The sequence below is a fragment of the Eublepharis macularius genome, chromosome 1, assembly GCF_028583425.1.
Source record: "Eublepharis macularius isolate TG4126 chromosome 1, MPM_Emac_v1.0, whole genome shotgun sequence".
NCBI lineage: Eukaryota > Metazoa > Chordata > Lepidosauria > Squamata > Eublepharidae > Eublepharis > Eublepharis macularius.
In genome coordinates this window covers 28,448,604-28,520,692 of record NC_072790.1, presented here as the reverse complement: position 1 = coordinate 28,520,692, position 72,089 = coordinate 28,448,604, and the positions used below count along the sequence as shown (strand labels likewise).

At 45.3% G+C, this 72,089-nt stretch overlaps 1 protein-coding gene across 1 annotated transcript; it reads right to left on the bottom strand.

The window, feature by feature from the left end:
* Nucleotides 1-14,497: 14,497 nt before the first annotated feature.
* On the bottom strand, nt 14,498-48,747 carry MRPL19 (mitochondrial ribosomal protein L19). The gene is made up of 7 exons (XM_054970871.1): nt 48,710-48,747; nt 27,626-27,774; nt 23,936-24,050; nt 22,513-22,631; nt 19,925-20,059; nt 17,935-18,113; nt 14,498-14,825 (listed from the first exon to the last, which is right to left on the bottom strand). The coding sequence occupies exons 1-7, from the start codon at nt 48,745-48,747 to the stop codon at nt 14,604-14,606; spliced, it is 957 nt and encodes a 318-aa protein (XP_054826846.1). The 3' UTR covers nt 14,498-14,603.
* Between the last annotated feature and the right edge of the window lie 23,342 nt (nt 48,748-72,089).

Genomic DNA, 72,089 nt, shown 5'->3' with positions numbered 1-72,089 from the left:
AACAGAAAGAAAGTCACTTACAATAGGTTTTATTGTCTTCCCACCTGCCCTCTTTAATGCCCTTACCTGGATAGCCTAAACCAGCCCAATCTTGTCAAATCTCGGAAGTGAAGTAGGGTTGGCCTGGGTTAGCATGGGATGGGAGATCTCTAAGGAAGACCAGGGTCAACATGCAGAGGCAAGCAATGGCCACCCACCTCTGTTAGTCTCTTGCCTTGAAAACCCCAGCAGGGGTTGCCATATGTCAGCTATGACTTGACAGCACTCTCCACCACCATCCTCCTTAATAAAAGGCAAAAAAGAACCAACGACTGGTCAGCTAGCATGTTACATAACATAACATTAACAGGTTAATGCGCTACTAGCACTGCATCTGAGCTGATTTCACACCAAGGCCAAGCTTTTGTATAATTTGAAAAGGCTGAGAGAGAGATAAATAACTTAAAAAAAAAAGTCAAGAGAGTTGACTGATTTTTCTCCCATTAATTAACTCGTACAAAATTGCCTAATCCAAATATTCCTGCATCTGTGCTTGCAGAGGAGTGAAACTGCCAACACCCTTGGAAGGTTGCATAATGAGAAAACTAAACAACGTGACCACGGACTACCTCTGCTATCTTGGAAACAAGGGAGAACTTAAATAGCAGAAGTAGGAAGGCTGTTTCATTATACAGCCTAAATTATTCTACAAAGAGAAGAGACTTGGTTTTATGGAGAGTGAGAGAGATGTGCATGCATACATCATGCTTAGAGAATTAAAGAGGATGAGAGAGGTCAGAGGACTGCATGTTCTGAAACCAACGTCTGTGGTTTTTCTATTCCCCTCCAACTCTAAATAAAAACTGGCCCACAGACACTGCCCAGGTACGTACATTAGTGTACTGAGGGGGAACCCTGTATCTACACGCACTACTTGCAGAGACAATGTGGTGTAGTGGTTAGACTGTCAAACTAGGGAGGACTAGGTTCTAATCCCCACTCTGGCATGGAAGCTGGTGGGTGACGTTGAGCCTAGCTTACCTCACAGGGTTGTTGTAAGGATAAAACGGAGAAGGGGAGAATGTTATAAGCCACTTGGGTCTTCATTAGGGGAGAAAGACAGGGTCTATATGAAATGAAATAAAAATAATTAAATGCTTCCCCCCTTTCCATGTGATTCTCAGATCCACAGCAACATCGGAAGACACGTGAAGCTGCTTTATACTGATCAGACTGTTGGTCCATCAAAGATCGGTGTTGTCTGCTCAGACCGGCAGCGGCTCTCCGGCAGAGGTCCTTCACATCACCTCCCACCTGAACCTTTTAACTGGGGATGCTAGTGGGGACTGAACCTGAGACTTTCTGCATGCCAAACAGATATTCTACCACTGAGCCACAGCCAGGAGCAGGAAGCACTCGCTAGAAACATCTATTCATTTAGTTTTTGGGGAACTGGACCACGTCTGGATTGTCAGATACAAACTCAGGCTTCAGGGAAAACTGCTTTCACTAGCAAGGAGAAGGTCACAGAGGGCATTCACAAGAACTTCAGTCGAGGTCACCCACCACAGTATGTGGATTTCTAGATCTGACTAATTTTTTTAGAGGGGAACCGTGACACCCGTGATAGGGGCTGGACAACGGCAGCTCCTGCTGTAGATCTTGCTTGTTCTGCAATGCATTATGTTTTCATTATGTCAAAGAAATAAAACGACAACTATTACAACGCGCCAAGTTTAAATGGCTGAAGTCAGAGCTGCAAGAAGCTGTAAGAAAGTTAATTCTTTCATGTATGTTGAAGGATTTGTCCGTTCGTTCCCCCGTTTTCTCCTCAATGAGGACCAAAAATGTCTTACAACATCACTCTCCCCTCCTCCAGTTTATCTTCACAACAATCCTGTAAGGTTGGGTGGGTTGGGGGACTGGACAAGTTTGAGCAAAAAAGCTGGCAGAATCCCACCTAATATATCCAGAGGAGTTAGTCATGTTAGTCTGTAGTAGCAAAATAGTAAAGAGTCCAGTAGCACCTTTAAGACTACCCAACTTTATTGTAGCATAAGCTTTCGAGAGCCACAGCTCTCTTCGTCAGATGCGTCTGACAAAGAGAGCTGTGGCTCTCGAAAGCTTATGCTACAATAAAGTTGGGTAGTCTTAAAGGTGTTACTGGACTCTTTACTATTTTGGACCTAATATATGGCACCATATTTCAAACCCATTATTAATGTTCTAATTTTATATATTTATTAATGTTTAGTGGGATTTAATAGTGATGATAAAGTTTAGACTTCTACATTCTTTTGTACTGAAGTAGAAATCACCGGCTTGTATTTGTATGTTGCATTCATTGCTCATCTGTAGAAATTCTGGGAAAGAATGAATAAAATGTGTCGTTGAAACGGTTAAAGAAAAGCAAACAATAAGTGGGGACAGAACAAAAACACAACGAATATGACAAATCAAGGGCGAAGACTGCATTTATCGCAACTTAGGTGATAAAGACCTGGACTTTTATAGCTAAGACCCTCTGAAGGGCAGAGAAGGAATGGAAGACTACATGAAGCTAAAGATTTGTGATACATCTTGACAACGGACCACTACCAGAAAGAACTTTCCATAGGGAGAGGTGGATGTTTCACATTCTGTTTGGTTTATTACAAAAAACAAAGTATTTTGACAAATAGTTATCCTGTTTCAGCTTCTAATTTATTCTCATGCACAAGGAGCAGAGTGGCTAGCAGTCTTATCTATTCAAAATGAGAAACGGTCCTAGGGATATATACTTTCCCCATTTCTGTTGTAACATAGAATAATCACCAGATAATTCCGTGGCCCTTAATTCAGGTCTCATCAAATCACAGGGGTCAGAGCACCTAGAGATTTCATTTTGGCACCTGATATTTTTATCAGCCATTTATTGCAATTGCCCCTGGTTGGTTCTCATTAGACCTACAAAGCTTATTAAAGTGATGGATAGAGATTAACTGTTGAGATAACCACCAGGCTTACCCCATATATATTTATACACTTCAACACTTTTGGCATGGCTTTTAAAAATAACACAATCAATTGTGAAGTCTTTAGGAGGATTCGATTTTGTAGCAGCAACAATTAGAAAGAATGGTCTTTAAAATATAAAATCCTAACGCTTGAAAGATTAGTCTGGCTTCTAAAGCAAAAGAAAATTTGTCAAGGCCTGCATTAATTCACAAGTAAGAGCCAATGCCACGTGACCCAAGAGAATTGCAAAGAGGTGGGAGGAACGAAAGCGCATTCTACCCATATAAACAATCCATGTTCATGTTGATAATTCAGGATAACAAGACTGAACACAATCTCAGTATCTCCAATCACATAAACAGCCCCTTAGAAAAACAAGGGATTATTTTTAACTGGGACTATTTAGAATCATAGAGTTGGAAGGGGCCATACAGACCATCTAGTCCAACCCCCTGCCCAGTGCAGGATCAGCCTAAAGCATCTCTGACAAATATTCATCCAGCCTCTTCTTGAAAACTGCCAGTGAGGGGGAGCACACCACCTCCCTAGGCAGCTGATTCCACTTTTGAACTACTCTGACCGTGAAAAAGTTTTTCCTAATATCCAGTCGGTACCTTTGTGCATGTAGTTTTAGCCCATTGCTTCGCGTCCTACCCTCTGCTGCCAACTGGAACAGCTCCTTGCCCTCCTCCAAATGACAGCCTTTCAAATATTTAAAGAGAGCAATCATGTCCCCCCTCAACCTCCTCTTCTCCAAACTAAACATTCCCAAGGCCCTCAGCCTTTCCTCGTAGGGCTCAGTCTCCAGACCCCTGATCATCCTCGTTGCTCTCCTCTGCACCTTCTCGATTTAAAATAATTGTGTTTGCTTTTAACAATTAAACAGTTTACCTACAACACTGACCAATCGTTCTGAATAGCTGCAGAGGGCATCTTGAGGAATGTTTAAAATACTCTGGTCAATCGACATGTCCTCAACGGGATGTTCAACTGACAGCCCTTGGGATCAAGGTGAATGATAACAGCCGACAAAGAAATTCCAGAGAGCAATGTTTTGGCACAGAAAATGCACATTCAGTTCTCTGTTTGCTCTGCACAGTCTATAAATCTTCCTTTAAGGCAGCCCTTTTAAAAGGAAATTGTACTTTTCCAGCAGTTAAAATGCAGTGTTTTGTAGTGGGCTCTGGCAATATTAAAAGGCTAAAACAGCAGGAAATCCACTCTGGTTAGTTGCCTACTTGAATCAAGACTAGGAGTGACCTATGCGGTCCAGGCAACCTAGTAGCAGAGTGGCTAGTTACAACACCACTTTACTCAACAATTTGGCAATAACCTGTAGACTAAGAATACATCAACGGCAGATTAGCCAAAAGGCACGAGGCCATGACACCACTTCCTTCATTAAACTATCTTACTATCTTTGCAACACAGTATATTAAAATATTGCTGACGTTATCAAAGCATGGAAAATTAATTTGTCAAAATGCAGTTGGCTTTTTCAACTTCAATATGTTGTTCTCTCAATCCAGCCAAGATTGTTTCAGGACAAGACTCTATTACTGATGCTTGTACTAAAGACTCAGACACGCTGGAAAAAAGATAAAGGACTTCTCTGCTTCTCAGAAAGGCCTCCAAATCAGACCTCCCATTACCACCAAGTAATAAGTGTTACCACCAAGTAATAAGTGGGAAGGAAGGGGAAGGGAGCTGAAGGATGGGGTTGCTCATTGCACTCTCTATGACAACAATGGGAACACAATGGGGTCTGTGCTTGGAATTGGGCTTGGAAAAAAATTCCAAGAAAAGTTTATATTCATTTTTTAAGAATAGCTTACTTTGCCAAGACTAATTAAAATGGGAAGAGCCCATCAATTTTTAGTTTCTTCTCTCTTTTTTTGGTGCCTTCAGTTTTCAAACAGTTCTAAAGCATGTAATACTTAAAAAAATAGTTTGAACAAATGTTTTAACTTTGTATTATTCTGAAACAGACAATATAGCAGAACATATATTTCACATAAAGAATAATGATTTCTAAGACTATGCAAAGCTAAAAGCAAATATTCTACAGAGACTGTAGAATAATACCAGTCTTGCTTAAGAAACATAATACCTAGACTTCACTTCTAAAATCTGGTACAAGCACAAATGTTACCTACAAAAGTGTGTATGTAACAGGTGTCACTCAACTAATCTGCAGTGTCTGCCCATTAGCGCTACCCATATTATTTAGAAAAGATACTAAAAAGCTTACATAATCTCCTTATGTTAGCAACATATGGCATGCAAACCATAATGCATTCCATGATCTCTGCAAGTTTTCATTTTCTCAGAATCATGTTCTAGGCCTTTTTATTAGGAAAAAAACAAAACCTTACACTGCCGCTGGAAAAGTCATATTCCATCTATAACAGCTTTTTAAACATCTAATTGCGTTTTAAAAGATCATTATCAGGAGTCATTTCGTAGAAAAAGAGCTGGAGGAACTCATCAGCATAACTCATTAGCATAACATATTAGAATATGCCACGCCCCTTGATATCACCAGAAATGTCATTGGCATAACTGATTTGCATATGCCACACCCTCTGCCATCACCGATCCTGGCTGTTTTGGACCCAATCCTGGCCATTCAGGGCCGAAATTGGGCCCAAAATGGCAAAAAGGGGCTGAAAATGGCCGAAAAGGGGCCCAAAATGGTCAGGATCGGGGTGCTGCTGAGCAGGAGAGTGATCCACCACCCGTCAGAGGCCTGATCCGGGCCATTTCGGCCCCAATCCAGGCAGAAACGGGCCCAAAATGGCCGAGGGTCAGGTGGGCGGGGCCACCTGGCATGTGACCTCTTTGGGGAACTGCTGGAACTGCGTTCCTGCGCGTTCCCTCGAAATGAGCCCTGATCATTATTATTTTGAACTGTAGTGAGAAAGGGAGCCCTCTCCAACTGAGACACAGCTATAAATAGTCCTATGATCAAAATGAAAACTTGACAATCTTCTCCAGAAGGTGACTGCTCTAGAGCAAAATGCAAACCAAGGCCAGGGAAAACGTGGACTTTGCTCACAGGAGTCTCCTCTTCCTCCACTGAGAGAATTTCTATGATCAAAAGGATTTAATTTTTATTTAGGATGCATCAATCCTGCTTCTCATCCAAAAACTGGTTCATGAATTAAAACCTAATCTAAATGACAACTTTAGTTAAATACTACGCTCCCACCCAGGTTTTAAATGTCAGAGACCTAATTATTCTCTTGCTTTACATTCCAGCGCACTTTTACACTTCCCACGGTTTTGCTTTCTTTAGGGGGATCTCTGCTAAGAACACAGGCACTTTAACAGTGAATATGGCAACATCCCCTTCATTCTTCTGTACTTAAGAAATTGCACATGCTGCCTATAAGAAATGCACGTGTTGACATTCACCCGCTCTCATTTTATAATCCAAGCTGCAATACTTCCCCTTGGGAAAAGAACTACAGTTCCCATAGAAACATGTGGAGGTTTTTCAGGAGAACCTGTCATTCCTCTACTCCTCCATCCTTCAAGATCATGGATTAATGTACATGGGAGATTTCATAAACAAATCTGACTCACTGATTTCATTTAAAACGAAACACACACACACACAACCCAAACCCAGAGTTCAACTTTCAACAGGGCTCCGAGAGAGACAAAAATATCCTAGCACATTCTTGAGAAGCATCAAATACCCACACATCAATATTTAACAATGAACTTATAAAAAGAATAATACAGCCGTCAATTTATTTTTTTAGACACAGAAATGTTAACTATTTCCTGCCCCAAGGAACACTCGCAAACATATTTTTAAATCTTCTACGTAGCACCCAGCTGCTTAGGAGAACTGATAAATTACTCGCACCAAAAATGTATCAAATAAGCCATTGCTGTTATTGCTTCCTCCAAGATCAAGGCAGGCCACTCCAGGTACCATTTTGGGCCAAAAGGGGAAAGTAAAAGGACTCAATGTGAAAAAGAATGTATTGGGGTTTTCAGGTCTGATGCACAGGGCAGATAAGCAGCTGGTGGGGACCGCGTGGCAACTTCCTAATTGTACAAACAAACAGGAGTCTTGCTGCACCTTAAAGACTAACAGTATTAGTTTACAGTTGCGTGGGCTGCAGCCCACTTCTTCTGCAAAAGCAACACACAGCACCTGCTAAACAGCCTTTTTTATGTAGGAAGTGTCTTTCAAAAGCCCTGCTTACTTTTTCTACAACAGGGTAACACATTCTGGCACGCTTTCCATATTGCACCTGCATCCCTCCGACTCCAGCTGCCTGTTCAGCACACACCTGATTTTTCTTTGCCACCTGTGCTGAGTAATGGTGACATTCAACATGTGTACAACCAAACACATATCGCACATTCATCTAGGCACTGGTCCCCCTTTTCTTTATATAGAGAAGGCCTGTTGGCTCTTTCTTGCAAAGAGATGTACGCTGCATTCCTTAGCAGAAGAAAAGAGCAAGAATCCAACAGCACCTACTAGACTAACAAAATTTGTGGCTGGGCATGAGTGAAGCGAACTGTGACTCATGAAAGCTCATACCCTACCACAAATTTTGTTAGTCTTACAGGCGCAAAAAAAATTACACCGCTACCCATCTCAATCCCAACCAGAGTTACTCTAGTCTAAACCCATGGGCTTAGACTGGGGTAATTCTGCTTTTTCTTTCCTCGCAATCCTAAACAGAGTTATGCCAGTATAATTCCGCTGAACTCAATGAGTTTAAACCGGGGTGAGTCTGTTTAGGGTTCACCTACGCACGTGGTGTGTACACACGTTCTCTGCGACGCGTGTCCCCTCTCTAGGCATGCCCTCGCAGTGGAGCAGAGTTCGTCTCGAGGGCTGAGAAGCCCCCTTCCCACTCTAACAGCGGAATCCGAAGCAGAGTTCCTCCAGACTGGCGTAATTGAAACCAATGGGCTCGGAGTGGAGTAACTCTGCGTCGGATTCCACTGCAGGGGGACGCTCCCCCTCGCCCGCCCCCCAGCCCCAGCGAGGCCGCCAGAGCCCTCTCCGCCCCCGGCGTCCTTCTCCAGGGCGGCCCAGGAGACCTCGCCCAAGCCCGGCCGCATCACCGCACCACACCGCGCGACGCACACCAAAGGGGCGATCCCGTCCCAGGGGAAGGGCGCTGCGCCCGCCCCCCACCCCCCCAGGCGCCCAGGCAGGCGCGCCGCCCTTCCCGACCCACAGGCCCAGGGGCGCCGCCGGGGCTGCCTCCCGACCCCGGCCTCCGTCCCCGGCCGGCGGCTTCCCAGGGGCCCGGAGGGGACCCCCGCGGCGTCCCAAGCGCGCCTACCTGTTGCGCGCCGCCCGCCCGCCGCGGCCTCTCCGCCTCGGAGCGCGCAGGCTGGCCTTCCTCGCCGCCTGGCTTCCTTCCTCCCGCGGCTCGCTCCTCCTCCTCCTGCTGCAGTCGGTCAGAGGCAGAACATGGCGGGGGCGGCCCCTTTGGCACGGAAGGAGCAGCAACTGCCGCGCCGCGCACCGCATCGCGCCCCGGAGCGCGGCCAAGCCCCGGCGCCCGTGGACGCACCGCCGCCTCCCGCTCGGCTGGCGGTCGGGCCTCCCGGCCTGGCTGCTCGCAGGGCGCGGGGAGGAGAGCCCGGAGGAGAAGCCTGGCGCCGTCTCTTGGGCCGCGCGTGGCTTGGCGGTGCCGGCGGAGCGTGGGAATTCGCACGGGTTGCCAACCTCCAGGTGGGGCCTGGCGACCTCCCGCAATTCCAGCCGGTCTCCAGACGACAGCCCCCTGGAAAAAATGCAGGCAGGACTCTACGGCGCTATACTCTGTCGAGGCTTCTACCTTCCCCAGGCTCCATCCCCAAATCTGCAGGAATATCGCAACCCGGAGTTGGCAACCCTACCTGCTTCCCCCTCGGCCAGTCCTATGTTCTGAACCCGCTCACAGCCTGAAATTCGCAATCCAAATAATGGCGACGTTGGACAGGTGGAGGTAGGGTTGCCAGCTCCAAGTTGGGAGATTCCTGGAGATCTGGGGGGTGAAACCCGGAGAAAGTGGGGTTCGGGGAGGGAAAGAACCTTGGCATGGCATAATTCCATAGAGTCCACCTCCCAAAGTAGCCATTTTCTCCAGGTGAACTGATCTCTATGGCCTGGAGACCAGTTGTAATTCCGGGAGATCTCCAGCCACTACCTGGAGGCTGGTAACCCTTGGTGGAGGGTAGTTGGTGGCTCTCAAGGCAATCTGTAGGGAGTGATACCCGATGGCCAACAGAAATGCTTTGACACGCTGCAATGCCAGGGATGGACTGGCCAGTCAATCACCAGGAAGCAGGGTTGCCATCTCAGTTCCTGGAGATTTGGGGGTGGAGCATGGGGGTATAACGCCATACAGCCCACCCTCCAAAGCTCTCATTTCCTCTAGGAGAACTGAACTCTAAAAGAACAGTTGTCATTCCAGGAGAACTCCAAGCCCTACCTGAAGGTTGGGGTGACTCTACCAGGAAAGCTCCCGAAAGGCCTCTATGGTACTTATAAAACCATGGGGCCTATTGGCTAGGCAAACATGACTGGCCCTGTACTAGCGGCCCTGTAGTAGCTACCGGTGCCACAGGGGGTCACGCAGCTCAGTTTCCCCCAGGGCCCAACCTGCCATCCCATAATGTGCTCCCCACCTTTAATGGTAATTATGCATAATACTGTGGTGTATTTATTGTATACAGTACAATAGAATAGGCTGTTTCCCCCTCCTCCAATGAAGGGCGATGCTTTCAGAAGTGCTTGGGGGCACCCAGTGGATAATAGACTGAGTCCCCTGACCTTTCCTTCATTGTTACTAGGAATATGGGCAGTCAGGAAGAGTTGAACATGATCAAAATGAGGCGGCTCCTACCTCATTGGGGGCTGTCCTCTCCAACACTCCCCTCATGCCTGAATTTCCTAACATTCCCTCCTCACAGCTAGATTTTCACACTTCGCAGGCTCGGATAGTTTTTGCTGTTGTGAGTCTGATGCGATAGAAATAACATCTCATGTTATTTTGAGATCAGTGGACTGTACTGTACAACGGATTGCCAAACTGATAAAATATATGTTGCCAAAGTCTATCGCTTTGCCACATTTGGGGAAAGGGTGATTTCTTTAAGGAGTGATCAAGATGAGTTTTAATGTAATACTTCCTGGAAAAAAATGGATATGAATATTGAAATATTTATTGTTATGTATTTTATTCTATTTTATTGTATTTATGTTTTAATGATTAAGACCTCTCTGGTCAAAAGAACTTATTAGTAAAAGGAAAGAACATTTGTGCATGTCGGTTTAGCCTCCTGGGATGGAGTCCCTGCTCAGTTATAGTTCTGTTTGTTAGTTAGAATTGTAGACTGCCTGGGCTCCCTTGTCCTGAAACTAGTTCCTCCCAGCCCTGTATTTTCTTGCTGATAAACGGATGTTGCGTTCAACACACCCATCTCTGCTGTGTGAACTGAGAACAGGAACCTGAGTAAGTACCCTATGCCCGACTTGCAAACAAAAGAGTACATGCAACATTCAGCACAATTACTGTTAAGGATCTTTTTTAAAAAAGCTATGGCAAAAAAAATCTATTACATCATTGATCTTCAAACAAGATCCACATTTTGTAGTTGAAGCACAGTGTTTTCTGAACTTTTGTTTTACTTACTTTGTTATTTTCACAAACCATTTTTGTACAGTTCTGAGTTAAATTACAGAAAGTAGGCAGTTCATAGCCGATAACTCCAGTATTAATAAGAATCATCCTTTAATGCTTTCCAATGGGCAGTGAATTCCTGAGAGTCATTCAGAAGGAATCAGTATATTTCAATAACTTTGGAACGTTTTGAGTAAAATTACAGTAAATAAGACTATTGCAAAGAATTCGTTATCCAGTTTGTACGCTTTTGCTTATTGTATTAGTCTACAAACAGGATTCACATCTTGTAATTTAAACAGTGTTTTCGACATATGTGAATTTTACTAATTTTTGGTATCTCCCCAACCATTCTGTTAGAAGGTTCTAAGAAGAATTTCTAGTGTTTCCAAAAGATAAGTTAACAGGTATAGTATTATCTCATCCTTTCTTAAGTGACATGACTTCCCAAAATAATTATGGGGTAGCCCCTTAAACCAGTCTATGATTAGAGGCCATCAGTAACACACCTTTTTTTCGTAACTCGGGATGGGTAGGCATGTTAGCTTATCCCAACAAAACAAAGAATCCGGTGGCACCTTAAAGACTAACAAAACATTCTGCAATAAGCTTTCACGACTCAGAACTAATTTCATCATACGCAGGGCTTTTTTTCTGGGAAAAGAGGTGGTGGAACTCAGTGGGTTGCCCTCGGCGAAAATGGTCACATGGCTGGTGGCCCCGCCCCCTGATCTCCCTCTGTCTGGAGATCAGGGGGCGGGGCCATGTGACCGTTTTCAAGAGGATCCAGAACTCTGTTCCGCTGCGTTCCAGCTGAAAAAAAGCCCTGGTCATATGTATGCCTGAATGGATGCTTATCCCAGAATGAATTTTGTTAGTCTTGAAGGTGCCACTAGATCTCCTGTTTCATTTTGCTTATTTTAATTCGTTGCGTTCTAGAGAAGAGCATACAGAATGTAATAGTCCATAGCATCTGGTTGACAGCCCAATTCTGTCTCCTGCAGTTTCAGGGTTGATTCATAAAATGAAACAGGGAAGGGGATTTCTTGTGAACATCTCTGCCGACTGTATAACATTTACCCTGAGCATCTTTCCTTTCCCCCTTGCAGGTATTTAAGCCTAGGCATAACAGGAGGCTCTATGAACAAGCGAGGGGAATTCTTGGGAGCATCTCTGCTAGCAGAGCTTGTGTTTGCCTTTCTGTTAGCAGGTATTTAAGCCTGGATAAAGCCTGTGGCATGAGCCAAGATTCTTGACTTACAGCCTTTAGTGAGCTGGCCCAGTGGATCCAGAACCATCCCATGATGTAGTTTATTATACTCTGTACATTTAAATATTTTTGTGAGTCTCTTTGTGTCCCCACTGAGGAGGAAAAGCAGGGTAAAAATACAGAAATGAATAACCAAAGCATTTTAGCATCCCAAAACAGAATTTTAGAAATGTGTGTGACCCGTAACTATTACTTGAGTGTCCAGGCGACTATCTTTTCAATGCAAGAAGTGTCTAGTAGTCTTTTCAGATGGAAGCAAAGAGAGGTTGCTTCTTCACAGAGGCCCCCCTCTCACATTTGGCTTCCAAAGTGCAGCAGGGTTTTTTTGGGGAGGCGGGAGATTCCAAATGATATCACACTCAACTCGCCCTCTCTCTGTTCTCAGTACACTCTGTCCCAAGCTTGCTGAGCTCCGGTCTTTTCTGGAAAAATGCAATCTGAGTACATTGTCACATCTCATCTGGATGGGAAAGAGTGCATTTTCAAAGGCCCTGCCCCCAGAGGCAAAAAGGAAACTTGCAAATCTTTTACTCTTCAATTCCATACACCCCTCCACCCTGGCTGGGGACAGTTATATGACAGTACACTAGAAACACCCTAACTGCCAGTGAGTGATTCCGCACATGTTGGATACTGCACTTCCAATCCTCTTTATAGATCATTTGGAATGGATTTTTTCGTGTGCGGAACAAAAAATCCACCTCAAACGGTTGATAAAGTGCATTTAAAGTGCATTATCCAACGGGTGCGGAATCAGCCCGTGTTAGCCTGTAGCAGCAGAATTACTTCCTGGCTCTACTAGACCCACGGATCTGCTTAGCTGCTCTCAGAACTGTAGAATTTGCAGCTTTTAATGGCGAACTGATTTATTTACTTGCCTCATTTATACCCTGCCTTTCTACTCAACGGGAACCCAAAATGATGATGTTCTCTTTCATTTTATCCTCACAACAACCCTGTGAGGTAGGTTGGGCGGTGTGTGTGACTGGCCCGAAGTCACCCAGCAAACTTCAGATCCTAGTCTCAACACCCTAACCATGACACCACGCTGGCTCTCTGTCTGCAACATTGCCACTGACTAATTTTCAAAGTCTTTTCTCTTTGAAACATCAGTGTTGCCTGAACCTTTATGAGGATTCTTAAAGAGTTTGCAATTAAGCCATGCTATTGCTGTGCCTGATGCAAATTAGAGAGTCTCCTTACAGGCCAGCCACATACAGGCAAGCAGAATGAGATGCTGGACTTTATTAAGAAAGCAGGCGGATACCCGCCCCCCCAACATTTCTTGGATAAAAAGAAATGTCTGGGTATTAGTAGCGGGGTGGGACTATGGCAGGACAAAGCAGCCTGGGGGATAGATAGGCCTGAGGCATGACACAACAGGCAATAGCGGATCTACAGGAAGGCTGTGAAATGTGTCATAGTAGGAAATGGGAACAAGTTTCATCATCGTCTTAATTATATGAGTTTAGGGGAAGGAGAATATAGAGAGTTCTGCTTTGAAATTTTGTAGCAAGTCCTGTCCCAAGTTTTCCTGTGTGCTGCATAAAGACTGCTTACCTTTTACCTCTTTGTTCACAACTTAGGGAGCAATCTAAGCAAGTCCACTCAAATAGGTCCTGTTTGATGGGCCTTACCCGTAGGAAAGTATTCTTACAGAACTCGGCCTTAATCTCTTTCCTTAATTAGGAAGCGAATCACATAACCTTAGTTCTCTTGCTATTTGAGAGTCTCCCTACACAAGACTTCTGACACGTGTTCTTCACGTGTTGGGAGATGCTGTGTTGGCTGGGAAGCATAGTTTTAAATGATAGAGCCGGCAGAGATCGCTTCAAAGGGGGCGGGTTCTCTCATAGCCCTCCACTACCTCTGATGTGCTGGACTGTCACCCCTTCTGGAGCCTTTGCCCTGCCGAGGCTTGGTTAATTCAGAGTTTTATGCAGCAAGGGTGGCAGCATAAAGGCTCCGGAAGGGGAGACAGTCCAGCACACCAGAGGCAGCGGAGGGCTGTGAGAGAATCCATCCTCTCCAGGGCGATCTCCGCCAGCTCTGTCATTTAAAACTATGCTTCCCGGCTAACATTGCATCTCCTGGCATCTGACAAACGCTCACCAAGCCGTCTTGTGTAGAGAGACTCTGATACAGTGCGCTTTGACTTACAAATACTCTGAAAATTTTGTTGGTCTCCAAGGTGCTACTGGACTCAAATTTTGTTCCACTAGTACAAACATGCCTACCCACCTGAAACTCATCCTCTTTGTTTTGAATGCCAGTGCTTCATAATAATCAACTTTTAATTGTACCAATTCCGCCCTACCCCCCATATTTCGTTCAGTGGCTCAGAGAAAATAACAGAAGCAAGTGTCCATCTTCCACAGCTAAACTAGAGCTCACAGTCTAATACTACATCTGTTCCCCAGCTCTGAAATATCCACCCTTTACAGTAAACATTTTGCATGCCTTCCAAGATGATGGTCAGCCCAGTCTGATCAATACACAAAACGAACACAGAAGAATATTAAATAAGCAAAAAGCTCCTTGGTTCCTTGAATATGTAGATACAAGATGAGAAAGGCAATGGATACTCAAGACGTCTGTGTAAATTTCATGTGCATATTTATTTAAGAGGCCTACATCAAATAAACAGTATACTAAAATGGATGGAATCGATCTTTCTGGATAAAGTCCCCCGTGATTTCTGTAACTTATTTTTTTAGTTCGGCGTTCACTTCTTCCCAGATTTCCTTCTCAATTTTTGATGTATCATATTCTATCATCATATCAAATTCTCTCCAAGGCATACTCCATTCTTCCACTTTCTTTTTGTCTTCGTCGGTAAGAAAGAAGTCAAAGTTGATGCCCTGGATGTTAAATTTTGGATGTTCCCAGTGTTTGGACCAAGGTCTAGGTTTCATTTTGACCTTCATCTAGTACAATTAGAAGTAAAGAAAGTTATGTTAGAACATCTATTCTGCTGGCTTTTAAAATTTTTTGTTATACCTATCTACCTCTTCCTTGGCTCCCAGTGATCTCCCTGTTCGAACAGAAGCAACTCCGCATGCCTGGACATTGAGGGGCACTATATTTTCCCTTTTACCAGACTGTGTATTTGTGTGATGTCTCTTTTTGTCTCACTTGGAAGCTTCTGACTTCTCTTTCTGTGCCTCTGTTGTCTCTCTCCTGCTGGTCTCACAAGAAGCAAGATGATTCCTGCAGAGAGCTTTCCTGGGCAAGTGTGCCGCGAGGCACACCTGTACTTTCACTCACATGCAGCCAGATTAGCTGGCCACTTTTAACAGGGAATTGTGTTTAGATTAGGTTTATATGCTTTTCTTCTGCTACTACAAGAATGCAAGTGAATGTGAATTGGCTTCAATAAAAGTAAGTTTCATCTCTTGCAATATACTGGCTCGGAGAGTGTTTCACCACACGTACTTGCGTGCTTTCCTATCTGTACAGCTTTCCTACAACAACCATCCCCGATACTCCCATCAAAGGTGGTGACCAACATTAATATGCATGTTTACTCAGAGGTGAGTCTCATTTTATTCAGTGCGGCATACTCCCAAAAGTGTTCTTTGGATTGTAGACTAGGTCACTTAAAAGCAGAAAAGCAAGATTTGGGTCCAGTAGCAGAGGCCAACTAGATTTCCAGAATATAAACCTGGGACCATCTGCACGCCAAACGGATGCTCTACCACTGAGCTATAGCCCCTTCACATCAGATAGACAGCAGGCTTTATGCTACTATTGTCAGGGCTTTTTTCAGGGGGTTGTGCTGGTATGGAGTACCAGCACCCCTTGAACATTTGGGACTGCGGCAGAGAGAGAAGAACACTGAGGACTAGCACCTTTTTGCTCTTATGATTATAACTAGCAACAAAGTCTATTGGGAAAAATACAATGGGCTCTAGAAAGTGGGGGCAGGGGGGCATTCCCTCATTCACGGATCCTGGCCGGATGAAGGGGTGGGTGGGTGGGTGGGTGGGGAACGTGGATGTGGCCACCTCCTCCGCGCCTGATCCCGGCTGAGTGAAAGGGGGGGCGGGCATTGCCACCTGCTCTGCACCTGATCCCAGCTGGGAGAATGAGTGGGCATTGCCTCCTATTCCGCTCCTGATCCCTACCGGGTGAAGCTGGGTGTGGGCATTACCTCCTGTGCCTGATCCAGGCTGGGTGAAGGGGGATGGGCATTGCCTCATGCTCCATGCCTAATCCCAGCTGGGTGAAGGCAGGGTGTGGGCATTGCCATTTGCTCCGCTTCTGATTTCAGCTGGATGAAGGGCAGGTGGGCATTGCCACATGCTTTGCTTCTCATCCTAGCTGGGTGAAGGCAGGGGCGGGCACTGCTACCTGCTCCGCTCCTGATCCCAGCAGTGTGAAAATGGGGGGCAGACATTACCACCTGCTCCACTCCTGATCCCAGCTGGGTGAATAATAACAACAACATTCAATTTATATATCACCCTTCAGGATGACAACACCCACTCAGAGTGGTTTACAACCTATGCCATTATTATCCCCACAACAAAACACCTGTGAGGTGGGTGGGGCTGAGAGAGCTAAAAGCTGTGACTGACCCAAGGTCACCCAGCTGGCTTCAAATGGAGGAGTGGGGAATCAAACCCAGTTCTCTAGATTTAGAGTCCTGCACTCTTAACCACTACACCAAATTGGCTCTCAGACGGGCATTGCCACTTGCTTCGCTCCTGATCTCGGCCAGGTGAAGGGGTGAGTGGGCATTGCCACCTGCTTTGCTCCCGATCCAAGCTGAATGAAGAGGGGACGGGCATTTCCACCTGCTCTGCTCCTGAACCCAGCTGGGTGATGGCAGGGGGGGGGGGCGCGGCGGCATTGCACCTACTCCACTCCTGATCCCAGCTGAGTGAAGGCAGAGGGTAGTTATTGCCACCTGCTCTGTGCCTGATCCCAGCTGGATGAATGCGGGCAGCAGGCATTGCTACCTGCTCCCTTTCTGATCCCAGCTGGGTAAAGAGTGGGCAGGCATTGCCACCTGCTCCACTTCTGATCTCAGCTGGGTGAAGGCCGAGGATGGGCATTGCCATCTACTTTGCTCCTGATCCCAGCTGGGTAAAGGCAGAGGTCGTGCATTGCCACCTGCTCTGCTCCTGATCCCTACTGGGTGAAGGCAGGGGATAGGCATTGCTCTCTCTCTGCTCCTGATCCCAGTTGTGTGAAGACAGGGAGCAGGTATTACCACCTGCTTCGCTCCTGATCCCAGCTGGGTGAAGGCGGAGGGTGAGCATTGCCATCTACTTTGCTCCTGAACCCAGCTGGGTGAAGATGGGGAGCGGGCATTGCCACCTGCTCCCCTCCTGAACCCAGCTGGGTGAAGGGCAGGTGGGCATTGCCACTTGCTCCACTCCTGATCCCAGCTGGGTGAAGGGCATTGCCACCTTCTCCTGATTCCAGCTGGGTGAAGGCGGGGGGCAGGCATTGCCACCTGCTCTGCTCTTGATTCCATCTAGCTGAAGGCGGGGGGCAGGCACTGCCGCCTGTTCCATGCCTGATCCTGTTCTGGGCTTTCTGCTGTTGTGCCCTCTCTGGAGGTCTGGCTGCCTCATCTGGGCTTCCCTCCGCAGCAGCGCTCTGTGGTGGTGCACCAAGGCAGGAAGTGAGTTGTCTTGAATACGCTTAGCCTTTTATATAGTAGGATATGTTTAGTTGCACAGAGTAGCCCAACCATCCCCTCCTAAGCTTTCCCCTTTGTAAGCCTTGCCATGAAAATCTGCTCCAGTGCTAGGAAAGGCTCTGCCTGGCCATGATTATCAATAGTAAGGAAGCATGTTTATCTGTTGCTAGGAAGAGACTCTGATGTGGCTAGTTATCTACAGTGGAAAGTGTTGGCCATGACTAGGAGAGCAGCTCCTTTTGAATAGGCAGCTATCCAGGGCTTCTGCCAGTAAGATGACTCTGAAAGCACTGAACCAATGCAGAATCAGTGCCATACAACCATTTCATGTCATTCCAAAGAGTGTGCAGCACAAACATTAGCTGCGTTTCAGCTTCTGTTACCTTGTTGACAGGAACCTCATCAGCTGGGATCGGCACAGGCATCATGTTAACGTCAACGGTGCTATATTCAGGAAGGGCATCTCGTAAATACATCAGGTTGTCATCCAATCTCTTCTCCAGCTTCAGAAGCTTGATCTCTTGGACTAGAGGACTGTATAGTTCAAAGCACACTTCAACTCCTGAAATGGAAAATCACACCTTTCATCCGGTCAGGTTTATATAATTATGGATGCGTCAGCCTCTGTATGTGTGTGTGTGTAGTGCCATCAAGTCACAGCATAGGGTTTTCAAGGCAAGAGGTGTTCAGAGGTAGTTTGCCATTGCCTGCCTCTGTGCAGCGATCCTGCATTTCCTTAGAGGTCTCCCATCCAAGTACCAATCAGACCTGACTCTGCTTAGCTTCCATGATCTGATGAGACTAGGTTAGCATGGGCGATCCAGATCAGGGCATATATGTCGGGGCTTGCCAGGTATTTTCCCAAACACTTCACTGTATCACTCAGGTGGATGAGTTAAATATGTTTTTATGAAGGATGAATACCAATATCAAGCTGCTACGATAGTGGAATTGGCTGGAATGCCTAAAGTTATAGGGTCGTCCCCTCCCCACCCCCAATAGAAAAACAGTTCATGAAGAGTCTTGGTGGGCAAGGCCTGGGAAGAAGGGAGGAGGGGAAAAGGGAGCTCAGCTTCTTCAAGGTTGAGTTCTCAAGCTCTGCAGGAACTCAAAGGAAAACACCTCCCCTCTAAGATAAGCAATTAGCCATAGCACATTAGAAATCAGGCTTCACTCTGCACGTACTCAGAGACCCATTACAACAGCAAGACAGATACAATTAGATACAATTAGATACACCAAGGAATACAAATGAGCAATGCTACAATGCACTAAATTATTCACACGTTTACAAAAATATTTTATGTGTAAACTTGAGAAAGATGTACAAAAGTGAAATACAAATGTGAAATTCTAAAGCGTCATCACCGTAGTATCATCACGATAAATTAATCACAGCAAGGTAATGCAACACTAAGTAGCGTGTGTATCCTCAGAAAAGGGGAAAATCCCACGAGTTCTCTTATGAATAATCTTCAATATGTACGGGAGTCCAGTTGCTTTTCTCCACCTGCACATTCCACCTTCTCCTCCCAGTCTTCCAGCTCCTCTCCACCATCTCCGGAGGGACTTTCCATCTGCCCCCGCGGTTTCAGCGGGAATCCTCAGTGTACATATTGAAGATTATTCATAAGAGAACTCATGGGATTTTCCCCTTTTCTGAGGATACACACGCTACTTAGTGTTGCATTACCTTGCTGTGATTAATTTATTGTGATGATACTACGGTGATGACGCTTTAGAATTTCACATTTGTATTTCACTTTTGTACATCTTTCTCAAGTTTACATATAAAATATTTTTGTAAACATTGTGTGAATAATTTAGTGCATTGTAGCATTGCTCATTTGTATTCCTTGGCTATTCTGGGTTGGTGAGCATTCTGTTAGCCTGATTGTGTACAATTAGATACACGGCAGATATGCAGGGCTTATCTGACAATATATACTGTAGCACCTTGTAGGGTCCAACTTTGATTCATGAAAAAATAAGACATCTGGCATCACATAGGTTGCAAGCAGAATGAACTAATCGGCTAGACAGAAAAAAAGATGCATGTAGTCAGAGACATAAAAGATGACATCTCTTCAGATAACAACCTGCATCTTTTCTTATACTAGATCTGCTATGCAACGTACCCTTCAACATAACTTAATTACCAACACGCACTTTCATGTTAATGGAACTCAGAGAAATATTTCGATTTTTTGATTTCACCTGAATGTCTTGAGGACTACACTCCAATAAAGTTGTACTGGAAATTACTACTGGCATTTATTTTCACCATAGCTATCTCGAGAGCAGGTTGAGTCAAAGTTTCTTTTTGCCAGATCCTCCCACCCTTCCCAGAGACACATTCAGACATGCACCTACCTTGTCCTTCTATTATGTTCCGTAATATGAAGGTTGCGCCGAGCCCTTTTCCTGAGCGCTGAATGCAGAGGCCTACGAAAGTGCTCCTCTTTCCACTGGCATAGGGATCTGCTGTAGTAACGGAAAGGATGCTCCCTGCCAGAAATAAGGAGGAACAATTTAGTGCCCACACTGCCAGTCTTGTTGGGCAAACAAGCATGGATGAAGGAAGAGAAGATATAGCAATACTATCAGCCTTTTGAGGTTTATGCCACTGAAGCGGTCTGTGTCAAATGCTGCTGAGCATCAGAAACTGAAATGATGGCGATTTGCCTGCATGTTCCCTTTGTGCATTCGGCAGAGGGAAAGCCAACGCCCAACTGGACACAATCATACAATTCTAAATATTTATTTATTAAAACATTCTAACCCTGCTTTTCCGTGTGATTCAAAGCGGCTTATTATAGTGGATGAAAACCGTTTACAGTTAAAACCAAAATAAAACAACAACCCTCAAATACCTCCTTCCTCTTCTAAAAAGATGCCTGCTGTTCAACACCCCTGGCAAACAGGCAAACCTTGCAGCGCCTTCAAGGTGGTAGCTCCCTTCACCTCTTTGGGGAGCCCATTCCACACAGCAGGAACCACAATGGAGAAGGCCCTGGTTCTGGTCCCTGCCAGACAGACCACCCTAAAAGGTGGGATTGCCAACAGGTGGATAGCTAAATACTATAGGGACATATGGAAGAAGAGAATCCTTCAAACAGGTCCTTAAAAAAGATGTTACTACAAGGAGCACAATCTCAGATAATTAAATATAGTAATGCCAATTTTTGTGGTCTTAAAGGTATCTAATAATTTGCCCTCCATTGGACACCATGCCGGAGGTACTCTATGTATAATAATGAACAAATAATAGAATCCGTCCAATCATTCAAGCAACTCTTTAACAGCACACACACTGGCTGGTAACTATTTCTTCTGAAGCACTATATAAAAAACAGCATTTAAAGAAAATTTAGGAGCGAAACTAGCAATCTAGCAAATCTAGCAGTCAAATCTAGCAGTAAGGTAAAGATTGTTTCCAGCTTTTCAAGGACTGCCTGAAATGCATACAGGCCATAAACATCTGAAGGGTGAAGCTATGGTTTCAGGACAGCTGCTGCTTATGGATTTCTTGTTTCCTTTTGAGGAAATGTGTGAAAGATTTGTTTTCTCTAAAACTGCAACTTGTTTTTCACAACAACTGATGTTTGTTTTGTGATGCTAATACCATAATGTGTCGCTTAATATGTTCTTAACAGACACTCAGGTGTTAAGTGGTCTACAGCAGCCAACATGGTTTTATTACTTATGCTGGTATTTTATAATTGTTTTCTTTTTCTGCAAAGGCGCAGTTCTATTCATTTATTTCATTGTCAACTCAGTCATACGATTTGATACATTCACATTGATCAAACCCATGAAAACTCCCTGCAGGCCTTTAGCCAGTAATTTTCCAAACTAACCCTCAATAGCTAGTTGGATAATATTGTAATTTATAGATCTAGAGGAGTTAGACGCGTTAGTCTGTAGTCACAAAATAGTAGACTCCAGCAGCATTTTTAAGACTATCCAACTTTATTGTATCATAAGCTTTCGAGAACCATGAAGAGAACTGTGGTTCTCGAAAGCTTATGCTACAATAAAGTTGGTTAGTCTTAAAGGTGCTACTGGAGTCTTTACTATAGTAATTTATTACTGTCAATTAGAGACGGGCATGATCCAAAATACGAACCAAAGTTTGGCACAAATCAGGCCGGCAGTTTGTCAGAGCCCATTTCTGACAAACCGCCACGAACTTTAGGCTGGTTCGTTTGGTTTGCTTTTCAGTTCATCACTGCAGACAGCCTGGCACCAATCAATCAGTCTCCCAGGCAACGGGGGACGGGCTTTCTGCAGACCTTCTGTTGACCCAGAAGTGACCTTCTGCTGACTGGAAAGTGACATTTTCACGAACCAAACAAACCAGTTCATGAACCAGAGCAGGTTCGTGAAAGTTTGTGGTTTGTGAAACGCAACGAACCATGAACTGCACGGTTCTTTTTTTTTCTGGTTCGTGCCCATCTCTACACAACAACACAGACAACAGGTGCAGACTCAGCAGTACCTCAGAGGCCACGTCTCCAGGCCTGTCAATGAAACCCAGCCCAACCACACACATACCTGCAGCTGCCTTTGTTTTATTTGTTGGATTTATATCCCGCCCTCCCCGCAAGTGGGCTCAGGGCGAGTCACAACATCATAAAACCACTGTTTAAAATACAATAAATAACAAAATAATAAAATCAACAGATCTCATTGGACAGTGGAGTGGAACAAAACAAAACAGGCGACGAGCAGGATAGTTCACCAGCTCCTCAACCACTCTCTAGGCCTGGTGGAACATCTCCATCTCTAGTGGAACATCTCTACTGTCAATATCTAGAATGCCATGAGATACACCACCTGTGTGCGTTAATGTCTCTTAAACTGAACATACAATGCCACAGTTATGAATTTTCAGGACAATCTTTGTTCAGTACCCAACACCACATTATGCTGTTTGCATTCCGAGACCTCTTACTGACCAACATAGAACTCGGGAATGTTCAGAACTTTCCTCCTCTGTATCATATCTCTTCTTTCAAGGTAGAATTTAAAAGGATGTGTTCTTTCTCGGGGAGGAATAAATTCAGGACTTAAGAACCTGTCAGACAAATAACAGAAAAGCAACTAAGCAATGGTGCCTTGCCATTCTGTATCTTAGAAAGCAGATGACCTGTTTATTTATTTAGAAAATGTTCGTGCCACCTCTCCTGGGAACCTGCCTGCCCGAGGAGCTTACATAATAAAACATTAAAAGTTGTTAATTACAAAACCAGCATTAAAAACCCAGACAGACAATAAAACACTCAATGGCTTAAAATTTTTTTAAACAGTTTTCAGGCTGAAAGCACACTAGAAAAATTAAGTGAAAAGGTCAACCCTGATAAAGGGTTTTAAGTGCCAAAACTTTGAAACTCCTTCCCCTGGGAGATTCATCTGTCTCTCTTTATAACTGTCTTCTGCCAGTGGATAATGACTTTTTTTTTTTGGTTTGGCTTACCCCCAATAACTGTTATTGGCCCTCCTTCCTGATCGTGTTGTTATGTGTTTAAATGTTTTTACTGAATTGTTTAAATGTTTTATATTTTAAACGCTGTATTAACTTCTTCAAGTTAAGAGCAGTAGGACCCTAATTAAGAACGGTAGGATTCTAATCTGGAGAGCCAGGTTTGATTCCCCACTCCTCTGCTTGAAGCCAGCTGGGTGACCTTGGGTCAGTCACAGCTTTTCCAGAGCTCTCTCAGCCCCACCCACCTCACAGGCTGACTGTCATGAGGATAATAATAACACTTTGTAAACTGCTCTGAGTGGGTGTTAAACTGTCCTGAATGTTGTTGTTGTTATTAGATGTTTCACTGCTTTGATGTTCACTGCCTTAGGGACCCTAATTGGGTGGAAAGGTGGCGTAGAAATGTTTAAAATAAATAAATAAGAAATTAAAAGCCTGCGTGTTTGAAAAAGAGAATAACGTAAGTGCCAGGTAAGCCTCAAGGGAAAGAATTTCTCCTAGGTGAGGTGCCACTACTGTAAAAGCCCCGTCCCAGGTTGCCACCTGCCTCACCTGCAGGGGCATGAAGAACAAGGCCTGCGAGGCAGATCTTAACTAGCAGGCTGGACAGTATGGGAGGAGGCAGTCCTTCAAGTACCATGGCCTCAAACCATTTCAGGCTTTAAAGGTCAGAACCAGCACAATGAATTGTGCCTGGAAACAGATGGCAACTGAATGGTAGGAAAGGAGAATCTTGACTTCAATGGGCTTAGACTAGAGTCTGCATAGAACTGCACAGTCAGCACCCTCCAACCCTTGGATTTATGTGAGTTTTTTGTTCAGAGTACTCTTTACTACTAGTGACCCTTCATACTAGGGCTTTGCACGATAAAGGAAAAGCAGGCAAAAATTTTTACCGTCTTTCTGCTGCAAGAGGTTTTGTTTCATCAATAATGACCGGCTTTGGAGGCGGCTTAAATTTTGCCGGTTGTCCATCTTTACAGTTGAGAAAGCCGGAGACAGAAAAGAACCCTTCAAGAGACAAAACAGAGTCAGTTTCAAGCTAAATGGTAACTAAAAAACATCCTCCCTCTCCTTGACGCTTCATGCAATTGATATACAAATAAGTTTCAATATTTCTTCATTTTGGCTTTCTGGCACAGCCACACAGCCTCCCGCTTCACAAGTTCTACAGGACTCCCAAGTAAGTGTGCTCAGGGGTGCAGCCTTGCACATAACAAAAACCTGAGGCTGGAACCTGTTCAGGTAAGATCCTTTTTCCTGCCACATCTTGAAACTGTACTTTTTGTACCTCCAGGGCTGCTTCGAAAGTTACCCAAGGAAAAACAACATCCTTTACATTTCATATAAAAAAGGTAAAGGTAGTCCCCTGTGCAAGCACCGAGTCATTGCTGACCCATGGGGGGACGTCGCACCATGACATTTTCTTGGCAGACTTTTTGTTACGGGGTGGTTTGCCATTGCCTTCCCCAGTCATCTACACTTTACCCCCAGGAAACCGGGTACTCATTTTACCGACCTCAGAAGGATGGAAGGCTGAGTCAACCTTGAGCCAGCTATGTGAATGAACTATATGGTCGAACTCAGGTCGTGAGCAGAGCTTGGGCTGCAGTACTGCAGCTTACCACTCTGCGCCACGGGGCTCTTGCAACATTTCATATAGCATGCTGCTTTTAAAGACATGCAGTCTCAGAAAAGATAGCAAATGATATATAATGTAACAGTAAATGCAGTAAAAAGTTTTTAAAAAGGTATTACAATAGAGAGCTACCTGGGGGCATCTCATTACATGAAACACACTTAGGAAAATCTGTACAAAATGCTGCCAGAAAATGAATGCTTTAGCGTCTTCCAAACTTCACAATCTGTTCTTAAACACATACACACACGCTTCCCAAAGCCTTGACCTTGTATTGTACATTCATATTGTGCTTTCCCATGAGCCTGGATGGACCCTAAGATCCTCACACGGTCTGCTCTCTTTTCCATCCTTAAAGAATGCGAGATCTGTCACTGCCAGGAAAAGAATGTTTTCTGACCTAGCTGGAAGGGGCTGCCAGCCAAACTCAGGCCTGCCTCTTCTTTCATCCAGTTCAGGTGGCAAAGGAAGGCTCTACTGTTCTGTCTTCTCTTGACTGGTTTTAATGGTGTTTAGTTGATTTAATGGCTTTACTATAGTTTTAGCTAGCTAGCCATGTTGGTCTGTAGGAGAACAGCAGGATTTGAGTCCAATAGCACCTTAGAGACCAACAAGATTTTCAGCAGAGTATAAGCTTTCATTTGAGATATGCAGATGACACCACACTACTAGCAGAAAATAGTGAAGACCTGAAACGACTACTGATGAAGGTTAAAAGGGAAAGCACCAAAGCAGGATTACAACTGAACATCAAGAAGACAAAAGTAATGACTACCGAGGAACTACACAATTGTTGACAATGAGGAAATTGAAGTTGTTCAAGATTTTCTATTCCTTGGCTCAATCATCAACCAACAGGGAGACTGCAATGAAGAAATCAGAAGACTGAAACTCGGAAGAGCAGCCGTGAGGGAGCTAGAGAAGATCCTTAATGATAAAGATGTCTCTCTGGGAACCAAGATCAAGATAATCCAAACTATGGTATTCCCCATTGCCATGTATGGATGTGAAAGTTGGACGGTAAAGAAAGCTGACAGGAAAAAAATTGATTCATTTGAAATGTGGTGTTGGAGGAGAGTTTTGCAGATACCATGGACAGCCAAAAAGACCAATAAGTGGGTACTAGATCAAATCAAGCTTGAATCCTCCCTAGAAGATAAAATGACAAAACTGAGGCTATTGTACTTTGGTCACATCATGAGAAGACAAGATTCTCTGGAAAAGTCAATAATGCTAGGAAAAGTGGAAGGCAGCAGGAAAAGAGGAAGACCTAAAACGAGGTGGCTTGACTCAATAAAAGAGGCCACATCCTCCAGTTTGCAGGATCTGCGTAGGTCTGTTAGAGATAGAACGTTTTGGAGGTCTTTCATTCATAAGGTCGCCATAGGTCGGAAATGACTTGACGGCACATAACACACACATAAGCCTTCATGAGTCAAAGCACCCTTCTGCAGACACAAGTAGGAAGATGAACTTGGGGTGTTACAAGGGACGGCATCAGGATGTAAAGGTACAATGCAGCTTACCGCATTCTCCTCTCCTCCTCTATGAGGTAGGTTAGGCTGACTGGTCCACGGTCATACAGCAAACATCATGGCAGAGCAGGGAATTGAACGTGGCTTCCCAGGTTCAAATCCCAGCTCTGCCATGGAAGCATAGCAGGTGACCTTGGGCCAGTCACTTCCGCTCAGCCTAACCTACCCCTCAGGGTTGTTGTGAGGGCAAAATAGAGGAGGAGAGAACAATGTAAGCTGCTCTGGGTTCTCTTTGGGAAGAAAGGTTTGGTATAAATGAATTTTAAAATGGCCTGAAAATAAATCCCATCAACTTCCGTGAGGTTTCATTTCAAACAGGTACACAGAATTACAGCAATTGATATAACCACCCTCCAAATAAAGGTTACAGTCCTCAGGATTGCCAGCTGAGGGCTGGCAATGCAAGAGCTTTCTGGGACGGGACTTTGTGTTGTGTGGTGCTGCAGAATCGCTTCTGATTGTGCCCTGCTGCAACAGCATCCCTGTCCCCTTATTTCTCCTGCAGCTGCATCGGGGTGGGCCAGAGGGGAGGCAAGAGGTCTCCCGCTATAGGTCCCACATACAACGTGACATAGTCTTTTTCTACTGTAGCTCTTTGTCTTGGGAAAAGCATGAAAGTATCTAACTACAAGCACTGACTACTCCACTTCAAAATGCAGGTGGCAGATTCCATTGGAACGTTCCTTTTCATTAAAACTAAAACAACCCCCCAAACTCCATGCGACTAGAAAATCAGCTCAGCACAGGAAAAGCTTCTACCTGCTCCCTTTGCTGGCTTTCTACTTGCAGGTAGTTTATAACGCAGGGTCACATATTTTGGTGAACCCACCAAAGCAGTTGCTTTCTCTATGGGAACTGATCTCTGTGATCTAGAAATCAGTTGTAATTCCAGGAGCTCTCCAGCCACCATCTGGCGGTTGGCAGCCCGACATAGACCAAAGGGTGCAGCACTTTAGAGACTCGGTTGTCTTGCATGCACAAATCAGGCCTTTGGCACCCCTGCTATGAATAAATCAGGCCCTAGTATATGCAAAGACAGCGGGCTAGAGAGTCCGCCCCACTACCTGCCGGTGGCTGGAGATCTCCTGGAGAAAATGGCTGCTTTGGAGAGTGGACTCTATGATAGTATTTCCTGCTGAGGACCCTCCATTCCTCAAACCCTGATGTCTCCACACTCCACCTCCAAAATCTCCAGGAATTCCTCACCCTGGAGTTGGCAACCTCTGCCCACCTTCTCTCCCAGAAAGAGAGGCTGCCATTCTCCATCATTGCTCTGGAGAGAAGCCAAAGCACAGCCCCTCTTAAGGAGAAGAGGCGCGTTTAGGAACTGCCCAGGGAGAACAAAAACGACACAAACGGGGTGGGGGGCACTGCAGACGCCGCGCCCCCGCCCCCCCCCGCCCCGGACTTACTACGGCAGGCGCCTCGCATTTCCCAGACCTTCCTGCAGGAAGCCGCCATGACAATGAAGGGCAGCCGCTTCTTCAACAGCAAGTACACATGCGTGAAATGCTCTTCTCGGCACGGTGGCCCGGAAGAGTCAAACTTAATCGAACGCAGGCTGTTCGCAAAGGGAGCGTGTAAAACAGAGGGCGCTTCAGGGGCGATGAAACGCGGAGGGAAGGAGGAACGGGCTGCGCTCATTGCAGTGCATGCTATAAACACACACCCCACCCCCACACCACAGAGTAGCTAGAGTTGCCAACCTCCCGGTGGCAGCTGGAGATCTCCCGGAATCAAAACTGATCTCCAAACCACAGAGATCAGGCGGACTCAGCCACTGTGCCCCAGTTAGGTCCCTCCCCTTCCCACAACCCTAATTTTCTCTTTGAACTTCTCCAAGGCTGGCTTTTTACAAATCTCGCTTAATCTCCCCCTACCTAAGGTTGCCAACTCCAGGTTGGGAAATTCCTGGAGATTTCAGAGTGAGTCCTGGAGACGGCAGGGTTTGTGGAGGGGGGGCTGGAACCTCAGCGTGGTATAATGCCGTATAGTCCACCTTCCTAAGCAGCCGTTGCCCCCGGGAGAACTGGTCTCCATTTGGAAATCAGTTCTGTTTTTGCGATAACTCTGGAACTAAGGCAGGTCAGAAATTTCAAAATAAGAAGTCTGAGATATAAAAGCTTCGCTCCTAGAAGCCTCAATAATTCATTGTCTGGAGGAAAGTTTCACACCTAGCTTGCTTCCTCTTCAGGCCAAGCAACCAAAATTTCGCAAGTATATAATTCCTAGTTCAAAAGTTAATGTTGCAATTTTGATGAGGCATTGCAGCATCCCAGAAGTCAAGATCAGAGATGGTACAAAGCCCTCGAAAGGCCCATGTGTAGTTTCTCTAATCATGTACCTCTTTGATGGCGTCATCAAAGCCTGCGATTTGCACTTTAAAAGCTTTAGAAACCTTCTTATAAGATACATTGAAGTTAGCGAACGAGCCATGGAAAAGGCTACATTATTGAACATCAAAGGGTACAGAATTAAACCAAAGCATGTTTCTATTTTATTTATTTAAATATTTTTAGCCCTCTTTCCACTCTGCTTTCCTGGAGTAGAAGGGGTTTGTGGAAAAGGGTCTTCCTCTTCTTCTCCAGCACCCCCCTGTGTGTCCCTTAAAAGTCCTTTTTGAGAGTCAAGAGACCCTCTTGAACATACCATGTGGTATGGAGAGGGAGACTGCAATAGCTGGTGGTGGGAAGTGGGGTTGCCAACTCCAGGCTGGGAAACTTGTAGAGATTTGGGGGTGGAGTCTGGGGAGGGTGGGATTTGGCAAGGGGCGTGACCTCAGCAGTGTATAATGCACCACTTCGGTGCAAAAATGTGCTTCAAAGATATGGATCCTAACGGATCCTATGGATTTTTACTTGGAGTCACCCAAAAATCACTGTACAATCCCATGTCACGCCCATAGTTTGCGGCAAAAAAAATCATGCATCCAGTGCTTTTTGGCACTGCCACAGAGCTAAAAACTGCTTCCAAAGCACGGATCCTCATGGTTTATCCAGATTTTTACATGGGGTCACCCAAAATTCACCATAAATTCCCATATTATTTTCATAGCCACAGAGGAGACAAGAAAAATCAGACACACCACTTTGTGGCACCGCTGCGGCTCAAAAATGTAATTTCAAGGCATGGATCCTCACAGATCCTCTGTATTTTTACACAGGGCCACCTAAAACTCATCTTCCGATCCCATAACATGTCCGTTGCCACAGACTGCACCAAAGAAAAATTTATGCACCTGTTACTGGAATTGGTCTCCTTGCAATAAAAGAATTTGTGGGGGGAATTAGCAAGCAAGGAAGACACCTATGCAAGAAGCGAGTAACCACAGGGATCTATCACCAATTTCTATGGGATCCCTTCTGTTATAACAAATGAGGCTGGTGCTTAAAATCAAACAACCATTTTTATTAAAGAGCAAGATTTCATGCACAGAGTTTACGGGGTAAAATGGCTACACATACACACACAGAGTCCTAGGAAGTTTAGCCAGAGGTTGGGAATAGACAGAGGGAGCAAATATATCTACCTATCCAACGAGCAGGGAAGTTCACAGAGGGAGCGCTTTAAACGTCCAGCATTCTTGGCCAAGGGAGCAAGAGGCTTAGGGTAAACCTCAAGGGAACAGCACTTTGGATCCGGTAAGTGTGCACAATTTGAATGAGGCCAGGGCTCTACCTTTATAGGTAAAATGTGCCCTGAGGTGGGAGAGCCCACCTAGCTGTTAGAACAAAGGTTCCAATGGTCAGTTCCTGGGTCTGACAAAAGGTTTGAGCGCCTTGATCGGTGGCTGCCAGGGTGTGTGAAAGCAAATGCAAAACATGTTCTAGCGGTGCACAAAAGGGATAGTTTGTTAGTGAATTCCACCAGAGCTAAGTTGATGGATTTAGGTAGGGACTGTACTTTCCCAGGAACAACTGTATATATGTATGAATGTCATTTGATTAGCTCCTCAATCATGGACAGGAGATCTCATCACGGAAGAAGGGAAAGGAATGTGTTAAGCGGAGACGACTCTGCGAGACCTTTGTTGCACTGGATTCGTTTGGGGCTGGAGGGACTGCAAATCCAATCACCTCTTAATCACTCTGCATTCTTGTCCAGCATTCCATTCATGCCGTGTTCTCCCGGGCGGGACTCAGCAACTGTTGGAGGCTCTCTGGTGGCAATACAACGGCCATTTTAAATCCAGAGGCCTGGTGATATTTTTGATAACACGAGCAGCCATAGTAAAATGGCTATAAAATGGTGGAGGCCAGACCGACCGCCAACACACCCACCACTTTGTTGCACTGCCATGGGACAAAAACGTGGTTCAAAGGCATGTATCCTAGCAGATCCTATATATTTTTAAAAATAGAACACCCACAAATCTAGCATATAAAAGGCAAACCGTATTGGTGATGATGACTCACCTTTTATCCCCATGCAGGCACACTCGCAGGCCCCTTCATGGAAATAGGAAGTGAGTTGTCGGCAACATGGCTTGCCTTCCTGCTGCCATGGCAGCCTCCTTGGGGCTTCTGGAGGCCCAGCGTGGCGGCTGGAAGGCCTGATACATTGGCCTGGCCCTCTGGAGGCCTGGGAGGCCACAGTGCGGCAGCGGGAAGGCCTGGTGTGGCAGCCCAGCCCTCTGGAGTCAGTTTTCTAGAGTCGGATCATATATCACTGCCAGTTTCACAAACGGAACCATAAAAAACACAGACACAGAAATTCATGGCAGTTGCACGGCACAAAAACATGAATCTGAGGCATTAATCCTCATGAATTCATATGATTTTTACATTTAAACAAAATAGAAAGACTCTCATATTGTAGATCATGTCTTACGCAATAGACAGCAGCAAAACCATTGTGCATCCCACGTTTCATGGTTCTACCACAGTGCAAAAACATGGTTCCAAGGGGTGGATCCTCATGGATCCTTAGGATTTTTACATGGGGTAACTCCAAACTCACCATCCCAGCACATATCGTGTCCATCACCACAGACTGAATCTCAGCAATCTTACATTGCCAACTGGGCTAGAGATCTTCGAAAATTATGAATGACCTCCAAAGGAGAATCAAAAAGAGTCCAGTAGCACCTTTAAGACTAACCAATTTTATTTTAGCATAAGCTTTCGAGAATCAAGTTCTTATGCTAAAATAAAATTGGTTAGTCTTAAAGGTGCTACTGGACTCTTTTTGATTTTGCTACCACAGACTAACACGGCTAACTTCTCTGCATCTATCTCCAAAGGAGAGAGTCTAATCATCTCAGTGATGGTGGATTATTTGGTAAGCAGCCTCTTTCTCACTATACCCCCAGAGGCCAATCCATAGTAAGGTTGCCAACACCTCCAGGCGGTTCCTGGAGATCACTTTCCATTAGAACTGAACTCCATATGATCTATGTTATCTCTCTTGGAGAGATGATGCCATTGGAGGTCAGTGCCTGGGGCATTATATCCTTCCAAAGCCCCTTCTTACTGTGGTTGCCAACCCTTCCGGAGATCTACACAAATTATAGATGATCTCAAAACGACAGATTTTAACATTCTTAGAGATATGGAGGCTTTTGAGTTGGTCTGTGTGAAATTATATCCCACTTAGGTACCATTTGTAATTCTGAGAGATGTCCAGGTGGGTTGGCAATCACGGAAAAGAAGTATTTTAGACCCTACAGATGCCTATAGCCAATGCCGCAATTGTCTCCAATTTAGGTAAAATTGATCGTATGGAGTTCAGTTGAAATGGAAGGAGATCTCCGGATGTGACTTAGAGGTGGTGCCACAAAGTGGTGGGTGTGTGATTTTTGTGGTCTTTTCTGTGGCTATGGATATGACATGAGAGTGTACAGTGAATTTTGGTGACACACTGTAAAACTCCAGGGGATCAATGAGGATCTGTACTTTTGAAACATGTTTTTGCTCCACGGCGGTGCCACAAAGAGGTGGTTACGTTATTTTATTGGTGCAGTCTGTGATAATAGCCATGATATTTGATTGCATCGTGAGTTTTGGGTGGTCCCATGTAAAAATCCAGAGAAACTATGAGAATGCATGCTTTTGAACCAGGTTTTTGCGCCATGGCAGTGCCATGAAGCAGTGGATGAGGATCCTGAGGATCCTCATCCTGAGGATCCATCAAGATCCATGCCTTGAAACCAGGTTTGTGCCCTGTGGCTGCACCATAAAGCGGTGGGTGCATGATATTTTTGGTTCATTCTGTGGCTATGGACTTGAGAGTGCATGGTGAGTTTGGGGTAACCTCATATAAAAATCTAGAGGATCCGTAAGGATCTGTGCTTTTGAACCACATTTTTGCGCAGAGGCAGTGCCACAAAGCAGTGGATTCATTTTTTTTGCTGCAAACTGTGACTATGGGCATGACATTGTATTGTATTGTGAGTTTTAGCTGACCCCGTGTAAAAATCTAGAGGATCCATGAGGATCGTGCTATCATATAACATTTTTGTCTCCTGGCGGTGCCACGGAGTGGTGAGTGCATTATTATTTCGGTGCTGTCTGTAGACTAGGATATGCTCTATAATATGATGGCCTTTTTGTTTTGTTTCAATATAAAAATCATACACTACCCCCAACAGATACTTTTATGGTCGGTTAGCTTCTCTGATGCTTTCTGTCCATTTTTGAGTGGTGACTTGTCTTTAGTTTATTCGCCCCCCCCCCCCGTCTGGTTTCTTAAAGAAGTCACACTTGGTCTCTTCACTTCAGCATAGCTGTCTTAAGAGCTGAGGACATTTTTGACTTGGTTTGCTCTTCAGAGAATAGCTAAAAGGAACCACAAAACAGGTAAACATTATTATTATTTTATTTTCAAAACTTCTAAATTGTTAGCTTTATATTAATAGGTGTTAAGCTCTGCAGTACTTTTTTGTGCTTTCCCAGGCGTAAGTTCCGTTCAAACAAAAGAGATTCCTGAGTAAAAATGATTGTGCCGCTGAATAGAGAATTAATTTATACTGCTCGTTTTAAATTCAGTGGTTATATCATAAAACTACCAGCAGAGGGAACCCTAACCATAAGAATCCTGTATATAAGCGCTTGGGTGATATTTGAGAAGACTGATTTTACCTGCATTTTCAATGACGATTAATTTTTGTTTGTTTGTTTTGGTTGGATGTTGGCAAGCTAATCACTGAGGTAATTGGAAAGTGAGGGATCCTCTTTTGGCCACTGGAATTTTACCAAGTGGCTGCTAAAATAACCAAGCCTAAAAATGCTAAAGTGACACCCTTCAGGTGTGACTTGCTCATATTTTCCTAGCCGCTAAAGCAAACAACGTGTGTGATATGAACAGGTCAGTGTCTGAAAGAAGAGGTCAGCTTTTCTGCTTCTGAGGAAGAGTTTATACCCTTCGAAAGCACTGTGAGAAATTTGGCTTTAGGCTCTGCGTAGAATGGACAGAACAAAATATAATGGGGTGAATCCTCCGGAACGGAAGCATCGCATATACAAAAGTGTGACACAAAGGGTTTTCGAGAAAAGCGACCATCTAATAAAGCTGATGGCATGGTTTGAAACAGGTGTTATTCTGAGATTATGGAAAGTGATGCTTGTCAGACAGGAGGTTCTGGCACAGTCCCTTTCAAATAGTTTACGCCAGGGTAAAATTTGGAGCTGGAGATTATCTATCTGAACATACCGTCATGGACATTGGTGCTGGCATAAGGGCTTCTCTACCTTTCTGAGAACCGGGGCTTTTTTTCAGCAGGAACGCAGTGGAACGGGGTTCTAGAACCTCGTGAAAATGGTCACATAGGTGGTGGCCCCGCCCCCTGATCTCCAGACAGAGGGGAGTTTAGATTGCCCTCTGCACCTCTCGGCATGGAGGGCAATCTAAACTCCCCTCTGTCTGGAGATCAGGGGGCGGGGCCACCACCCATGTGACCATTTTCTCCGACGGCAACCCACTGAGTTCCACCACCTCTTTCCCCAGAAAAAAAGCCCTGCTGAGAACGATCCACTTGATAAAGGTTTCTGGCAATGTTATAATGTTAGTCAGGTTTTTAAAGATTTCTAAGGCCTCCATCACTTCATGCTTCTGATAAAGGGAGTTCTGAGTTCTGACCCTTGAAAGCTCCTACTCTGAACATCTAGTTGGTCTTTAAAGTGCTACTGGACCTGAATCTTGCGGGTATACTTGAGCAACTGAAGACAACAAGAACCCTCTTTTTAAAGTGTTGACAACCTTTCTTAAATTATTGTCATGAGACACTTGAGTATTGATAGTTACGCTGTACTTCTCTGGTGTAATCTGAATGTATGTAATGTCGTATTGCTAAAAGTTATAAGCATTAAGAAATAAAGACAAGTTTCACAAACAGGGGCGGGAACGCTGCAGCACAAAGATGTATTTACTTGAGAGCACTTTATCTGCAACATGGAGCTATCTGGTTGAATGTTGCTAGGCTGTTCAGTCCCCCTGCTTGGATATGTAGGAAATGGAAGATATTTTCCCTTCTCTATTTGCATACGTAAGAAGCTTGTTACATAATATGAAATCATACTCATTGTCAAAAGCAAGCCAAGAGCCTGAAGCAGAGGTGAGGCTCTCTATTAATGGCTTGCTTGGTCAATGGAGGAAGAATAATTTGCATAGCAAACGTACCTCCAGTTGAATGCAAGAGGGATGTAGGTTTTGCATCTATTAAGTTTTGACACAGACAAGTTTATGATGGCCCATAGGCTGGCTCGGTTTGACCTTCCATTTAATGACATCACGGAGGGACGCAACTCCTCATCCACTTACAGCAAACACCTCTTCTTGCTCTGCTTCAGACTCCAGCTGTATTGCATCTTTATTATAAATTTCTAATAAACTTCTAATTGCAAAATTAAAATATTGTCACAGACCATACCAGCCTGAGAATACTGAGAAAGGTGTGTGTGTGAGTGTGTGTGTGTGTGTGTGTGTGGGGGGGGTTATATTGATCAGTGCCTATTAGCCATGATGACTAAATAAAACCTCCATGTACAATAGCAGTGTACCTCAATGCTAGGTGCTGGTGACAAAGGACAGGTAAAGACCAGGGCTCATTTCGAGGGGGAATGTGCCGGAACACAGTTCCGGCAGTTCCCCAAAGAGGTCATATGTCAGGTGGCCCCACCCACCTGACTCAGCCATTTTGGGCCCGTTTCATCCTGGATTGGGGCCGAAATGGCCTGGATTGGGCCTCTGACGGATGGTGGGTCACTCTCTTGCTCAGCAGCGGCCCGATCTTGACCATTTTTGGCCCCTTTTTGGCCATTTTCAGCCTGTTTTTGCCATTTTGGGCCCAATTTCGGCCCTGAATGGCCAGGATTGGGTCCAAAACAGCCAGAATAGGTGATGTCAAGGGGTGTGGCATATGCAAATCAGTTATGCCAATGACATATTTCCAGTGATGTGAAGGGGCATGGCATATGCTAATGAGTTATGCTAACGAGTTCCTCCAGCTCTTTTTCTACAAAATGACCGCTGGTAAAGACTATCACATGCTTGTGTGATTCAGAATTGTCTGGCTGCCCACTGTCTTGAGCAAGGCCAGTCTTATCAGGAATGACTGTTAGATCCAAGATAGACATTAACTCCGTCTTTTTTACTGTCAGGCATGATGTTGGAGAACTAATACTCTGAATCTGGCATGGCCGCATGGCATTGGGAGCTTCTCCTTTCCCCTCCTGCACCATTTTCTGAGCTGAAAGGGCTGCAGGGACTTGGGAAATGATGTGAGAGGGACTCAGGCTCAGTTGTATCTGGGAACATTAATTCTCTGATATCACATCTTACTGTGAAAAGATACCATTGGGTCAAGGGAACCCTGATGTGACTCATGTTAGATATAATATGAGATTTGGGCCTTAGTATATACAGATTTTTTGTGGACAGACCAGAAAAACATACCCAAGGCATAAAAATTTGAGAAAATCTTCCTGTTACTAATCTATGTTTACTTAGTTGTTCCAAAATTTCAACAGTTTACATTTTTGGAGACTATCTACAGAGAGTTTTAATATCACACTCGATTATTTCTGACTGTGACTCTCCCATGTGACATTCAAAACTATATCACATTAGAGAATCCTCAAATTCACATTAGAGAATCTCAGTGACTTCTTGGATTCACTTTTCCAGAAATGCGTTAATCATAAAAATGCTCACTCAGAGACTTTGGAAAAATGACCGCAGTGCTGAGCTTGGCAGTCTTTGGGGAATTTTAAAAAATGCAGTGTTTCATTTTATCCGTTTTAATAAGTAACACAAGTCCTTTTAACACAGTAAATTTTATATTAAGTAATGTGGATAATGAGTTATAAACCACAAATTCTTGCAAATGAATCAGCACTTTATGGTCCCCATTACTTATCAGAGAATTACAGTTAAAGGCTTTCTCACATTTAAATATGCCACTTTTTAATTTCCTACATAACCCACTGAAAGAGCCGACAAAAAACTAATTACTGGTAATTACTGGTAAAGCTTAGTCAAGAAGGAAACACGAAAGATTCAAGGGGCAGAGTATTGAAGTCCTAATAACCTCTGCTCTTTCTTCATTAGGTAATTTCCAGCACTGCACATATTGTGTAACCAGGAAAATCTTATTGCTTTGAATAAATAATATAATTTTTTTAAAAAATGAAAAACGGTGAACATCTCTGGCCCAACATTAATTTGTTAGTTTATTTAGCAGTTTTTTTAAAAAAAAAATCATTGCTACTATCCCATTCAAAAGTTTAGGAGAAATTAGTGTTTCTTGTGGCATTTTTGATGCCTTAGAGTCTCTCTACACAAGACACTTTGGGGCGTGTTTTTCAAGTGTAGGGAGACACAATGTTAGTCGAGAAGCATAGTTTAAAAATAGGGATGTGCGTTTCGGCATTCAGAATGCCGAAAGAATGCCGAAACAAAAGTGTTTCGGCTTCTTTCGGGGAATGCCGAAACGTTTCGGGGAATGCCGAAACGTTTCGGGTAGCCGAAAGAAAAAAGCCGAAACGTTTCGGGATTCTTTCGGCTTTCTTTCGGCTTTTCAATGGGAAAATGCCTCCGTCTTCCCGGACGTCTGGGGGAGGCATTTTCCCACCGAATAAGCCCAAAATTGGTGGGGACCTTCCTCTAACCCTTCTCTAACAACCATCCAAGTTTCAGACAGATTGGACTTTGGGGGGCCATGTTATGGCCCCCCAAAGCAGGTCCCCCCATCCTCCCATAAGAAAGCGAAAGAGCAGCATATTGTTAGCATGCTGCTGCTCATCTTTCTTCATTATTTCCTATGGGGAAAAAATGAAGAGGCAGGCTTCCTTTGCCAGGGGTGGCATTTTGCATGCAAAATGCCCCCTTACCCTCAGGGGCCCTTCTCCCACCCCTCCTCCCACCCCCCACCAAGTCTCAGCCTGCTCCCACTTGGGGGGGCCATTTCATGGCCTCCCCAAGTAGGTGCTCTAATCTCTACCACTGACAGCTGGGGGAGGCTTGTGTTGCCAGGGGTGGCATTTTGCATGCAAAATGCCCCCAAGCCCTCAGGGGCCCTTCTACCACCCTTCCCCCCACCCCCCACCCAGGCTCAGACTGCTCCCACTTGGGGGGGCCATTTCATGGCCTCCCCAAGTAGGTGCTCTTTTCTCTACCACTGACAGCTGGGGAAGGCTTGTCTTGCCAGGGGTGGCATTTTGCATGCAAAATGCCCCCCAGCCCTCTGGGGCCCTTCTCCCACCCTTCCTCCCACCCCCCACCAAGGCTCAGACTGCTCCCACTTGGGGGGGGCATTTCATGGCCTCCCCAAGTAGATCCTCTCAACCCCTAAAGTCCACCCCTTACAGCCCCACACAAACCCAATTCCCCCCCAGCTGCCACACACAGACCCAAATCCCCACATTAGCCCCTCACAGACCCAAATCCACCCCCACCTGCCCCACACCCATAACCCCAGGAACAGGCTGGCAAAGGCCAGCCCTCTCCCTTTGTTCCCTATGCTGGGAACTTCTAAACTCTCTTTCCCTGGGCAATTCTGCACAGCCCAGGGGTGCCACAATGGTGGGCACACTTCTGAGTGCCAGCTGGTCCCTGTGAAAGAGCACCTGAACCACAGACACCCTCCCTCAAATTCCCCCACCACCTACAGAGATGGCTGGCCAGCCAGCCCCATTGTTCCCTATGATGGGAACCAACTGCACAACAAAGAATAAAACAAGAACAACACAAAATAAAGTTTTAAATTTTTTTTTCTCCCTTCCAAAGTACAAGTAGGCAAAGCATTATGACACATTACACCAGCAGTCCCCCACACAGAAAAATAACACAACTCACTTAACATCAGAGAATCACAAAGCACAATTCCTGTCAAAAACACTTTATTTCTTGAACAGCTTTAGGTTACACAGCAGGGGGGAACACCAAAGGGCATGGCAGCACTATCTTACACAAAAATAACACAACTCACTTAACATCAGAGAATCACAAAAACACAATTCCTGGCAAAAACACTTTATTTCTTGAACAGCTTTAGGTTACACAGTAGGAGGGCACAACAGGACATGATAGCAATGTACTACAAAAAATAATATAACCCACTTCACCGTTTTTGACAGCAATTGTGTTTGTGTGATTCTCTGATGTGAAGTGAGTTGTGTTATTTTTGTGTAGTACACTGCTTTCCTGCTCTGTGGTGCCTTCCTACTGTGTAACCTAAAGCAGTTACAGAAATAAAGTGCTTTTGACAGCAATTTTTGGGGTGATTCTTTAATGTGAAGTGAGTTGTGTTATTTTTGTGTAAGATACTGCTTCCATGCCCTTTGGTGTTCCCCCCCTGCTGTGTAGCCTAAAGCTGTTCAAGAAATAAAGTGTTTTTGACAGGAATTGTGCTTTTGTGATTCTCTGATGTTAAGTGAGTTGTGTTATTTTTGTGTAAGATAGTGCTGCCATGCCCTTTGGTGTTCCCCCCTGCTGTGTAACCTAAAGCTGTTCAAGAAATAAAGTGTTTTTGACAGGAATCGTGTTTTGTGATTCTCTGATGTTAAGTGAGTTTTGTTTTAATTTTTCTGTGTGGGGGACTGCTGGTGTAATGTTTCATAATGCTTTGCCTACTTGTACTTTGGAAGGGAGAAAATAATTTTTTAAAAACTTTATTTTGTGTTGTTCTTGTTTTATTCTTTGTTGTGCAGTTGGTTCCCATCATAGGGAACAATGGGGCTGGCTGGCCAGCCATCTCTGTAGGTGGTGGGGGAATTTGAGGGAGGGTGTCTGTGGTTCAGGTGCTCTTTCACAGGGACCAGCTGGCACTCAGAAGTGTGCCCACCATTGTGGCACCCCTGGGCTGTGCAGAATTGCCCAGGGAAAGAGAGTTTAGAAGTTCCCAGCATAGGGAACAAAGGGAGAGGGCTGGCCTTTGCCAGCCTGTTCCTGGGGTTATGGGTGTGGGGCAGGTGGGGGTGGATTTGGGTCTGTGAGGGGCTAATGTGGGAATTTGGGTCTGCGTGTGGCAGCTGGGGGGGAATTGGGTTTGTGTGGGGCTGTAAGGGGTGGACTTTAGGGGCTGAGAGGACCTACTTGGGGAGGCCATGAAATGCCCCCCCCAAGTGGGAGCAGTCTGAGCCTTGGTGGGGGGTGGGAGGAAGGGTGGGAGAAGGGCCCCAGAGGGCTGGGGGGCATTTTGCATGCAAAATGCCACCCCTGGCAACACAAGCCTCCCCCAGCTGTCAGTGGTAGAGATGAGAGCAGAGCACCTACTTGGGGAGGCCATGAAATGCCCCCCCAAGTGGGAGCAGGCTGAGCCTTGGTGGGGGGTGGGAGGAGGGGTGGGAGAAGGGCCCCAGAGGGTTGGGGGGCATTTTGCATGCAAAATGCCACCCCTGGCAACACAAGCCTCCCCCAGCTGTCAGTGGTAGAGATTAGAGCACCTACTTGGGGAGGCCATGAAATGCCCCCCCCCAAGTGGGAGCAGTCTGAGCCTTGGTGGGGGGTGGGAGGAAGGGTGGGAGAAGGGCCCCAGAGGGCTGGGGGGCATTTTGCATGCAAAATGCCACCCCTGGCAAAGGAAGCCTGCTTCTTCATTTTTTCCCCATAGGAAATAATGAAGGAAGATGAGCAGCAGCATGCTAACAATATGCTGCTCCTTCGCTTTCTTATGGGAGGATGGGGGGACCTGCTTTGGGGGGCCATAACATGGCCCCCCAAAGTCCAATCTGTCTGAAACTTGGGTGGTTGTTAGAGAAGGGTTAGAGGAAGGTCCCCACCAATTTTGGGCTTATTCGGTGGGAAAATGCCTCCTCCAGGCGTCCTGGAAGACGGAGGCATTTTCCCATAGAAAAAAGCCGAAAGAATGCCGAAATAATGCCGAAAGAATCCCGAAAGTCGAAAGCCGAAAGAGATTCTTGTTTCGGCTTTCGGCTTTAACGATAGAGAATCTTCTTTCGGCTTTCTACTTTCGGCTATAGCCGAAAATTTTTGGCTTGCACACCCCTATTTAAAAACACAGAGCTAGCAGAGATCACTCCTCAGAGGGTTTATTAATTTCATCTTTGCCTCTCCAAAGGCTCTGTCAATTTCACCTCTCCAGTCTAAAACTGTGTGGGATTGCAACCAGAGGGCAGCGAGGAATGGAAATGGGCTGGAGCTGCCTTCCAGAGCCGGGCTTGGACCTGGAGAGGTTATAATGGGCTGAAGTTTCCCTGCTGGCATTTCACAGCCCCTTCACACAGCTCCAGTGTATACCAAGGCCTTTGCCATGCCGTTGGCTCTGTCTTTTTAAACTACCCTTCCCGGCTAACATCGCATCTCCCGACGTGTTCTTCACATGTCAGATGTCTCGTGTAGAGAGACTCTTATGAAAAGCATTGATCATCAAATGAGCCCTGCTGGGTCATACCAGAGATAGATCTAGTCCAGCATCCTGTCTCACACAGTGGACAACCAGTTACGCTGGATGGTCAACAACAGAGCATAGAGGCTGAAGACTCCCTCGAATGTTACGTCCTAGCACTGGTATTCAGAAGTTGAACGTGGAGGTTCCCTTTAGACACCGTGGTTAATAGTCATTCAGGGACCGATCCTCCCTCTTGTGGTCTTAATTTCAGGTCTTCTTCTTGAAGGGTGTTAGTTATAGGGTGCAGTTTTGCACGGAGCTGTATAGTCTCTGCAGATTGATCTTGAAAAGTGCCATCTTGTTTTCATATGGAACACAAGGTTCTGCTTACTTTGGGCTTGTTTATAGGTAGCATCGCCTGCTCTCAAGGATAAGAACCTTGCACCGAGGACTCGGGCTTTAGCAATCTTAATGGCAAGCGACAGCTGCATTCTGCGTGCGCATTTAGTCACAAGTATATCCAGGGGAATCTCTCGAAGCGGCTTCAAGAGCCGGCGTTGTGAAAAATGCCTCTGAATTAGATTCTTCTGCCTGTTCTGGGAGCCACAGAAATGCAGATTGTTTCTGCAGTGATTCCCCTAATAATCCAATTTTCTCCAGAGTTCTCATGGTTTTTCATCGATCTCCAATTTGTTTCTAGAGCTCTGGCTGTCGGGTCGTCAGCACTGCAGGGACAACCACCAGGAGCTTTCGAGGGAGGAACCTGGGGAGCGGAAATGTGTAACATCACTCCTGGGTTATCTCCCACTGCTCAATAAATTGGGCAATAGGAGTGGGAGCGAGAGGTTGCATGCGGCACGCGGGAAACTGGCATGCCTGTCAGGCCACATTAAATACTGTTTTGGTAAATTGTTCCACTCCCAATGGGTGGCTCCTTTAAAGGGGGCAAGTCTTAGATTGAGTTGTGCTGTTATCTCAGCCAGTGTGGCATAGTGGTTAGTGCCAGACTACGATCTGGGAGTCCCAGGTTCGAATCCCCACTCTGCCACGGAAGCTTGCCCGATGGGGCTTGTGATAGGCAGGTGGTTCCCAACTCGAAACACCCACCACTGGAGGAATAGGTGAGCTGTAATCCTCTGCAAGGCGCAGGCCTCATACCAGGGACAGAAGTAAATGTGGCTCATTTGGTTGATGCAATTGTGAATGTGGCTCTCTGCGAGCTGCAAAGTGAATACCAACATTCTTGATAGCTCAGATCTCTGACTGTGTTCAATGTTTCCAATGTGGTTAGTGACAGACTAGGATGTGGGAGTCCCAGGTTCGAATCCCCGCTCTGCCATGGAAGCTTGCTGAGTGACCTTGGGCCAGTCATACACTCTCAGCCTAACCTACCTTACAGGGTTGTTGTGGGGATAATGTGGAGGAGAGGAGAATTATGTAAGCCACCTTGGGTCCCCACTGGGGAGGTAGGGTATAAATAAAGTAAATTAGTAAATATTAACATCATTTTGGATGACTTTATTCTGTAATCCATCTAGTTTATTTTTCCACTGCAGGGGAGGAGAATCATTTCCCTGAGCTCACTTTGGTGCGAGGGTGGCCATGTTAGGTCAAGCAAAAGCAAGGAGTGTATCTTGCTAGGATTGCAGTTTAAAGCTTACCTGTGTGTGTCTTCTTACTCCTGGTCTTTGATTCTGAGATTTGAGACTTGCAGAAGGACACTAGATTGTAAAGATGTGCTTGGATTCCTGTAGCTGGGAGAGGAGAATCAAAGCTTTTCGCAGCTACTTTTTGCAGCCCCCCTCCCCCCGAAGGACGTCTCTTCAGAATAATAACTGAATCTATTGCTACTAGAAGATAGGAAGAAACTTTTGACACTTCACTGGAGAAGAATTATATGAATCAGTCTGCTGTGCCTGTGTGGCTTGCTCCTGTTGCTTGTTGCAGACTGGGTGGGCTGGCCAGAGCATGCCTCTTTCCCAAACAAGACATGGTTCTGAGTTGGTTTTCTGGCTAGTTGATGTCAGCAAGGCCAAACAGTAAGTGCATATTTGGAACCAAGAATTATGTAAAGACTGGAGAATGAAAGCAAGGGTTCTATATTTGGGTTCTGTATTCTTTTAAAAATATCAAATGTTTTTTCCGGTTCGGTATTACCGAATCTGAATTTACCAATTTACTGAATCTGAATTTACCGAGAGCTGCTCTCTCAGCTGTGAATTGGTTTCATCTACATGGAACAAGCAGCATGATTCAGTCTTGAGTCCTCTGTTCTATGATGCCTTGCACAGAACTTCTTTGATAAGATGGCAGGAGGCTGTTGCGGGTGGCTTATGTTGCAAGCCATTGAACATAGTCAGAGATGGCTGGACTATCAAGAATGTTGGTACTCACTCTGCAGCTCACAGAGAGTCACAGTCACTATTACCATCAACCAAATGAGCCACATTTACTTCTGTCCCTGGCATGAGGCCTGTACCTCACAGAAGATTGCAACTCACCCATTCCTCCAGTGGCAGGTGTTTCAAGATGGGAACCATCTGTCCATTACAAGCACCTTTGGCAACGTCCTTACCCACCTTTCTGAAACATAGGGTGGGTGACAGACTGGAACACATAAACGTCAGTTCTGCCTCTTCAGAATTTCACTTTGTATTTCTTTGATTTTGCTTATGTTGGCAGTTCAGATCAGTAAAATATCCACCCTTCCCTCCCGTTCAGGACATGGAATTTGCATTGTTCTCTTTTTGAAGAATAAACATGTTTTGATTTTTCAGGTTATATCATCAGGCCTGGATGTTGACAGGTAAGCATTGGGCTGGAAAGGCCTGGTGAAGTGAGCGTAAATCAATTTGCCTGTTAACTGCTGCAGGCAAAAACATGTCTCCCTTTTTCTAAACATAAACATGTCATCCTGCGCTCTGTTATGAAATATCACAGAATTTCTGCTTGAACAGCTTTCATCCCCCTGAATGCATGCAGACTCTGTGAGCACCAAAACATCAGCTGGGCTTCCCTGTTAAGTATCTGAAGATGAAAAACAGAGTCGAAGGAATTGTGAATCTGTCTGGCATTGTGATTCTGAGTTTTAGAAGAGGACTTTGCTTGCTTGCTAACCTATCTCTGATGAGAAGACTGGAGTGGCAGCCACAGAATTCAAAATGCAGCTCTCTGCTTCACAGCGTATGAAAAACATTTAGCTATAAGCCTAAATGGATTTCTATTCCCAAGCAATATACCAACAGAGGGTGCTATTTCCGTATAAAACTAAACGTGTATTTTCCGTCTCATGTTTCACTGGCAAAGGGAACGGTATTGAATACAATGCAAACCTCCATGCACGTGCGAAGCATCATATTTCTGCAAAGTGTTAGCCAAAAGCTTGAATATTTCCCTTTTGAGTTGTTTTAACATCGCACCCCACCCCCAAATCTACATTTTGTGTAGGGGGAAAACTGTGTGTATGCCATCATATTTAAAGCTTGCATTGTGTTTATTCTGGGAAGTGTGTATTCACTGGAAATCTGCCAGATTCAATGTACATGGGACAAAACAGACACTTTAGTGTTCTTCAAATACAGCAATTTATGATGGGCTTCCCTCCTTTGGTTAACCATATATCCATACAGGGGAAAGTCATATGTGATGGGGCCCTTTGTGATCAAGAGTAGATATTGGCTAAGGGTAGGGATCTCACTTCCCCTAGTGGGGGTGGGGGATGACCTGGTCCTAGTCTCGGCCCCCCACCGTCTCTCACCAGGTTGGTTTAGGGAAAGGTGCGGGAAAGGGGCAAGCACCCCCTGGAATGTGCTATCATGGGTTCTGGAACGCTTCTGCATTTCGCTAGATGGGGGCTGATTTTTACCCAATTGGCCCCTGGTGCGACCTATCGCTTCTGCTTTGCACACGGAATGATGTCATTCCCGGTGTGACACAAAAGCAATCCAGAGCAAGCGCTGTGCACAGACATGAGGTAAGTACTCCCAGCACAACCCCCCCCCCCAAATCCCCTGTACCCTGGTTTGAGCCCCAGGGACCTGGCAATCCTAGCTAAGGGTCAGCTCAAAATAAGATACTTAAATATGTATTTAGTTATTCATATCCCCTTTTCTCCCCACCAGAACCTCAAATCAACTCCCAACGGAACACGTTGATAGCTTGGAAGTGCCACTGAATCTTAGCCTACCTCTGGAAGCTCAGGTCTCCTGTGTGACACGGAGCATCTATTGTCAGCTTGGGATGATAATGCCACCTACGGCCCTTGCCAGGGCTTTTTTTCTGGGGAAAGAGGTGAGGGAACTCTCTCCTGGGGCAACTCAGGGTGGGCCATTCTCAAACACGAGCTTTTGCAAGCTCAAGCCCTCACAATCCCAGCAAGATGGGAACATGGTAAGGGCTCCAAGAAACCGATGTGGATGCACAGAGAGCTCCAGAATAAGCTAAGGGAGAAAAAGGAAATGTTCAGGAAATGGAGAGAAGGGCAGACCTCTAAAGAGGAGTATATGAGGGTTACTAGGTACTGCAGATCAGCCATCAGAGAGGCCAAAGCTCAGTACGAGCTGGGTCTGGCCAGGAGGGCTCGCTACAACAAGAAAAACTTCTACAGATATGTGAGAAGCACACGCAAGGTAAAAGAGGCAACTGGACTGCTGTTGGGAGTAGATTGAGAAACTCTGATGCAGGACAGAGAAAAAGCAGACAGGCTTAATGACTTTTTTGCCTCTGTTTTCTCCCTGAAGAACTCAGGCACATCTAGAGAGAGTAGGAAATGTGGCAGGACACCTGAGTGGCTAATTGACATTGACAGAGAGGTAGTGGAGAGGCATCTGGCTGCACTGGATGAATACAAATCCCCTGGGCCGGATGGGGTGCACCCAAGAGTGCTGAAAGAACTTTCCGGAGAACTTGCAGAACCCCTGTCCATCATCTTCAAGGCTTCCTGGAGTTTCAGTTGATCCAAAATGCGGCAGCCAGGCTATCATCAGGGCTGAATACAGGGATTATATCAACTCCTCTGCACTGGCAGCCAGTTTCTTTCCAGGCATAATTCAACTGCTGGTTCATATCTGTAAGTCCCCAAATGGTTTGGGGACAGGGGACCTAAAGGAATGCCTCCTTTCATACTGTCCTGCTTGCCAGTTAAGATGAGGAGAGGGCCAGGAGGGAGGGAAAGGTAGGAAGGAGGGATTCCATAGTTGGAAGGATTGGGGTAGGGACCATCTCTGGGTCTCAAAGAGAGAATTATGTAGGCTGCTGAACAATACATGATTTTAACATAACTACCCCTGAGCTTCATGCCTATGCAATTCATCATGCATTCTTCGGAATCAACTGGATTAGTATCTTGTTTTTTTTTAAACAATGAACATTGCAATTTCTTAGGAGTCAGGAGGCCAGATTTCATGGGAGATGCCACTTACAGGTACGATCTTGTTCAAACAGTCACAATATATATAATAGCGAAGAACTGGCCCCGGGTGGATATAATGAAACCTATGGGGCCACCCACACTATTGTTTAGAGCTCTGTAAATCCAGGGAAATCTAGGGACATTTGCAGAAAAGTCTGAAATAATAATGGGGAGGGGGCAATCCCTCCAAGCTTAGTTTGGAGAAAATACACACACACAAATCCAGGGCTTTTTTTCAGCTGGAATGGAGGGGAACGGAGTTCCGGAACCTCTTGAAAATGGTCACATGGCTGGTGGCCCCGCTCCCTGATCTCCAGACAGAGGGGAGTTGAGATTGCCCTCCGTGCCAGCAGCGCGGAGGGCAATCTCAACTCCCCTCTGTCTGAAGATCAGGGGGCGGGGCCACCAGCCATGTGACCATTTTTTCCGAGGGCAACCCACTGAGTTCCATCACCTCTTTTCCCAGAAAAACAGCCCTGACACAAATCCATGGTCAGAGTTTGATTGACATTGTCAATTGCCATAGCAACTGCAAGCATGCGGAGGCACCCATCTAGAAATTTGGCTCATGGTCTCTGAGGGGACCAGGAGGGGGATGGATGCCCCAGCAGTGAGTGGAGTGGGGGAGTGGGTTAGTGCGAAAGAGGAAGACTGGATCCCCCCGGGAGTCCCGCACTTGTCGAGAAGAATATGCAAGCATGCAAATGTGCTTGTCGTTTGACTAACACATTTCCATCCTAAGAATTTTCAGGATGTGTTTTTTTTAAGGACCTCTCCTGAATAGGACATTTCCAATTAGAAATCAAAGTAGATGTCCTGAGGCTGGCATTCTCGTAATGGTTTTGGCAGCCATCTCAGACGGATCATAGCCTTTAACTTGTTCTTCTGGCACAAATGCCACTGAAAGCCGACAGAGTATGCCAGGGAATGGCTTGAGATGTTAATCTTTCGATCCCCCCCTCCCCCTTGTTTCCATTTCCTTTTCAGACTCCCTTTCTAAACTTTCAGGCCTGTGTTAAAGCACCATACGTCTAAACAAGAGACGTTAGGTTAGCGGAAACTGCATAAATGTGATCTTTGAGAATATAAATAAGGGAGCATACTTCAGTATTCAATGGCCTAATGACAGATGATGGCTTAATGGAGCCCATGTCAGAGCCGTGAAAGCTGATCTGTTTAGTAGGGAAGAAAGCAAATAACAAAATAAGGAAATCAACTGTAGGAAACAAAAGGCAATATTGTATGAAGGAGGGTGTGGGTGGGGAGGAGAGGTATAATCATCTTGGTTTCCCCCAAGAAGCTGGGCAACTCTACTTCCTGCAGATTTCTACTCAAGTTTTTGGTGATTCATGGACTTGGGAAAGCAGATGCAAAAGTCATGGTGTGATAGAATGGTTAATTTCGATAATGAAAGGACGAAAGGTGCCAGGGCTCAAACTGGGTTAAGGCCGTTTCACCACTAGAGATGGGCACGAACAGCAATACGAACAAAAAAAAGCCACGAACAGCCCAATCTGGTGTTCAACAAGCTGTTTGTGAGGCCCCATTCTAAATGAACAGGTGGTCGTTGCAAGCCTCGTTCGTTGCTGTTCATCAAGCCAGACAGTCTGGCACCTGCAATTAATTCCCTTGGCAACGTAGGCAGGGATTGTCTGAACTCTGTCTGAACTCCTGCTGTTGCCCTGAAAACCCCAATCTAAGCCCAATTTAGCTTGATAGGCAGGTCTTCCTTTCAAGTGTGGAGCTCCAAATTTGTTACAACAAGGGAGCAAAGAGCAGGGGGGAGGGGGGCTCCCAGCTCTGGCTTAGTTTGCAGACAGTGGAGAGGGAGAGATAGCTGCTGTTGGCATTTTGATAGAGAGAGTGCATTGGAGCTTGAATTTTCTTTGTGTGGTGGGATACGGATCTACCCCTTCAGGTTCCAAGGCTGCTCCCAGGCTCTGGGGCCAAGCTATTATTTATTATTGGTACCTTTCCTGGTTGCCTGCTCAGGTCAGGTTTCTGGAAGTGGTGCAGTAGGGATCTTGACCAAACTTGGATGATGGCTGGAGGAAAGCCTGCTGGTCCCTACGAACAGCCAACCACGAACATGTTCATGAACAGGGCCATGTTTGTGGTTGTTCGTGAGTCCCTGTTCGTGGATGGCAACGAACAACGAACATCATGTTCATTTTTTTTTCTGTTCGTGCCCATCTCTATTCACCACAGCTGATTGTTCACACCCTTTGCCTGCTTTTTGTGTGTGCTTGCTGAGTTGCTCCAAAAACTCAGCCTCTACACACACTCCCCAAAAGCGCTTACCTTGTGGTTTGGGAGGAGAGGTTGGGCACTTTCGTCATTGTTGCCCACCTTCCTTTAAAAAGTTTTTTTTGTTCTGCACATGTGCGATTGCATGCTGAGAGCTTTGAGGGAGGGAACTGGGCTGTGATTGGATGATTCCTCAGAGTGCTTTAGCTATTCACATGCCCAAGAATGTAGAAGAAGCGCTCTGTCAGCCTGTGGAAAGAAAAGACCAGGGAAAGTGCAGTCCCAGGAAAGGCGCTGAGAAAACGGAAACCAAGCAGCCTACAAGCATTTTGCAAATGAAGAAGTCTAGAACTGTGGGGAAAGGTTGCGGGACTGCCTGTGCGGGACCACCTCTCCCCCATATGAACCCCAGAGGACTCTTCACTCTAGCGATAAACATCTACTAAAGATCCCTGGCCCTAGGGAGGCCCGCCTTACATTGACCAGGGCCAGGGCTTTTTTGGCCCTGGCCCCAGCCTGGTGGAATGCTCTGTCCAGTGAGACCAGGGCCCGGCAAGACTTGTTAGCTTTTCACAGGGCCTGTAAGACAGAGCTGTGTCACCAGGCATATGGTTGATGCAAGGCAGTACCCCCAAGCTGGGGGAGTACAACATATGCCCTCCCTACTAGTGATACCTCCACTTCTCATATTTCTCTGCCAAAATGCTCCGGAGATGGGGGAAAAGGTGGTCGTCTAGACTATGTGCCACTGTGTTTACACACACACACATGGAAGATATCATCAAACCCCAATGGCTCTCTGTCTCTGTATATGCGGTGCCTCAGTTCCTGAGGATCTTCTACATTATACTTTATTTTGTCCCATGTACGCAGAGGTTAGAGCTAAATTTCTTGCTAACTTGTTAGTGGGGCGTAACTTTACCTCTGATATTGACAAACTAGTTTTTTTGTTATCTGATACTGATTCATTTGTCACTAGCAGAGTATCCCTGTTTGCCTTAGCTGCAAAAAAGATTAGGGCCAAGATTGCTTCCTCAGAAAACTAACTTTTTTCATAACTATCTGGTATTTATTAAGGTTCCATTTGAATTGTATTTTATTTTCGTTATTTTAATAACTGTATTTTATGCTTGTATGATAAATTTCTATTTTTACTGTTCTTAACTCTATATTGTGACAGCCTTTGGCCATATACAATTAAACCTACTACTACTAAACCATACACACACATGTATTTTAATCTGTGTATTTAAGATGTTTTATGGTTTTAAATTGTATATACTGTGAAAATGATTTTAAACTTGGTTGTAATCTGCCCTGAGCCTGCTGATGTGGGGAGGGTGGAATATAAATTGAATATAAATAAATAAATAAATAAATAAATAAATAAATGAGTGGGCCATCCCTACATGGACGTGGAAATGGCCTAGGGCTCCTTCCTTCCTTCCCAGTGAATAATATGTTGCTGTGTTACATTTCTCTGCATTTATGAATTCTTCATTTTTATGATATGATGCTGATTTTAGATGGTGACATTAGGGATGTGCCTGGAAAAAAATTCAATTTCAGTTTCACATCCGGGGGTTCCGAACCAAGTATGTACCATTACTGATTGGGGGGGGGGGCTGGGACCTAATGTTTGTTTTTTTTCATTATCCTGAGTTTTGCCCCCATTCTTCACAATGCGGGCTTCCAGGTTCTTTGGGGCAGCTGTTTTGGCACTTAACAGCACCAAAATAATACAGAATACACTCCTCCCTCTAAAGCATTGATCTCCCAAGTTTTTCCTCTGTTACACTACACACACACACAGAAAGCAAGTGCCGGTGGGTGCACACTATGGCGAGAAACTGGCTGGCAAGGAGGCGGAGGTGGCAGCATTAAAAACAAGCCTGCTTTATGGACCCTTTTTCTTTTTCTATAGGGCCAATAAATGATTACCTTCGGTGCCATGTTTCCTTGTGTTTATTCCTATGGAAGCGTCTTTAGAATTGCAGCCTATGACTGAAGTCCTTTTATCAAGTTTGATTAATTGAGCAGACTACTTGCACTCCCCAGGCAGCACTTTTCCTCCAAGTGCCCTGAAGGGGGTAGGGGAGACAGACCAGGGTTTGGGAAGCATGCAAAATAAACCAAGATGAAACTCCTAAACTGGTCTACTCAGATGTAAGTCCCATGTTATTCAACAGTGCTTACTCCCAGAGAAGTATTTTTAGAATTGCAGCTTATGATTGAAGTCTGCCCATTTAACCTTCCAAACATTTCCAAAGCCGATGGACAGGGAGGGGTGTCCCCTTGCAAGGACTCACCCGATTGGCAGGGAGACAATGCCATTCCCCAATTAGCAACGGGGAAAACAAGATTCACTCATGTGCATTGAGCACATTCCCTTTTCCTACCCACAGAGTTAATTAATAATGTAAGGGCTTTCTCCCCTTGGCATCTGATTGGTGAATACTGTTAAAGACAAGACCATGCTGCCATGTGGGCCCAGTCTCTGCAAGGTAAGAAACAAAATGAAATACACAACCTTTTTGGTTGGGGTATGCCATTATAACTTGGTTTCCCAGATTCAGTTCACTGTTCCAGAAACTGCTTTAACAAAACAAAAGGTGATTTCCAGGTGTATTTTCAGCTCATTTCTTTTGTTTTGCACACCTCTAGGTGACATGTTGTTTTTGTTTATTTTTTATTGGTAGCCATTCTGCAGTTATGAGTTGGTTTTTCGTTTTCATGATATAATGTCATTTTGGATGTTGATATGTTGTTTTATTGTGTTTTAGTTTAGGGTTCCAAGAGCCCCGTGGCACAGAGTGGTAAGCTGCAGTACTGCAGCCCAAGCTCTGTCCATGACCTGAGTTTGATCCTGGCAGAAGCCAGGTTCAAGTAGCCGGCTCAAGGTTGACTCAGTCAAGTCAAGTCAAGTTAGCCTTTATTGGCATATTCCTTTCATGATGTAACCGAGAAGGTGGCTGAGTTTCTCCATTCTGCCTTGAAGTTGCGTCAAAGGATATCACGGAGTTAAGCTCTAAATGTATTTTTGTATTTGTAATACAGCATTCTTTTAACTTTGTTCTTTCTTTTTGTAAGTGGTTGACTCAGTCTTCCATCCTTCCGAGGACGGTAAAACGAGTACCCAGTTTCCTGGGGATAAAGTGTAGATGACTGGAGAAGGCAATGGCAAACCACCCCGTAAAAAAGTCTGCCAAGAAAACGTCGTGATGCGACGTCCCCCATGGGTCAGTAATGACTCGGTGCTTGCACGGGGGACTACCTTTACCTTTTTTTTTAAGTTTAGGGTTATTTTTTAAAAAAATTATTAGGAGCCACTTGTAGCCTAGATGCATTTTAAAGATTGTTTTGTCCTTTTTGTCTAATTTCATTTTGTTACAATTTGTCCCATATCCATTAGCACTTCCAAAGACACACATGGTTTGGTGTGAGAGCCGGTTTGGTGTGAGAGCCAGTTTGGTGTGAGAGCCGGTTTGGTGTGAGAGCCAGTTTGGTATAGCAGTTAAGAGTGCGGGACTCTGGAGAACCGGGTTTGATTCCCCACTCCTCCACCTGAAGCTAGCTGGGTGACCTTGGGTCAGTCACAGCTTCTAAAAGTTGTCTCAGCCCCACCCACCCCACAGGGTGCTTTGTTGTGGGGATAATAATAACATACTTTGTAAACTGCTCTGAGTGGGCGTTAAGTTGTCCTGAAGGGCAGTATATAAATCAAATGTTATCATTTTATTATTATTATTTTGGAGGATGAGTATGTCAGAAACATGCTGAAGTGTTTAGGAACTAGATATGTGGACGTGTTTGGATTTGAGCAGGGCTGGCTATTAATAACTCTCACGTCATAAATAGATGATCAGTTGTAATTGATTATTGAGAAAGACTTCAGTTGAATGAATAATCATACGATTATTCATGAGCTGTACAACCGGTTAACTGGAATATCTGTGCAAATATTTGGCTTTAAAACAACTGGCAATGTAAGTTGCTATCTGAATCTGTAACTATCTTTGCCTATGCTCTAGTATAAAAATGACTTGGTTGTTTATTTCTATAAATATATATCTATTCATGAAGAAAACATTGAATTTTTCTAGTATCATGCATTTACTTTTGGAGACGGATACTGGGAATAATTAAGAGATGCAAGTCAAGATATTCCTTATAACTTCAAAATGGTACTTTTAGGGAGACAGATGATCTTGTATTGTTTATTGACATGACAACAACGAAAGGGAAGCTCCCGGAACAACACGAGAAAAAACACAAACCGGAGAGCAATGAAAATCGTAATATATATAGAATTATTTAATTAAAGTGCAAAAGTGCAAAATTGTGCAAGATGCTATACAAGATTCATTCAGTTATGCTAGATAATTCACAGAATTTACTCCAAACCAAGGAAGTCTGTCGCAAAAAACAGTCACTGATTCATATAAATACACAATCAAGAATGGAGAGTGCACAATCAGGGGAAAGGCAGTCCATGTGTCCAGAAATGGAATTAATAAGACAAAACTAGCCGACGGGCATCAGCTGTTGTTCTCAATTCCCGTTTCGGTTCTTTTTCTTCCAGGGCTAGTATTCATGGGTCCACAAATGCCATCTCTCCTCACTCCCCACGATTAATTTCAAATGCAATATAGTCGACAGATAATCTATACCACATTTATACCACATTTGAATAGTAACCTTAAAGACAATATTGAACTACAGGCTTTTTTAGCATGTTGTTGTCATCGAATGTTGTTGTTACGTTGTTAAAATTTATATTGAGCCATTATAGCAAAGAAATCTAGATGGTGGGTGGTCTTATGCTTAGATGAGCAGTCCTGGGCCATTTCCAGACGGCTTACCTGCCTCTGGAACGTCGCGCCATGTTGCGGGGAAAACGCGAAATATCGCATTTTCTCACGCGAGTTTTGCGCGACGTCACGCAAAACTCACGCGAGAAAACGTGATATTTCGTGTTTTCCCCACAACATGGAGCGACATTCCAGAGGCAGGTAAGCCGTCTGGAAACGGCCCTGGTTTCTTGATCTTCCAAAGCGACCCATGTTTGGGGAATTTTGTGTCCCTAAACCATCCCCTCCATTGGTGGCCCTCAGTACCCTGATCGCCTGATTTATTTCTCCTTTTCGTCCAGTCTAAGCAAAGGCTACGGACATTCTGAACTTGTTCTCGAGTCAGTATAAGAGAAGGGACGGGGGAAATAGGTAGTCCAGATTCATATCTTTCCTTTTTTGCATTTTTAACCTGCCTTTATCCCAGTAATAAGACCGAGGATCTGTTGCTTGTTGAGAACAAAGAACTGGAATTTTGCCTGCCTTGGCCCACATTATACTCGTCCTCAAAGGATCTTCTTCATAGCTTGAAGGGTGTTCTTACTGCTGTCCTTGCAGATAGAACATACGAATGTCATCAAGGCATGAAGGCCCTTTAATAAGCTTCCTTTGCCAACTGTAGTCCTTCCTGGAGAAACAAAACTGGCCCAGTTATCCTTGTTTTTGGTAATATTCAGGTCAGAGAACAGCAGCATTCAAGGCAGCGTTTGTACAGAAACCGCAAACGTTCACAGACTATATGTGATTAATAACCTCACCTGTAAGGGGGCCTTCATGCATTTGGGTGCCTGCATGTTGGCTGCTGTACAAACAAACAGGGCTGATTCCCTGCCCAAGACCATCTGACCTGCTCCTTGGGGAGCCACAATGAGGAGGGCGCCGGCAAGTCTCCCAGACCTGCGCTGCTGCCAGGCCTCTGAAGTGCATAACCATGGAGCTGTGGTTTGGCTTGCTCCTGGTGACTGACTTTGTAGGTGGAAGTGATGAGTGCAGCATACACCTCTGTTCAACTTCTAGACTATTGCTGCTGCCAACTGAGTCTGACCTGAGACTCTGAGCTGCTGCCGGCACTGCTGGAACTCAACTTGCTCCCAGCCGGCAATGGTGGGGGGCAACAGATGTCATGTATACCTGTTGTAGACTCTAAGACCTGCACTAACATCGACCTTGTTCAAGTCAAGCTCCCAGGTGTTGCCAGCGTTACTGTGGTTCGTCTTCCTTCCAAGGGGACCCGATAACGGGAGGTGTATATCCTTAAGGTCCTTGTGAGCAACACCTTGAATGTACAGAGGCTGGGACAGCGCAACTCCAATCTCCCCTTGGTAGGCTAATTTCTGTATGAAATCTCTGCACAAAGCTTTTGTAGTGAGACTGGGTACTCTCTGTTCGTGGGAGAGGCAGGAAGACATTTCTTTGGTTTTGGATGTTTTATTGTTTTGGCAGTGTGTCTTACGTGTCTCCAACTTCAGGGCCACTTGCCCATTTGGCAATCTGCTCCGAGTGGTAATCTTGTAAAGGAGCATGCCGTCGTTTCCAGTTACTTGGTGAATGTCCAACTACACTTCAGGTGGGCTCTTTGCATAGCAGAAGAAAAATGCAGATCCAGGGGTGGACAGAGCCATTATGTGTAAACCTGACAATATTTCACCCAGGGACTTTGCATCAACTCTTTAAGCTATTGCTTTATGACACAAGAATTTAAAATGTCGCAGCATTTTATCATAGGCACTTGCTTTCAGGTGTATATCATTTCATGGGGAGAAAGGAATCTTGCCCGTTGGGGCTGAGATTTCTTATGTTTGTTCTTCGCTCCAAGATGAATGTTTCTGGAACGTTTGGCTTTATTCCATTTGGCTCAATATAAGAGAGGAGTATGAAACAAATGTGGTTTTTCGCTTGCATGTAGTTTTCAGGTGCAAAGGCTTTCTGTTTTTTTGTGTGTAAAAAGAAGAATAGAGAGAACCAAGACATATAACAAAGCACGTACAGTTCATTCACAGATTTAAATCCAAGGTCTACAGAGATCTAAGACATTTCTGGAATTCAGTTTTGCAATTTTGCACATAATGAGGTGCCTCTGTGGGGGCCTTTGGTCTCAGTCGGGGCCAACTCGAAGATCTTTACTGGCATGGGAGGCAGAGAATGGGATGTCCTGCCCAGAACCATCACAGCGGATTCTCAGACATATGTTTAATTCAGAGAAGAGCAAGAAACAGCACAAAAGCCTGGTCTTCTCGTTTGTTTGTTTGTTTATAGTCCACCTTTCTCACTGAGACTCAAGGCAGATTCTTTCTTTCTTTCGATTTGTATTCTGCCCTCCCAGCACAAGCAGGCTCAGGGCAGATTACATTTATAAAAACAGTTCTAATAAAACTTATACCTTAAAACAGATTAAAATTAAAACCCGCCGGAACACTACAATAAAATGTCAATTTAAAATAAACGGTTAGCAGCAATCAGCTCGTCGGAGGCAGTCAGTTTGCCACTGAAGCCTGCCATTTAAAAAACTAGATGGCGGATACCTCTAATGGGAAGGATTCGATCTTCCTTCTCCTCCTTCATTAGGCCAGTCGAGGTCTAGCCTAGCTCCAACCATACGCCTGGCGGAACATCTCTGTCTTACAGGCCTGGCGGAAGGATAGTAAATGCTGCTGGCCCTGATCTCACCAGACAGAGAGTTCCACCAGTTTGGAGCCAGGAGACCGAAAAGGATCTGGCTGTGGTCGAGGCCAGGGACCACCACTGATTACTCAGTATGAGATTAGTACAATCAGTATCAAGTACATTTCCATACAGTGTCGAGGACATTTCTGTAAACAATGCCGTAGGGTAAATAGATACAAGTTTACAAAGACATATCATTAGCAAGAGTCTAATACAGAAGAAATGCTGAAACAGAAGATACTCAATTCTAGGACTGACATTAGACAACATGAAGCAGAGGTAGTACATAGGAGTATATATTTAAAGCAACAGATAATATGTAAGGCAACATAGTGGTGAAGTCTATGGTCCCTAACTCATTAGTGAAGCATCTGAGACCCCATCCCTACCATACAGCCCTCCTATCTGAGTAAAAAGCCTTTTTGAATCATTTGGTTTTGCATCATTTGTGGAAAGCAAGGAGAGTGGGGGCTCTCCTGACCTCAGGCAGGCCGTTTCATAGGGTAGGGGCCACCACATAGAAAGCCCGTGTATGGGCTGCTGTTGATTTCACCCAAGTGCAGGCTGGCACCTGCAAGAGACCCTGTTCAGATGAGCGAAGCTGCCGTGGAGGAACATAGGTAAGGGAGTGGTCCTGTAGGTATGCTGGGCCAAGGCTGTGAAGAGCTTTGTGTGTAATAACCAATACCTTGAACTGAGCATGGTAACTGATAGGTAGCCAATGGAGTGACTGTAGAATGGGAGTGATGTAATGTTCATGCTCCTGCTCACTCCTGATAACAGTGCTTCTTAAATGACTGGCAGACACATCTTGAATCTCCTCAATCCAGTTGGCTGTCCTTTGCACCTGTATGGTTAAACCCAAACACAAAAACCACGTGATATCTTTTATTTGTTTTCATGCTGTCAAGTCACAGCCAAATCACAGCAACCCCATAGGGTTTTCCAGGCAAGAGATGAACAGAGGTGGTTTGCCATTGCCGACCTCTGCTTAGCAACTCTGACCTTCTTGGGTGATCTCGCATCTGAATACTTACCAAGGCCAACCCTGCTTAGTAGCCAATATCTGATGAGATTGGGCTACCTGGACCACTGAGGTCAGGGCAAAGCAGTAGAGACGCTGGGCCAAAGAGAGTTAGTGTCTGTTGGAGGGAAAGAAGGCTTTTGAGAGCTGCTGAGGGAAAAATTTTGACTGCTGAGGCAGCAAAGACATTGCTGGATGATTCTAACCCATTCTGTTACATCAAAACATTCTCATTTTAACTCCAACTTATTAGTTTAAACCCCATTCACTCCAATGTTCCATCTTGTAAATGACGTTTTTTTTTTTCAACCCTGGCTGGCTGCTTGAAATCATTATGTGAGGGGAAATAAGACACACACAGGCCTCAAATGCTCTGGTCACAACCAATGGGCCAAGTTTAAATGGTGGCAACGTATATATAGAGAAAGTAACCTCTAAGTTCCCTTTTCCCCAATAGCCCTGGGCTGTAGCTGGGTGAGAGGAGGTACATATAGGGAACAGGCTGCCTGTGTGGTGAAGCCTCTGGAAGGGGAGAGAGTGTGGACCCTGTGAGGATTCGGGGTCAGCTCTCTCTGTCTGCTAAAGTGGAGGCTAGACAGGTGGCGTGTGGTGACCCAACCCTTTACCTGCCTGGGAGACCCGAAACCTGTGAAGGGATGAGTTACATGAGGATGCTCAAGTGAAGGGAGATGCAGTGATAGCTGGGAAGCCAAGTTTTAAAAGACAGCTCAGAAGGCCCTGTTCATTCCCCCTCTCTACAGAGCCACAGAGATTGCTTCTTAGAGGGTTTGTTTATTTCCTCTGCGCCTCCCCGAAGGCTCTGTCAGTTTTGCCTCCCCTTCTGGGACTCTCAGGAAGGGTGGAGCCGGTGCCTGTTCTGTCTGTCTCAATTTGTGACAGACTTACACATTGTAATCTGCCTTGAGTCTCAGTGAGAAAAGCAGACTATAAATCAAGTGTGGTGGAGAGTCCTGTCAAGTCATAGCTGACTTATGGTGACCTCTGGTGGGGTTTTCATGGCAAGAGACTAACAGAGGTGGTTTGGCTGCCTCTGCAACCTGGTCTTTGTTGGAGGTCTCCCATTCGATTACTAACCAAGGCTGACCCCACTAGTCGTTATTAGGCCAGCCTATTTTTTCCTGTTTTTCCAACTAGGTTTAAATTTCATTTCCAGTATGCAGAGTTCAAAGGAATTAAGGCAGGTGACCCAGCAGTAAATTCATCAGATGTTTTTCCTTCCTAGACTCCCCAAGTCCCCTTTCAGTTCACACAGGTTGTGGCCCCGAGACCTTTGCCTGAGTTGTCAATGAATCTTGTCTGCCCACTGCCTTAAATATACATCTGAAGAAGACGTGTTAGCTTGACGACAGGCCAGCCAATGGCACGGAAGCAGCCCATGAACCCTGTCTAGCTTAAGTCTGCCCAGATATAGTTGATTGTAGAGGGTCTTTATAGCTATTTTTGAACAAACACAGCTAAAGCTTGAATGACATGTTGTGTGGAGTTTTGTGATCCATTCTTCCTCTTTTTTAACCCAAAACAGCCTGGGGTGGGCATGCTGCCAGAGAGGCCACTTAACTGTTTTGCTTCCAGTAATTTTCCATTTTGAAATCTTCTTTCCTGGGTTTCTTTTTCACCTGTAGGAGAGTGGATATCTTGTAGTTTTCTCTCATGGGCAAAAAACAGCAAGAGGCAAAAGGATTAAGTGCCATGCAACCTCTAGCCCATTCCCTACTATTTACGACCTGCTCCTTGCTGATTTCGGTTAAAAGCAAACAAATCCTAGAATAGAGTTGCCAGGTCCCCTTACCCTCCAGGTGGGAGGCAGGAGACTGGCACTTAGCTTTCTTAATGTCTTTGTGTGCATGCTTTGCGCCCGTGTGCTCCCAGCTGCGTAATGATGCCACTTCCAGGAAGTGATGTCATCGCACAGGGCCTCATGCTGTCCCTGGGAGCACTCTCGTGCCCTGCAGCGGGCTGATTTTAGCCCATTTGGGGCCGAATCAGGCCCATTTGGGGCCAAAAGTGGCCTGCTGTGGAGCGCAGGAGTGCTGCTGGGGCAGTGCAATGGGCCCTGGAGTGCTCCAGTGTTTCACAGCAGGCAAATTTAGGCCCCAAAGGGGCCTGATTTGGCCTGTTTGGGGCCCAAATTGACCCAATGCAGAGTGTGAGAGCATGCCACACCGCCTGAGAACGGACCCTGGGAGGCGCGTTCTCCCACCTTTCCCCCCACCGGCCCAGTGGGGGACTGGCAACCCTATCCTAGAAGTAGGTTTGCCAACGATTAACAGGGAAAACAGGGGTATAGGAACTTTGCATGGCTGGTCCCTGGGAGACAGCATGGCTGGTCACAGACAGACAGACAGACAGACAGACAGACAGATTCAGTTGCCCATTTCCATATATTAAGCATCTATTAAAGGGGTGGAGGGAGGGAAGGTGGCATAGTATAACATGATCTTGGAAGCTAAGCAGGGTTGGAACTTGGATGGGTGACCACCAAAGAAGACTTTGCAGAGGAAGGCACTGAAAAAAACTTTTGCTTTTGACTTGCCTTGAAGCCCCTTGCTGGGGTCACCATAAGTCAATTGTGACTTGATGGCGCATGCATGCACGCATGCACGCGCGTGCACACACACACACACAAAGGGGCGAGACATTTTTCTCCATGCCTGTTGGCAACCTTACCTAGAAATATGCTTTACATGTCTATTAATCTAGACCATGCCACAGTCTATAGAAACAGCTCCAGTGTTAGACTTGTTTTGAGGACTTGTCTTCTGTCTGGTAGTATCTAAGACGATTTTTTACCAGCATAAGGGTGAACTAGAATTCCCTTTGTCAAATGCATGTTACAGATCTTCACTATGCAGACATTTATTTAATGGGTATGTAGAAAATCCAGAAGGGTCAAGGGGTCATGAATGAATGAATGATTTATTAGTCAAAGATCAGTCCTAAAATACTTCAAATTGCACCATTAATACATAGAAGTTTACATAAATTGCATTAAAAAGAGCAAGTGAAACCCACTAACTAAACAGGCTTTAACAGCTGCACAGAATCTGGCTGCTTTGTGGGGTCATGAAATGTAGGAAGTATAGCATGAAATGTAATTATGTCAAATTCAAATGGGGATACAGAATAAGAAGGGATGGGGAAAAAAAAGATTTCAAATTTAATCATTCTAATACATTGCATCGTTCAATTTAATATATTTCGTATCACCTCAATATATTCTACAGATCAGCAATTTGTTTACAAATTTTTCCATTCATTTTAAATAACGTCCATAAAAGTCTTCATCTTTAGTAGCAGCTAAATTTCTTCAGTCTTCTTTTGTATCCAACTGTAAAATGGGTCCCAAATGTCATTATGCATTGTATTGTCCACATCTTTCAATAAACGTGATGATTTATCCATTTCAGCTGTCTCAAGAGTTCTTTCGATCAAGTTTTCTTGCGTTAGAATGGCTTTGGAAACTTCCAAAGTTTCGCATATGGTACCCTGGCTGTTGTAATTATATTCAACATCAAATGTTTTTGTTTTTTATTAACTGGAATCAATATGTGGTTTAATAAAAAGAGTTCTGGTTTCAGAGGCAAAGAAATCTCAAGCATCTGTTGAATCGTCTTATGGACCATCTTCCAGAACTCTGCTGCTTTTTTACATGTCTACCACATATGATAATATGAACCCGGGATATTCTCACATCTCCAGCATTTATTTGACATATTTAAGGACATTTTAGCTAACTTAATTGGGGTTAAATGCGAATGAAATATTTTCTCAAATTCACCTTGGAATGTACTTTGAGCTACATTTGGGAGACTGATTTACCCGCTACGGGGACCAATGCAGCGTAAAGATTACGGTTGGACTAGCTGGGAGCTGGAAGACCCAGATTCAAATCCCTACTCCGCTGCTATGAAGCTTATTGGTCTCCTTGGGCCAGTTTCCCTCTCTTTGCCTTTTGACCTAACCGACTTCACTGGGTTTTTGGAGAGAGAAAATGAGGAAGGGAGAAACGTGTATCCCGGTCTGAGCTATTTGGAAGAAGACTCAGGATAAAAATCTCTTGTGTCCAAGAAGAGCTAAATATGAGATCGACTGTGGGTGCAGTGGTTAGCATAGGATTTGGAAGACCCAAATTTGAATCCCCGCTCTGTTTGCTGGGTGACCCTGTAAGAGTCACATACTCTCAGCCTAACCCACCTCACAGGGTTGTTGTAAGGATCAAATGGTGATGAGGAAACTGTCGTAAGCAACTTTGGATCCCCAATGAGGAGACAAGCGGGATATAAGACAGACAGACAGTTGGAAGGTAGATTTTGGTGAAAACAGGACGTGTGGAGTGTCTAGTAAGTATTATCCTTTCTCCATCCAGATAGCCACCCTGACCTGGATAGCCCAGGTGAGCCTGATCTCATCCGATCTCAGAAGCTAAGCAGGGTCGGCCTTGGTTAGTAATTGGATGGGAGACTTCCAACAAAGACGAGGTTGCAGAGGCAGGCAATGGTAAACCACCTCTATTAGTCTCTTGCCATGAAAACCCCACCAGGGGGTGCCACAAGTCAGCTATGACTTGAGGGCATTCTCCACCACCGTCCCCAGATAACTCACTACATGCCCACTAACATGACTTACCTTGCTTTAGGAACAGCATGTACCTCCACGTCTGCTCTTCTCCCAAAGAAATTGGCCCTGTCAAGGCAGCCCTGAACTTCCCACGGCTTGGGGGAGCGGAAAGGAATCTAAAATAGCTACGTTCAGTAAGACTTACTCCAAAATAACTGTACATAGGACCACAGCTTGGGAGGGGAAAAGCAATCCTTTCAAGTCCATTCTTGAAAATCTCTCAAGTGTCTAGTAGTTCCTAAAGGCTTGTAAACGTAGTTCATAGTTTTGTTGTATGCATTGGGGGGGGGGGTGGATGGTAGATGTAAGATTGCCGTTATTGGTTTCCTCTGGCAGGGCTATGCCGCCTTTGACAGCTGTACAACAATCAGAAATTTGTGTTCAGAAAAGCTGTGCCTATCCCATCTAATGGGCGCCGAAACCCTAACAGAAAAAAAGTCTCTGGGAGTATTTCAAAGTGCACAGTGTAACGGCTGCGAAGTGATGGGGTTCACACCAAGCCCCTCTCTCTTCTCTGATTTTCTCTTTTTCTCGACCCACCATCTTTGATTTTTCTTATGAAAAATCTCCAAAAGGATTTCCTTCCCACAGCATCTAAAGAGATGAGCTAGGAAAGCTTATCCTGGGTCATAAATGTTAGTCTTTAGGGCGCCGCTGGACTTCTGGATTTGTTTTGCTCCAATAGACTGAAACAGCTACTTCTATACAATTGTGAAGTTTATTATCCACTTTTTATATGAAACATTTATTTATATCCTGGAAGTCTAGTTGGTCTTTACGGTGCTGTCGGACTCGAGTCTTGCTTTTCTACTGCAGACCAACATGGCTACCCACCTGAAGCTGTTTATTTAGTTAAGTATGGATCTTATTCTAACCAAACTTTCTTGGTTAGAAATAGGCCTTTCCCCCGTTGGCCAATCGTTAGCTCTCAGTGGAGAATTTGGGCAAAACTTTTCCTCTTGGTTGCTTGAGCTGGATTGGAAAGATTGGGCTTTAGGACCCTGGGAACACCAACAGGATCCAGGTAGGTTTGTCTCCTTAGTTTCACTCACTCTGGGATCTTTTCACTCCTAGCCAGAGAGATTTCTGTGCGAAGCCAGGGGCTCTATTTCCCAACGTTTTGCCTGTGATCAGTCACTGCAATGGGAGCAACTGTGATCTTCCTGCAATGAAAAGGATTAGGTTGCAGGGGAGAAAAACATTTTATAAAAATAAATCTCTGGAAAACAACAGATAGAGGATAGCTGAGGATGAGCCCATGTGTGGCATTCTCCTCTGTCTTTTTCCTAGGAATCATGTGCTTGACAGTTTCCGGCAAGTTTGCTAAAACTTCTTCAGACTTCTCAGGTAAGTGAACAGCATCCTAATCCTTTGAAATGCAATATGGTGTTTGTTTGGAGCTGAGAAGGGGGTAAACGCTCGCAAACTGTCTAGGGGAAAGCTGATCCAAGTTAGCTCTGAGGACAGCTGCATATGGATCAACAAAACCACTTTGGAAAGAAATATACAGTCTTGGTTTCTTGAGAAGAGGGGATAGTTTGGTTTTAAAACATTTTTTAGTTGAAAAGTGGGGAGGGAGTTTGTCTGAATTGCTATGCAGTGTGATAAGAAGGCAGCAGTGAGAGCTGATGTAAATTTTGATTGAAAAGCACAGCCTGAAAAGCCAAAGACTTCTGCTAAACACGTGTTAAAACTAGTATAGGAAGATCCTAATGCCCCACTTTGGGCTGATTCTTTAGTGGTGTTGAATACGAAGTAGTTAACTGTTGAAAGTGTTTTACTTCTTTTACTAAATGCCAGGTCAGGATGGTGCTATTGTAGATAATTCTCAATTGCAAAGCCTTGTTGAAGCTGTTGAATGACTATTTTGTACAAGCTTTGCATTACGCGGTTGCAAAACTAAGCTATATTTGGAAGATGTGAAATACTGCGATTTGGGACTGCTTGGCTGTAATGCATAACGTGGTCGTCACTCTTAATGGTAGATCTTTGAATATGACCCACCAAACAATATTGGAGATGAAACCAGGCATTCAACCTAAACAATTAGATGCCGTTAAAAAGGGGGAGGGAGCAACATAATCTCTAGATTCTCTGATCTGTGTTTTGTCCGTGCTTTTCTTTGCCCGATGAACCTCCTATAAAGTTATACAACTGCATTGTCAAAATATTACAGTATTGCAATTTTATTTTCAAGAGCGTGCAAATGTGCCTTTTGGAAGAGAACGGCGTGTCACAAAGGAAAAAGCGTTGGCTTGTTGTTGAGCTGGGGGGGATCAGACTACAGCAACCAGGTTACCTGACCTTTTGTATAATCGCAAAAAAAGTCTTATAGTACCTTAAAGGCTGTGCGCGGCATAGGCTGTTCCTCCAGATGCATGTTTACTCAGAAGTCAGTCCCACAGAGTTCAATGGAGGTTATTCTTACCGTAAGCATGCACAGAATGAAGGAGGCAATGGGCCTTGCAAGTCTATTCCTATACACACACAGGGTTGCAACTTTAATTCCTTTTGCCCCGAGTGCCTGTTGGATTCAGTCCCACTGAGGGTAGATGAGTCCTCTGGCTTCCATCCAGCGCTGACGTGCCTGTGAACTGAAAGAGCTGCAGCACTTACAATTCTTCATATTCCCCCCCCTCTTTTTTCTTTGGGCGCTCTCCGTTCACTAATGAAAGTTTACTCGGTCAAAATGAATCTCTCTCTCTCTCTAACAAATTGACTTCCTGGTCTTTCCCCCCTTCTATTTGAGTTTCAGCCCCCAAACGATTGGCGGCATTTACAATACAGAGCATCTTTGCACCAGCTCTGATGTTATGCCAAACCATAGCAGTAGATACTGAATGTGAGTGCACCAGGATGTGCGCAGCCTGACTTGTGAATCAAACAATTGTAAGAAATAAGTTTTCACTGAGGTCAGCTCCCAAGGATACGATAAAGTAAAGCAGAAGTGATGCTGGGTGGGGAAGGCAGATATCCTTAGAGGGTGAGAATTTTGATGCTGTCAAACTGATCTAGTTGGATTTAAGTGACGTACTGAAGGATGTCTGTTGTAGAGTCATTTGTTTATTTATTAAACATCTAAAGACTCATTTGTTGGCCTTGAATGTTGTTGATTATCATGGCTATGGCTTAGAGTTTTTTTTAAAAAAATAGGCTGTGACTTTGTATTTTATCTTAACCACGGGTCATTTAGTAGAAAAAAGAGCTGGAGGAACTCATTAGCATAACTCATTAGCATATGCCACACCCCCTGACATCACCTATCCTGGCTGTTTTAGACCCAATCCTGGTCATTCAGGGCCAAAATTGGGCCCCAAATGGCAAAAATGGGCTGAAAATGGCCAAGAAGGGGCCCAAAATGGTCAGGATCGGGCCGCTGCTGAGCAGGAGAGTGATCCACCACCCATCAGAGGCCCGATCCAGGCTGTTTTGGCCCCGATATAGGCCGAAACGGGCTCAAATTGTTAGCTGGCTTCACTATACAGGAATACAACAAAATGGCCGAGAGTCAAGTGGGCGGGGCCACCTGACATGTGACCTCTTTGGGGAACTACCAGAACTGCATTCCTATGCGTTCCCCCTCAAAATGAGCCCTGATCTTAACAGTACCAGACATGAAGCAGGTGGTAACCAAAACTGGGGTGGTGGTGGTGGTAGCACCTCACTTGTGGAATGTCCTTCTCTTTGAGCCTCACCTGGCATCTACCCTGCTGTTTTTAGGGGGTAGGGTAAAATGTTTCTTTTTACCCAGGCTTTAATTAAAGGATTAATCTTTTAAAACTTGCTTTAGCTTAGTTTGTCTGAGAAGTGTTTTATGAGACTCATTTTAAGGTGCTGTATGCTTTAGGCTGTTTTTATGTTTTTGCTGGATTTTTAATACTGTTTCAATTGTTATGACTTATGGTGTTATGTTTTCCTTTGTAAGTCATGTCAAGTAGGCTCAATGGATAGGTGGCTTAGAAATCATCCAAACAAACAAAACAACCAAAACAACCTAACAAACATGTGAGCAGGGATTTTTTTCTGGGAAAAGAGGAGGTAGAATTCAGTGGGTTGCCCTCGGAGAAAATGGTCACATGGCTGGTGGCCCCGCCCCCTGATCTCCAGACAGAGGGGAGTTGAGATTGCCCTCCGTGCCGCTCAGCGGCGCGGAGGGCAATCTAAACTCCCCTCTGTCTGGAGATCAGGGGGCGGGGCCACCAGCCATGTGACCATTTTCAAGAGGTCCCGGAACTCCGTTCCACCGCGTTCCAGCTGAAAAAAAGCCCTGCATGTGAGTGACACCAGTTCTGTATTTCTTTGAATAAGCCCCAGAAGCTTTCGGCTCAGTGTAAGGCCATCGTCTTGATCTTATAGTTAACAGGCTAAGGGGAACAGGCAGAAATTCAATCCAGACATGACAGAGGTAATTCTGGCCAGTAATAGGGCTGATGACCTAGTGGTGTTTGGATTGCCTACTCTAGATAGGGGTGGGTCTTTGGGTAATGGACTTGGTGAAAAGCTTTGGAGTGTTATTTGATCCTGTCCTTTTATTAGAGGAAATAGGTGAGTACAGATGGCCAAGAATGCTGTTTCCTTAGCTGTGTTTGACTGTGAAACTATTGGGGGAATCCTTTTTCCTTTTGAATTTTTACCTGCCCAGTCTTTGGCCACACTTACAACTTTAGGGAGAATAGGGTCTTACGTATTTGTATAGGTTACTTTGTTTTCCACTGCCACTCTTTACCTTTAAAGGTAAAAAACACTTTTTATTAATACCTGGTTAGCTTGGTTTACACTAGACAAACTCTGAGGCTGAGGAGAACTAGTACCAAGCTGTTGAATGACCTGGGTGATCCACACATGGCACAGCCGGGGAAGGTGCTGCCTGGCTCAGTCTCATGTGGATGGGTATGCCTGGCTTGGCTGAGTTGCATGTAGCACATGGAGGGAAGCAGCTAGCAGAGCTGTGTAAGATGGTGGCGGTGGCGGTGAGGACTTTGCCAGGGCCATTTTTTCTTCACAGTTCACCCCTGTTACTGAAAACACTGGAACAATAAATACTTGTAAGTATGGATCTCTTGACAGTATTGATCTCTTTCTCAGCTCTCAGGCTTGTCTTCCTAAGCTTGCATTTTCTTGGTATAGTGGTTAAGAGCGGCAGGACTCTAATATGGAGCACCAGGTTTGATTCCCCACTCCTCCACTTGAAGCCAGCTGGGTGACCTTGGGTCAATCACAGCTCTCTCAGAGCTCTATCAGCCCCACCCACCTCACAGGGTGATTGTTGTTGTGGGGATAATAATAACATACTCTGTAAACCTCTCTGAGTGGGCGTTAAGTTGTCCTGAAGGGCGGTATATAAATCAAATGTTGTGGTTGTTGTTGTTGTTGTTGTTATTCTCAGTTCCCCCTGCTCAGCCACAGGCTTCTTCTTTTAGATATTTCTTTCTCTGCTACCCTGTCCTTCTGCTTTTTCTTTTGCTTCAACCCAGGGCTTTTTTTCAGTGGGAACGTGGTGGAATGGAGTTCCATACCTTTTGAAAATGGTCACATGGCCGGTGGCCCCACCCTCTGATCTCCAGATGGAGGGGAGTTTAGATTGCCCTCCGCACTGCTCAGTGCAGAGGGCAATCTAAACTCCCCTCTGTCTGGAGATCAGGGGGCGGGGCCACTGGCCAAGTAACCATTTTCGCCGAGGGCAATTTAAACTTTAAAAAACTCCCCCCTTGTTCCAGCTGACCCAAAGTGATGTCATTGTGCGGTCCTGAGTTGCACCATTGAGTTCCACCACCTCTTATCCCAGAAAAAAAGCCCTGCTTCTGCCAGCAACTGTTTAATCACTCCAGCTGTTGGGGCTGAGGCTGGCCTTTTATTATCTTCCACCAAACACTTTAACACGGTGTTTCAGGACCTCATCTCATTGGTTTTATCTAGGGTTGTCAACTCTGGACTGAGAAATTCTTGGAGATTTGGAGGTGAGAAATTTCTCAATGTTAGCCGGGAATGTTAGCCGGGCAATTTCTCCAGGAGAATTGATCTCTGTAGTCTGCACATCAGTTGCAATTTTGGGAGATCTCCAGGCCCACCTGAAGTCTGGGAACTCTAGTTCTAACCTCCAGGGCAATGAAAAGTGCCTAAATTGCCCACTAGGCCAAATTGCCCGCTAACTGACCAGTCATAAACTTGACCAAGTAGAAGTGACACATTTTCAGTCATTCTGTCTCATATAGATACAAGATTTGCTGAGAACCTCAAACAGAGAACCACTCCCTTGGCAACAGTAACTATGCATCAGATCCACTTTTGGCAGGCTGCCCAGAGGCCTACATACTTTATATCTTAATTTCCGTTGCAGAAGTAAAATTGCTTTACATTTACCTCATACCTTTACAATTTCTTTAACATTATACATTACTTTTTATACTATTGTTTATATATATACTATTGTTTATATATATAGTATTGTTTATATATATATATATATATATATATTCATTCAATAATAGCGGACACAGGAATTTAGCTGTTTCTTCACACACACCCCTCTACCTCTTCTTGGACTTGACTGCCCCCTGCTACACTGATCCATGCTATATAGTAATCTCAAGATGAGACAAGACTGACAATTAAGAAACTGCAACTGGTTCAAAATATGGCAACCTTATTGCTGTTGAGGGCCAGCTTTTTCAACTACAATACGCCTCTTTTAAAGTGCTTATCCTCACTGCCTTGGAGTCTCTCTACAAAAGACATCTTACACGGGGATGCTCAAGTGAAAGATCTTACAGTTGTTCTCCCATCGTGAATACACGCGCACTGCTATGGGGACAGAGTACACTTGAATATAAGACGACGCAGAAAGTAAGAATCTCTCTACATGAGACATCTTACATGGGGACACTCAGTGTACGGGGATGCAATATTAGCCGGGAAACTTAGTTTAAAAAGACAGAGCCAAAGGCTCTCTACAGGAGGGTAGTTTAAAAAGACAAAGTCTTCTGAAATCCCTCCGCAGAGGGGTTGTTAATTTCATCTTTGCCTTCCCAAGGGGAGGTGTAATGTATTGGTCGAACTGTAGCTGATAGAGAACTCGAGGCTTTGCTATCAGTGGCCACTAAGTACGGGTGGCAGCGAATCAGGAGAGCCAGATAAAGACCAATCACTGAGCTGTAAATAAGTTACAATGTATGTGAGTTATGCAAACAAGGGTATTCTAAAGTACGTGTTCTCATTGGCTATAACTCTTTGGGAGGGAAAACTGGTATGTATATATATTGAGGGTTTCTGTCAGTTGTTGTTGTTGTGTGTGGTTATACTGAATAAAGAGCTGTTGGTTTACTTCAAGTCTGAACCCACTATTTAATACTGGCGACGAGGATGGGATTTCTGATTGGGTATGCAGCCCCAATACCAGAGCGATATCACTAACAAGGTGCTTGGGTAGGCAGCCCCAAGACCTAAGCTGAAATCTTAAGCGTGAGGAATTGTCACCTCCGCCATCCGACATACGCTCGTGTCGTCCAGAAGGCAGACATGGCCACTAAGGGCCACTTTGACTCGTTTGACTCAACAGCCGAGGACTGGGAATCCTACATTACCCGCTTCGACTTCTACCTTGAAGCGAACAAGATTGAAGACACAGATCTCGCGAGAGCAACGTTCTTCAGCATGTGTGGGCGTTCCACGTTTGATATAGCGCGGGCACTAGTGGCGCCAGCCCAGCTTCAAACTACACCGTTTGACACAATAAAGAACAGACTCAAAGAACACTTCTCACCACAGCCATCAGAAATAGCCAGCAGACACGCGTTCTACAACCGCAACCAAGCCCAAGGGGAATCCATAGCGGCATTCGTCACAGCCCTCCGGCAGGCAGCCCGGCATTGCAATTTCCCTGACCTAGAGATGGCACTTCGGGACAGATTGGTGTGTGGGCTGCGAAATGAAAAACTCCAAAGACGACTCTTTGCGAAGAAAGAGCTGACTTTCACAACAGCGCATGAGGAGGCACTCGCTGCTGAAGCAGCAGAACAATCCGCAAAAGAGGTCCGGCAGTCGCACACTCCCCTGTCCTCCCGCAGGGCCGAACAGGTACATCAGGGGTGTGTAGAGGATGTGTCATCATCAGAGGATGACGAAGAAGAGGTCCTGAGAACTAAGTTCCACGGCAAGCAACCGGGGGGGGCGCAACAATTCAGGGCACCCCTTGCGCAAGCTGTGGAGGACCTCACTGGAGGAAGTCCTGCCGGTTCCGGGAAGCACAATGCCGAAACTGCGGAAAAATGGGACACATCGCTCGAGCCTGTCGCTCTACAAAGAACCAAGTCGGATCGCCCCAGTCCAGCCACAAGTCAGCACTGGGCTACAACAAGGCATCCAACCGCAAAAGCGACTGCCATACAGTCACTATACGCCACGCTAATGTAGCCCAGACTAGTGAGTCATCGGTGCAAGCATTACGACCTCCAAGCAGCAACAAAATAAAAGTAACCGTGAAAATCCAAAACATGCCCTGTGAAATGGAAGTCGACTCAGGGTCCGCGTTATCCATCATCTCTTCACACACCCTCAAGCTGATACGCAGAAAGTCATCCACACCTCATCTTGAATCAGCAAACATGGTGCTGAAAGACTTCCAAGGCCGCCGCGTGCCGATCATGGGCATCGGCACATTCCAAGTAAAGTACAAGGACTTTATTGGCCCACTACGATTAGTGATAGTTCAAGGCCGCCAACCTAGCTTACTCGGCCTCGACTGGTTCCGTCCTCTCGGCATCCAAATCGCAGGCGTGCAGCGGCTGCATCGTGATGAGGTAGCATCAGTATGCAGAGAGTTCTCAGCAGTCTTCGACGGGGCCCTTGGTAATTACACAGGACCGCCTGTCTCGTTTGACTTAGACCCAGCCGTGGCCCCCATCTGCCTGAAGCCTCGCAGGGTTCCATTTGCGCTCAAGCCAAAGATAGATGAGGAACTGGATCGTCTGATCGAACAGGGGATCCTGGAGCCAGTTTCTCACGCTAAATGGGAAACTCCCATAGTAACCCCACTGAAACCCAATGGAGCGGTCCGAATTTGCGCAGATTATAAATGCACAATCAACAAAGCACTACAGCAACATGCCTACCCAGTACCAGTCGTGAGCCATCTCCTGGCATCGCTTCAAGGGGGAAAGATTTTTGCCAAGCTTGATCTGGCACAGGCTTACCAACAACTACCTGTGGACGAGGCGACGGCAGAAGCCCAAACGATCGTGACACACCGAGGGGCGTTCAAGGTTAAGAGACTACAATTCGGCGTCAACGTCGCCCCAGGAATTTTCCAAGGCATCATGGAAGGACTTCTACGCGGAATTCCAGGCGTCATTCCGTACTTTGATGACGTCCTAATCGCGGGGGAGTCAGAAAGCGCACTTGCAGAGAGGCTTCGCTGTGTCCTTCGCAAACTACAGGACGCCGGCTTAAAGGTAAAGAGAGAGAAATGCCAATTCGCTGTTGAGAGTGTGGAGTTCTTGGGATTCCTCATTGACGCAGCCGGTATTCATCCCACACCAGCAAAGGTACGGGCCATTAAAAGTGCACCTCCTCCAGGATCAAAGAAGGAACTACAATCCTTCCTGGGCCTATTAAACTTCTACCACGCATTCTTGCCACATAAGGCCTCAATTGCAGAACCCCTGCACCGCCTTCTAGATTCCTCCGCCCCCTGGGGGTGGGGCAGAAGAGAAGCCGCGGCGTTTGAAGCAGTAAAAAAACTACTGTCGTCAGAGAGCGTGCTGACACACTTTGATGAGAAAAGACCACTAGTACTCGCCTGCGACGCCTCCCCATATGGTATCGGAGCCGTCTTAAGCCACAGAATGCATACCGGGCATGAAGCGCCCATCGCCTATTTTTCAAGAACCTTGTCGGCCGCGGAACGGAACTATGCCCAAATAGACAAGGAAGCTCTGGCAATCGTTGCTGGAGTGAAAAAATTCCATGATTACCTCTATGGCCGGAAGTTCCTCATCGCAACCGACCACAAACCACTCCTGGGACTACTTTCTCCAGACAAGCAAACGCCTCAAATCCTTTCGCCCAGAATGCTGCGGTGGACGGTGTTCATGTCTGCCTACTCCTACGACTTACAGCACCGCCCCGGCAAAGCAATGGGACATGCCGACGCCCTGAGCCGCCTGCCACTTGCTGACCAGGGGACCGACCCATCTCCAGCTCATCACATCATGCTGCTGGAAGACTTGCCGAGTCCACCACTTAGAGCCTCCGACGTGGCGTC

Excerpts from the sequence above, each read along its gene's own strand:
- MRPL19 (XM_054970871.1), bottom strand. The coding sequence starts at position 48,747 with ATGACGAAAGTGCCCAACCTCTCCTCCCAAACCACAAG. Across the intron at positions 27,775-48,709 it reads CTCTCCTCCCAAACCACAAG|CCTGCGTTCGATTAAGTTTG; the intron begins GTAAGCGCTTTT and ends CTTTGCGAACAG. Across the intron at positions 24,051-27,625 it reads AATGCGAGGCGCCTGCCGTA|GGTTCTTTTCTGTCTCCGGC; the intron begins GTAAGTCCGGGG and ends TGTCTCTTGAAG.